The sequence below is a fragment of the Carassius auratus genome, chromosome 28, assembly GCF_003368295.1.
Source record: "Carassius auratus strain Wakin chromosome 28, ASM336829v1, whole genome shotgun sequence".
Taxonomy (NCBI): domain Eukaryota; kingdom Metazoa; phylum Chordata; class Actinopteri; order Cypriniformes; family Cyprinidae; genus Carassius; species Carassius auratus.
The window spans coordinates 5,152,400-5,205,055 of record NC_039270.1 but is presented as its reverse complement, the minus strand read 5'-3'; the positions used below and the strand labels follow the sequence as shown (position 1 = coordinate 5,205,055).

Below are 52,656 nucleotides of genomic sequence, written 5' to 3'. Positions count from 1 at the left end.
TGTTCTGTACCCAGGGCGGCCACCACATCCTCAAAGAGGTTACTCACAAAAGTCGGTGCCCCGTGTCTGGCAAAGATTTCGCTCAGGAATTTACTTGCAGCAACTTGCGCTGTCGCTGTTCTGACTGCATTTACCTCTACCCACTTTGAGAAGTAGTCAACAAACACAATAATATACTCATTTCCATTCTGCGTCCGAGGGAGAGGTCCCACAAAGTCTACTCCAGTGTATTCCCAAGGCTTTTGTGGTTTGATTGGGACCATCAGACCCGCTGGTTTCCTTTGACTAGGCTTTGTCAACTGACACACGGAACATGAGGTAACGTATGTCTTTACATCCTCTGACATTTTTGGCCAGAAAAACCTAAACTTTAGCCTGGTCAATGTTTTGGTAATTCCGAGGTGTCCAGCAGTAGGGTGGTCGTGGTAGTATTTTAACAAAGTACCTCTGATGGATGTAGGTGCGTAGAATTTGAGCTGTTTCATTGGATGTAGTCCACAAGTCCCTTTAGAGTCTCTGACATACAGCAAACCATCATGAATTACATACTTTTGATCCACATTCTCATTTCCGGCACTGTTAAGGGCACATAAAAGATCACTGACCACTGGGTCATTTTCCTGTAATTGTCTCAACTGTGCTTTGTCTGTCAGCACAACTGAGGACAGGCTACGAAGATCCATTCCCCCAATGATTGCATACTCTGGCAGAATGTCTATTGGGGCAGCCTCGCATTGAATCGGGTTGCGGGACAAAGCATCTGGGACCTTGTTCTGAACACCAGGCTTATGCACAATACTAAAGTCAAAGTCCTGCAGGCGTAAGGACCATCTCGCTAGACGTCCTGAAGGGTTTGGGCGATTCATCAGCCATCTCAGGCTATTATGGTCTGTGTAGACCGTCACATGGAGGCCTTCTACATAGGGTCTAAAGTACTCCAGAGCCCAAATCACTCCTAAACATTCCTTTTCTGGCGTGGAGTAGGGTTTCTCAGCCTTGTGTAGAGTTCTGCTTGCAAAAGCCACAACAACATCTTGTCCCATGTCGTCTTTTTGCATTAGGGCCGCACCAAGACCCAGGTCGCAAGCGTCTGTGTGTATATAGAACTGCCGTGTGAAATTTGGAAAACATAAGATTGGTGCTGACGTGAGACACTTTGTCAAGAAATCCATAGCAGCCTGGCAACTGTCATCCCAGCAGAACTCATCCTGTTTCTTTCCGGATGAGGCGGAAAAGTGGTTCCGCTTTACTCGCATAGCCAGGGATGAAGCGTCGATAATAGCCTGTAAGGCCAAGGAATCCTCTGACATCCTTTGTGTCTTTTGGTGTTCTGAACTCAGAACGGGTTTGGTGATATACCATTTGGTGTGACCCGGTAGCCAAGGAATATGAGCTCACTAAGACAGAACTGACATTTGCCCAGCTTTAGGGAGAGACCGGCTGTCTGCAGTCTCAACAGAACCTCCCGAAGGTCTTCAAGGTGTTGTTCAAAGGTCGGTGAAGCTATTACGATGTCATCTAAGTACACTGCACAGCATTTATAAATCAGACCAGCTAGAACAGTGTTCATGACTCTTTGAAATGTTGCGGGGGCATTGCTGAGCCCGAAGGGAAGGACTTTGAACTGGAACAGGCCACAGTGAGATATAAAAGCAGTTTTTGGTCTAGACTTCCCCTCAACGGACACCTGCCAATACCCTCGAGACAGATCCAAAGTGGTAATAAACTTCCCACGGGACAGAAAGTCTAATGATTCATCCACCCTGGGCAGAGGATAAGAATCTTTCAATGTGAGCTGATTTAGACCCCTGTAATCAACACAGAACCTGGGTTCTCCACAAGGTTTCTTTACGATCACGACCGGTGCAGCCCACGGGCTTGATGACGGTTCAATTATTCCTTCGTCCATCATTTGTTTTATCTGCCTCTCAATTATCTGCTTTTTCTCAGGGGAAGTACGGTAAGGTGGCAGATTTATCGGTTTTGCACTACCGGTGTCGATCATGTGTTCCGCCATTGACGTATGGCCCAAGTGACCATCAAACATGCACCAAAAGCCTTCTGCCAGGGCAAGGAGCCGAGATTTTTGTTCCTGTCCCAAGCATGCCTCCTCGACTTTCCCACTCAAGTCAGATTTTTGGACATCCATGAACATCATGCGCCCTACCCCTGGCGTCTCCACCCATTCACTCGCTAGTTCACACGGTTCTGGCTCGACAGTGTCACATAAGGTTACCGTCCTGGATGGAACATGAATGTTGACTGCAGCTCTCAGCATGAAATCCATCCCTAAGACAATGGGTGAAGCGAGATCAGCGATAACAACAAATCTGTGGTAAAAACGCTTACCATGAAAACCAACATTAAGCCAAATGACGCCGGTTGGGCTGCAAGAAGCTCTGTTGGCTAACTGAATGGGGGGCGATGACCATGGTTGCATTTTCTCAGCGATTCCTGGAATGCCAGAAATAATATTACTCCCAATTGCAGACAGGGAAGCACCTGTATCAAGAGCTGCATCAATCGCTCTGTTGTAGAGGTTTACTTTTACAATGAATGGGGTGTTCCAGAAAGAAGAAGAAGCCGGGTCTTCCACATGACCCAGGACGAGCGGCTCAAGTGTGGACGCCGGAGAATGTTGGGGCACATTTACCTTCTGGAGGGAGGATTGCCCCTGTGAAATGTCCTCCCTCCCCTGAACTTTCCCTTCTGCTGGTCATATTTATCTTCCTGCTCACCCCTGTTGTTATTGCTTTGGTTCTCGTTACTCTCATTTCGACCCGGCGTTCCACTTTCTGTACGCAAGTTCTGCTGTGCAACCCCCGGGAAAACATCTGCTTGTGGCACAAAGCTACAGTTTGGGCAATTTCGAGACGTGAAACCAGGTTTAGAGCATTTAAAGCAGTAAAGGTCACATGCTTGTTCCTTCCTTGGTAGCGGGGGCTCATTACGGCTGTTTGGGCCAAGAACAGAATGGAGCTCATGTGCCCGCATCAAGAGGTCAATGACTGATGTGATCTCTGTACCATAAATCGCGACTCTGTATCGCTCCAAGGCATGCTTACAAATCAGTTCAATTTGATCTTGTTCAGTTGGGGGAGACTTCAGCTTTTTGAATTCGCTCAATAGATGCGCAACAAATGTTGGAAAAGGCTCATCAGGCACTTGGACACGGTCAAGGATGCCTCTCAAGATGCGCTCCTGATTGTCTGATGGAAGAAACACGCTTTTAAAAAGAGTGCGGAATTGTGTCCAAGCAGTGATGTGTTCACTCAATACTGAAAACCATTTCCTGGGCTCTTTGGCTAGGAAGCGAGGTAATTCGAGAAGAATCTGGGTGTCACTCAGCCCCAAAGAGGTTCTATAAACATCCACCAGCTGAAGCCAGTCCTCAGGCTGAACCTTTCCAGCACCTTTGAACACAGGGGGCTCGAGTTTTGACTGGTTCAAGACTGAGGCCAGCGCTCTAGTTGTGCTATTAAGCAGTGAATTATGAGAAAAGTCTGTTGCATTTTCAGGTGCTATGTTGCAATCACCGGCTGTTGCTGAAAATTTTGGCATGTGAACAGTTTGGGTTTGGGCATATGGAGTGGAATAGGCAATTGGATCATTACGTGCAGGTAAGGGGTTTGAATTGGCTGTGTACATGTTTTGACTGTAATCGTCAATAATACCTCTCTGCAGATCAAGGGACTCCTTTAAGCATTTTCGCAGCGCTGCTACTTCAGTCCTTAGCGACTCAACCTGTGTCTCCAGGCAGACAGTCGGCCTTGGTGCTCTCCTCCTAGGCACAGACTCGAAAGGAAAAGTCAGGTCAGTCATATCCGTCATACCATCCACATATTTGGCCATTGTATACTATATAAGCAATATTAAATCCGCTTGGTATTCAGTAAATGTGGTAAAACAGTACACAACGTAGGTTTCAACAAAAGTCAACAATTGTCACCACTTTAACATTATGACAACAATGCGAGCAAAATGGTCTTAATTATTTTTGCACTCCTCAGCATCAGAGCAAAAACAAAACAAAAAAAACAGAAAAAAAAAAAAAAAAAAATCGACTGTAGAAATAACAACCCAGTTTATGTTTCACTAAATGAGTCAGAAAAATCTTTTCAATCACATATAAAAAATAAAAAAAAAATCACAATTTTTTTTCACAAAATAATCCCAAAACAGTACATATATATGCGAGCTTTCATGTCAAACCTGTTGAACAGTTCTGATGATGCTGCGAACACGTAATAACAGTTCGAATCTCGGTAAGATTCAGATGAATCAAGTCACTGGTGATTAGTGAACTAAGATATTCAGTCAGTATCCCACATTCTCTGTCCAAACTGGAAAAGGAGAAGAAAGAAAAAGAAAAAAACAAATGCAGTTGCAACTCTTGAACAGTTTTGTTGAGCCGCTGGAGAATCAATGACTCATTTCACGATCCGAAACGAATCACACGTGCCATAATGAATCTCAACTATCTGAACGGATCTCACGTGTCCGTGCACAAATTATCCACGTGCTTCTCGCGGCTTATGCAAAAATGTCCGCAAATCCACAATGAAAGATAATATCCTCGATCGACAATTCCAAAGGTTCGATCCGAGGCCAGAGACAAAATGTTCGGGCGCCACTTGTAACGCTTTTAATCAGAAGGGCCGGATAGCTTGTCGTGATGTGACGGATATTCCACAGTGGTGATTTATTGTCGTCGTCGTCGATTCGCACACATTGGTTTTTTTTGTTTGTTTTTTAAGTTGTAAAATATAACTTAATTCACACCATATTTCTGATATTATCGATCAATCTTATCAGATTAACTTTGATCGTTCGCTCTTCCGTGACTGCAGTACACCTGCAAAGCGTTAGCACTCGTTAGCTTGTCATTAGCGTTTTCTTTTCTCCTCTCCTCTCCTCTCTCACGCTGCAGTTTTTCACAAGTTCATCAAACAACCGCAGTAAGAATATTTCATCAAGCACGGTGAGTAATGGCTTCGCCTACTATCGTTATTTGCACCTCTTGCCACATGTACAGTTTATCTATCTCTGTCGCTGATGAGGGATTCACATGTGATAAATGCAGGGAAATAGTTAGGCTGACAGAGAAGATTTCAGAATTAGAGACACGCATCCAAACTTTAATTGAGGGCAGTAAGAATGTTAGGGCTCTAGATTCAGATTTGGATGCGTCTAGCTCAGGGATTCCTGTACATTGTCCGGTTCCAGCAGAGCCCCTGCAGCAGGGCAACTGGGTGACGGTGAGGCAGCGTAGTCATGGGTCAAAACACCGCTCTTCTGTTCCGATCAAAACATTAAACAGGTTCTCCCCACTCGGTGATGCACCCACTGAGAAACCTGATGAAAGTGCTCTAGTAATTGGTGATTCTATTGTACGGAACGTGAATATAGAGACACCAGCCACCATAGTCAAATGTTTACCGGGAGCCAGAGCGCCTGACATCTTGGCAAATTTAAAAGTGCTGGCTAATGCTAAACGTAAATACAGTAAGATTGTTATTCATGCCGGCGCTAATGATGTTCGACTTCGCCAGTCGGAGATCACTAAAAATAACATTAAAGAGGTGTGTGAACTTGCAAGCACGATGTCAGACACTGTAATATGCTCTGGTCCCCTCCCTGCTTACCGTGGTGACGAGATGCATAGCAGATTGTCATCACTCAATGGCTGGATGTCTAAGTGGTGCCCACAGAATAACATAGGTTTCATAGACAATTGGACGAGCTTTTGGGGCAGACCTGACCTGTTTAAAAGAGATGGTCTTCATCCCTCCTGGGGTGGCGCCACTCTTCTGTCTAGAAATATGGCACATAGTCTTAGTGTTTATACTTGACTAACTGGGGCCCAGGTCAGGAAGCAGACAGACTGGCTAAACCGACCGTCTGCTAGCTGCCTCCCGTCACAGAGGTCAGTTAATTCTCAGCACATAGAGACTCTTTCACCTAGATATCACACTATAGAGACTGTGTCTGTTCCCCGAACTAGAAAATACAAAAAACGTCCAAACCAAGTTAAGGTTAACAATTTAATTGAGGTTCAACAAATAAAAAACAAATGCAATATGGATAAACAAATGATAAAGATTGGCTTATTGAATATCAGATCCATTTCTACGAAAACACTTTTTGTTAATAATATGATAACTGATCATAATATAGATGTGCTCTGTTTGACAGAAACTTGGCTAAAACCTGATTACATTATTTTAAATGAGTCCACCCCCCAAGATTACTGTTATAAACATGAGCCGCGTCTAAAAGGCAAAGGGGGAGGAGTTGCTTCAATTTATAACAACGTTTTCAGGATTTCTCAGAGGGCAGGCTTCAAGTATAACTCGTTTGAAGTAATGGTGCTTCATATAACATTATCCAGAGAAACAAATGTTAATGATAAATCCCCTGTTATGTTTGTACTGGCTACTGTATACAGGCCACCAGGGCACCATACAGACTTTATTAAAGAGTTTGGTGATTTTACATCCGAGTTAGTTCTGGCTGCAGATAAAGTTTTAATAGTTGGTGATTTTAACATCCATGTCGATAATGAAAAAGATGCATTGGGATCAGCATTTATAGACATTCTGAACTCTATTGGTGTTAGACAACATGTTTCAGGACCTACTCATTGTCGAAATCATACTCTAGATTTAATACTGTCACATGGAATTGATGTTGATAGTGTTGAAATTATTCAGCCAAGTGATGATATCTCAGATCATTATTTAGTTCTGTGTAAACTTCATATAGCCAAAATTGTAAATTCTACTTCTTGTTACAAGTATCGAAGAACCATCACTTCTACCACAAAAGACTGCTTTTTAAGTTATCTTCCTGATGTATCCAAATTCCTTAGCATATCCAAAACCTCAGAACAACTTGATGATGTAACAGAAACTATGGACTCTCTCTTTTCTAGCACTTTAAATACAGTTGCTCCTTTACGCTTAAGGAAGGTTAAGGAAAACCGTTTGACACCATGGTATAATGAGCATGCTCGCACCCTAAAGAGAGCAGCCCGAAAAATGGAGCGTAGCTGGAGGAAAACAAAACTAGAGGTATTTCGTATTGCTTGGCGGGAAAGTAACCTATCCTACAGAAAAGCATTAAAAACTGCTAGATCTGATTACTTTTCTTCTCTTTTAGAAGAAAACAAACATAACCCCAGGTATTTATTTAATACAGTGGCTAAATTAACGAAAAATAAAGCCTCAACAAGTGTTGACATTTCCCAACACCACAGCAGTAATGACTTTATGAACTACTTTACTTCTAAAATCGATACTATTAGAGATAAAATTGCAACCATTCAGCCGTCAGCTACAGAATCACATCAGACAGTGCACTATAGACCCCTTGAGGAACAGTTCCACTCATTCTCTACTATAGGAGAGGAAGAATTGTATAAACTTGTTAAATCATCTAAACCAACAACATGTATGTTAGACCCTATACCATCTAAGCTCCTAAAAGAGGTGATTCCAGAAGTCATAGGTCCTCTTCTGACTATTATTAATTCCTCATTGTCATTAGGATATGTCCCCAAAACCTTCAAACTGGCTGTTATTAAGCCTCTCATAAAAAAACCACAACTTGACCCCAGAGAACTTGTTAATTATAGACCAATCTCGAATCTCCCTTTTCTGTCCAAGATACTAGAAAAGGTGGTATCCTCACAATTATATTCCTTCTTAGAGAAAAATGGTATATGTGAGGATTTCCAGTCAGGATTTAGACCGTATCATAGTACTGAGACTGCTCTCCTTAGAGTTACAAATGATCTGCTCTTATCATCTGATCGTGGGTGTATCTCTCTATTAGTTTTATTGGATCTTAGTGCTGCGTTTGACACAATTGACCACAACATTCTTTTGTATAGACTTGAACACTTTGTTGGCATCAGTGGAAGTGCATTAGCATGGTTTAAATCGTACTTATATGATCACCATCAGTTCGTAGCAGTGAATGAAGATGTATCATATCGATCACAAGTGCAGTATGGAGTACCTCAAGGCTCAGTACTAGGGCCACTACTCTTCACGCTTTATATGTTACCCTTGGGAGATATCATCAGGAAACATGGTGTTAGCTTTCACTGTTATGCTGATGATACTCAGCTCTATATTTCCTCGCAGCCCGGTGAAACACACCAATTTGAAAAACTAATGGAATGCATAGTCAAAAATTGGATGACGAGTAATTTCTTACTGCTAAATTCAGAAAAAACAGGTGTTAATCATAGGGCCTAAAAACTCTGCTTGTAATAACCTAGAACACTGTCTAAGACTTGATGGTTGCTCTGTCAATTCTTCGTCATCAGTTAGGAACCTAGGTGTGCTACTTGATCGCAATCTTTCCTTAGAAAGCCACGTTTCTAGCATTTGTAAAACTGCATTTTTCCATCTCAAAAATATATCTAAATTACGGCCTATGCTCTCAATGTCAAATGCAGAAATGTTAATCCATGCATTTATGACTTCAAGGTTAGACTATTGTAATGCTTTATTGGGTGGTTGTTCTGCACGCTTGGTAAACAAACTACAGCTAGTCCAAAATGCAGCAGCAAGAGTTCTTACTAGAACCAGGAAGTATGACCATATTAGCCCGGTCCTGTCATTGCTGCACTGGCTCCCTATCAAACATCGTATAGATTTTAAAATATTGCTTATTACTTATAAAGCCCTGAATGGTTTAGCACCTCAGTATTTGAATGAGCTCCTTTTACATTATACTCCTCTACGTCCGCTACGTTCTCAAAACTCAGGCAATTTGATAATACCTAGAATATCAAAATCAACTGCGGGCGGCAGATCCTTTTCCTATTTGGCGCCTAAACTCTGGAATAACCTACCTAACATTGTTCGGGAGGCAGACACACTCTTGCAGTTTAAATCTAGATTAAAGACCCATCTCTTTAACCTGGCATACACATAACATACTAATATGCTTTTAATATCCAAATCCGTTAAAGGATTTTTAGGCTGCATTAATTAGGGAAACCGGAACCGGAAACACTTCACATAACACCATACTTTCTACATCATTAGAAGAATGGCATCTACGCTAATATTTGTCTGTTTTTCTCTTGCTCCGAGGTCACCGTGGCCACCAGATCCAGTCTGTTTCCAGATCAGAGGGTCACTGCAGTCAACCGGATCCAGTACGTATCCAGACCAGATGGTGGATCAGCACCTAGAAAGGACCTCTACTGCCCTGAAAGACAGCAGAGACCAGGACAACTAGAGCCCAGATACAGATCCCCTGCAAAGACCTTGTCTCAGAGGAGCACCAGGACAAGACCACAGGAAACAGATGATTCTTCTGCACAATCTGACTTTGCTGCAGCCTGGAATTGAACTACTGGTTTCGTCTGGTCAGAGGAGAACTGGCCCCCAACTGAGCCTGGTTTCTCCCAAGGTTTTTTTCTCCATTCTGTCACCGATGGAGTTTCGGTTCCTTGCCGCTGTCGCCTCTGGCTTGCTTAGTTGGGGTCACTTCATCTACAGCGATATCATTGACTTGATTGCAAATAACTGCACAGACACTATTTAAACTGAACAGAGATGACATAACTGAATTCAATGATGAACTGCCTTTAACTATCATTTTGCATTATTGACACTGTTTTCCAAATGAATGTTGTTCAGTGCTTTGACGCAATGTATTTTGTTTAAAGCACTATATAAATAAAGGTGATTGATTGATTGATTGATTGGCAGTTTGCAAAGCACTCCACTAACAACTGTGTTACTAAACAAAAGAAACAAGATGAGAGCAACAGAAAAAAACAAAACGGACCTTTCACGCATACATGCGATGTTCACAGCTCGCGCTCCTGATTCCGACTGCCCACTCTGTGAGTGAGTAACAGAGTGCGTTCCACCTTAAAGGCGCAGTACAGAATTCTACTTGTTACAATCTGATTCTGGATCATAAATATACGCTGAATCTGACTGTTAGCCATGGTTTGTTTTGGATGTTTTTTTCCTCACGGTAATGTCACAGCTTCCAGATGCTCTCAACGCAAAAGCCTACTGGCGCTCGTGATTCTTTATCTCCGCCCACACGTCACGCCTCCAGCCGGTCGTGTTTTTCCGGAAAAAATCGGTACAGACTATCTTTCTCTTATGAATATAATAAAACTAAAGACTTTTTGGAGTTATGAAGGATGCAGTACTACTCTATAAGTACTCAAGATTAACAGGATATTGAGTCAAAATGAGCATTTCACCCCCCCTTTAATTGATTTGTTTCTTGTTTTAGGCTAATTAGGCATAATTAATGTGAACGAAATTATACAGTGCTTCAGGTTTAAAGAAGTTATCTGTAAAAATAAAGGAAATGTAACAAATAACAAAAAAGCATGTTGTTTTATTAAAGGAATTTTAAAATATAAATTAAAATATTGGCATAATATATGAAACTATTGACATTGCATATTAATCCATGTAGCCTACCACCCTAAAATAGGCTACCACTTTTAATGAGCTGATGCAAAGTAAACCACAATTTCTTTTGAATAATATAACACATAATTCATATAATATAAATAAACTGCACACCTTTTAAATGTATCAAATCTAAAATATGGTTTAATACCATGTATCTTAGAGAAAATATAAGCACAGGCTCAGGCACAGGCTTGACATTTATCCTGCTTGAATTGGTTCTAAGAAATGCACATAACTTCATAAGTACCAAACTTTCATTTGTGAATATTACATATTAATTATATTAAGTATTTCAAATATTTTAACTATAGTGTTTTTCTTTCATCTTCCGTGACTGAAGCCGTCAAATGTAACACATCAGCAAGGCAAAATTGACGTCTATTTGCAAAAATGTGCTTTGATGCGCTTGTTTAATAACTTTTTAAAGCGCCACTTTACAGACGCCGCAGCGGCGGTACGTGCATCGGTAAAAAGGGCCTTTAGGCTGTCCACCTACTGTATGTTGCATGTAAAAATAAAATATGTAATGTAATTATTAGGGTTGTGTCTGAAGCCGAATACCTTATTTGGAATGGCACGGATGATGACTTAAAAAAATGAATAATGGACAAGGAATAATTCTGCCTGAATACTCAGCTGAAGCTGGCACAGTCTGGTGTTTGCTAGATGACAGTACACAGACCTCTAAAGTCATGAGTGTGAAGTGAATGATGTTCCTCTCCCTGCATCTCTCAGAAATTAGAGCTTTGCAAGAGTAATTTCACCTATAATAATACGTCATACAAGTGATATTATTTGTAAATATTTAAAAAGCAATTATTTAAACTGCTATGATATGATATGAATAAATCAAATAAGCACAGCGCACTCACCAATCAAACAGCGTCTCAGTCTCAGTCTCTCAAAAACCAAACCAGTTCTCTCTCAAGAGTAGGCTAATAATCAGCTTAGATACGGATACATTTTCTACTTGGTCTATGTGTTTGCATCTTCATCTTTTGCTGGTTTGCACGGCACATGCACATTTGTTTAGTGAAATTGACTAAACTTTAAGACTCGCTTAAAGAGTTAATGTAATGAAAATGTGCGCATTGAATTGATTCAGTCATATTCAAATGATCACTAAACGTTTGTCATGACATTTCTCTGCTAGCATGATAAATATTATTTTAGAAAAGAATAATTATTTTAGTTTAACATGACATACTTGTTCAGTGATAACTACAACAACAACAAAAAAAGATAGTCATAACGGTCTTATCAAGTAATTGTACGACGTTGTATCTGAATGCAGATACGAAAAAGGTTGTGATTGTTACAGATACAAATACTGGCTGTTACATGAAACTTTAAATATGTAATGTATTATTTATAAAGTTTTAATAAATTTACACATGTAATTGTTGCATAAGGCTTTACATTAATAAGTATTTATTGATAAAAGAAAAATATTTAATGTGTTTTCATTTACAATAGCATGAACCACGAGTAGTCGAGTAACTTTGAACTACTTTAAATAAAAAATAGACTAGTAGAAATCAGTAGTCATACAACCCCTATACTGTACAACATTAATTAGTTTTATTAATTATTACAATTAATTTCATTATTGTAAAGGGTACGTTCAAGGCTATCTAGGTGTGGACGTAAATAAAACACAATCTAACAGGTAGAAAATTAAGTTAGAAACATCTAAACCTATCAGAACGCAGCAAGTGCACCTCTGCTCATGCACATCCTTTACCATAACAAAATTGAAAGCTAAACCAAGACGGAGAAACAGCTGATCATAGCAGTACAAGGATAGCACTTTAAATTTATTAGCAGAGCTACTGCAATGTATTTCCATTTATCATTTACTGAAAATTCTGTGACTTCATGGAGAGCAGGTCATGGTTGCCTAGCAACAGCAGACGCCACTGCAGCACAAACATAGGCTACAGAGTGCTTTGAAAAAAAAGGATAAAGTGGCACGCCCAGGCGGCAAGGAAGTCGACCAGAAGTTGAAGTCGGCCGGGTGCCGCCATCTTGTAGCAGAACTTCACTTGCGTTAGCATTCCCACTGACTCCCATTCATTTTGGCGTTACTTTGACAACGAATAACCTTATATCTGAGGTGTTTAAAGACTCCGTTTGTCCATTATTTATTTCTAAAGATACACGACAATGTATAAAGGGCTCCATTACCTTCTATGTTACATTATGGCCCCGTAGAAACAGTTTTTGTAAAAATAGGCTAACGATTGCGTCATAACCACTCGACTCTCTGTCGCATTACCATACAGACAGGAGGAGAAGCTCGCAGGCAATTAACTTAATATGGCGTACTGGCGTTACATTTTAAAATACTATACAAAATAATTAATCAGAATACTTACTCCTGCTCACTCACGCCAAAGAACTCCCGGCTCAAGCTCGCCGTCTCTGCAAGATTAACGAAGGCAGTTTGCACGTACAGCTACTAGAAGATTTACATCTGTCAGACAGGTTGCTGACGTCTTCAAGCTTCATTTGAGTCTGCGCGTCAGAAACGGAAGTGCTAAAAAACGCTAAAAATGGGCTTCACTTGTCTCAATTGAGTTCCAATGGGGTCGCTGTGTCCATTTCTTTTACTGTCTATGGGCACGCCTAGCATTTTCCACACGTCTTCAGTCGCGACATCATGCAAATTTTGCTGGACTCGGTCGAGACCAACGAGAACATTTGGCAAGTCCAATGGCCAAGTCCGAGACGATATAAAAATGTCTCGAGTCCTGAAAAATGTCTACTACAGCCCTAGGACAGGGAACTTCAAACTGCGTCCTCTAGGGGTCGCTTTGGGGAACACCTCGTCGTGACCCGTGTCTGAAGCATACATTGAAAAAACACCAACTAGTCAGCGGGCGAAAGCATCCGACGTCACTACTGGCGCGTCTATAAATACAGGTGGATCTAGGGTTGCCACCCTTCCCTTAAAATACGGAATCGTCCCATATTTGAGAATCAAATATCGCATCCCATTTTGAATCAATATGGGACAGGGTTTGTCCCATATTTTCGTTGTTGTCTTCAATGCAGAATCTCATACAGATCATCCCACCGGCATTCTGTGAAGACTCGTCCTATTCTGTCCCTGATTGGATAAGACTCGCTGCCATCGTTGGATTGATTGGTTTGTTTCAGTTTTACGGCCAATGTCGACCAGAGTCAGAGGAGGGCGGGTCAATTTGTCGGCGAGTGTTCTCTGTTCTACGGTGGCTTGTCAGATGTGCGACAGCATGCCTCGGGAGAACACACTAATCTCCCGAGGCAGATAGTGTAATGTCAGTTTTTTTTCCCACCTCAATCATTTTCTGATTGATTACAATAGATTTCATAGATTGCCTGTTTGTTAAGAAATAATGTTAAAAATGTTAATGAATCATGTTATGGTATGATTTGTTTGTAACACTTTACAATAAGGTTAATTTATTAAACATTATTGGATTAACTAACATGAACTAACAAAGTAATACATTTGTTACAGTATTTATTAATCTTTGTTAATGTTAGTTAATAGAAATGTTCTCATGTTATTTCACAGTGCATTAACTAATATTAACAAGATTTTAATAAATTATTATTAAATGTGGAAATTAATATGAAAAAACATGAACAATTGTTGTATACGTGCAATTCATTATTAGTTCATGTTAATTAATTTAGTTAACTAATGAACCTTATTTTAAAGTGTTACCGATTTATTACAGTTAAGGTTTACAGTCAAACCATTATTTTAATAAGAGATAAGAGGGATATAGTTAATAATAAAAATATAGTGCGTGTGAAGCAAATAAAAAACTTAACTAATTTAAATGATTGCCTTCTTCAATAGGCTACTGTAAAATTATCAATAGACTATATAAAATTGATTAGCTTACTACTAATCATAATAATAAAAAATGTGTTTTAAAATAATTTAGAAATGTTTGTAGATTGGTTACTTATTATGTGATTTCACTGTTTAGATGGTGTTACTGTCTGCAAACAATGACAAATATTTTATGCAAAATCGGTATTCATCCCACCTTATACATTTACTAAAGTTCATTAGCAGTTTCTCATCCTACTCTTCTCTAGGTTACGGCAGCGGAGTTAACATAGGTTAAACACAACCTCAGCTATAAGTTATAGCTGAGGTTGTGTTTAACCGTGTGGTATTTTTCATGAAAACATGTTTTAAGTTGTGATTTACCAGCACTGGCACGTCATCGGACCTGGGGTCATCGTGACTCCGAGAGGTTAATCGACTTCAGAGAGTTAACTTCTGCTTTTATCCTCCCCTTCCTAATTCCCCTGTAACCACCAGCTCTCCACCTGATCGAGGTAAGGTGGAAACCTCTCGCATAACAGTCTCCTATGCTGGGCCTATAATGTTTTCATGGTTCTTTGTTCATAGCAAACACCCTACTGATGGTCCAGACTAAAAGGAGGCGCCCCTTGAGCGGGGCTCCAGCACAGGAGGGTCGGTGAGTAAATGTAACCCTCTCTGTATATACTTATGTGTATTAAATTGCTGGTGGTTACGTGTCTACTAATAAACTCTGTGAGTTTCCCTTGCATTGCTCAGTTACAGTGTTTACTAAACACTCATCAGCAGCAGCCATCTGGCTTCATGTTCTGGTATTAGGCAGCTGAGATCACAGGTTTCTGAGGGAGCCTCCTTGATCATCAGGCCTGGCACAGCATTGCAGGGAATTTCATGGATGTCTGGCCAGGTCACCCCGAGGGGTCTCCTGGCCACTTAGTGGTGCTGTCGCATCTACCGGGAAGTGGAGGTGGCAGTTACAGAAGTCTTCTTGTATATGCTGCCTCAGGTGATGATCCCCTCACCGAGGTTTGTATAATTGAGCTTGGCTCTCCCGTGCTTTTCAGCACCTCTGCGATACTTAGGAACCTTTAAGTACACACGCTAAGCTTTCTGTACTTTCTCAAAACCACATGGTGGTCAGTGTGCACGTGGACACTTTGCGCACGTAAGTGGTAAATTTGCACACAAGACTCTGCAAACTTTCTGAAATCCTGTACAATAAGGGTTACGCGCTCTGCTTCGTTCCCTTTCTTGAGATGATTAGACATTGGTTCCTTGGGCCCCATTCAGCCAATGTGTATTTGTTTATACACCTCAAGCATCGCTTCCCTCAACATGAGGGGCTATTTGGGTGATTCTCGTGGTAATTTAGCAGCGCTCCCCTTTTTCCCCAAAAAAAGGGTTGCCTATGAGCGCGCTACTCTGAGCTCGGAGTTCTCCTCTAATATGAGACTGAGTTCTTTTCTCCCCAAAGCACTCCAGTATTGTTTACATAGATCGAGTTGGTGACTCTCAATCATACTCAGAGTGCATACTGTCAGAGTGCCACGAGAGCCTCTCCTTAGAACAGTATTTGAAAATCCATGCTATGGTAAGTGTGCACGTGAAGTCTTTGCACACTTTCTGAAATCCAGACTGTGGTAAGTTCGCAAGCTAGTATTCTGCGTTCTTTCTAAAATCCTATTTGGTGAGGACTTTGTGCAGTTGCTTCGTGCCCTTTCTTGAGTTGGTAAAAGCCCCGTTCATCTTGGGCGCCCCTCCACCTATGTGTCCTCAGATACCTATCTGAACAGGGTGTTGCTACTAGAGAACTGTCGAGACAGCTCTTTCAGCAAGCTTATGCGTAAGCTAGTGGTAGCCCCTGTGTGACAGGCAAGACTTGGAAGAAATGCTAGGTTCTTAGCCATATCCCTTTAAAGGAATCTTTCCTGATTCCAAGCCTTCAGCTCTAATTTAGTTGAGAATGTAGCTTAGGCCTTTTGGCCGTAAGGGGTACTGTCACAAACAGTCATCTAAACATCCCGGGGCAACTCCCATGGAAATGGTAGAGTTGGTACTTAGTGCACTCCCCTCAGCATGGCGGTGTGGGTATATTGTTCCCCAAAGCGACCCCTAGAGCACGCAGTTCAAAGTTCCCTAGAAAGGGAACTGTCTCAGGTTATGAATGTAACCATAGTTCCCTGAGTAGGGAACGAGACACTGCGTCCTCTAGCTCCCTGCCATGCTTCAGCCGCAAGCTTTAGATCAAGAAGTGAATGACGCGCTCTCCCGATGCTGATTTATAGTCGCGCCGGTAGTGACGTTGCCGTTGGCTGTTGCCGGCCAACAAGTTGGTGTTTTTTCAATGTATGCTTCAGACACGGGTCACAACGAGGTGTTCCCCAAAGCGACCCCTAGAGGACGCAGTGTCTCGTTCCCTACTCAGGGATCTATGGTTACATTCATAACCTGAGACAGATTTCACCAAACAGCAAGTCTGTTCTTTCTGGGATGCTAAACCTTGTAATGTTTGCATCTTTATGTATTTTAAGCAGTAGAAATGTTATTTTTTTATTTTTGGTTTAATTTTACACAGCTACAGTGTACGTTATGATCTCTGTGGGTCATGGTGTGCAACTAGTGGGGCGTACTGTATAGGAATACTTAAATTCTGATGACAGTTACACCATCTGTGATGCCAAGTGTCTTGCAATAGCAGATACCTCAGAGACAAAAGGTAATTCATGTACAATGTTGTCATTGCAGTGGTCACATGGCTAGTATTGATTATTATAGTAAAATACTAATATGTGTGTGTCGTGTTTAGGTGTAAAGGTTCAGTGGCTGCATCTGCATTTGCCTGTGTGAAGAATACAGTTCTTTTAGCATTTTTACTATTAAATTAGACATTTTGGAAATACCAAACACAAGATGTTTTTAATTAAAAGCAATGCCTTGGTGAAACTTAAAAGACAGGCAAATGTGTCAAAAAAGAAAATGAGCATTTAATCATCTATGATATGTATGATTGTGTACTGTAGAATGTAAGATGTAAGATGATCAAGGTAGGTATTGAAAGGTAGTCCACCCTAAAATAAAAAAAATCTCTCATTTACCCTCATAGAATGCCAGACGTAAATTAATTTCTTTTTTCAGATAAACGAACAAAGATTTTTAGGAAACTCCAGTTCCAGTCAGGTTTTTGAGCCCATAGTCACGACGTCAAGCCACGACTCACGACTTTGTAGTGTTCCAGGCAAATCATGCCAAACTTACAAAACAATCATACAAAAATACATAATCGTGTGTATTATTTATTATTATTATAATTATTAGATTATTAATTTGATTTGCAACATTGTTATATCGTCCCAAAATCTATTTTTCAATGTTTACCACTTGCATAAACATAAACAGTGCATCCGTAGGGGCTGCCATTGTTGAACACTAGTTGACAAAATCAAACCAATCCTAGCTGGCTTTGGTGGTGTCCCTCTACTGTGTCTAGAGAACAAACAAAAAAGATGATTAAGTCAAATAGTCTTTTATTAAATCCACACAAAGGGGAAATAAACACAGAACTTAAATACACTTGCAAATGAAGATAATTAATAAGACACAGGTGAATCAAATTACAAAATCAAAGGGGAGACAGAAATTAAGTTACACAGAAAAGACTTGTGGCAAGCTCACACTAAATGATTGAAAGACTAGCTGAATCAGTGACTATGTTTTCATGACCCTTTATTCACAAAACATCTTAAGGCTAAAAGTAGCTCATAACTCTAGAGCTAGGAGAAAATCTTAAAAATAATGGGCATGTCAGTCCAAAATTTAGGACTCCTAAACTCCTAAAGTGTTTTAGTGGTCAACTTCACCCTTACTATCAGTTTAAAACTTATGTCTATTATTTCATATTTTTAGCAATAGCCGAAAAACATTGCATGGGTCAAAATTATATATTTTTTTTAATGTCAAAATCATTAGGATATTAATTCAAGATCATGTTCCACGAAGATATTTTGTAAATTTCCAACCATAAATATACCAAAACCAAATTTTTGATTAGTTATAGGCATTGCTAAGATCTTTATCATCACCAACTTTAACAGTGATTTTCTCAGTACCCTCAGATTCCAGATTTTCAAATACTGTAGTTGTAACTCTGCCAAATATTGACCTCCTAGCAAACATCAAATAAAAGCTTATTTATTCAGCTTTCCGATGATGTATAAATCTTAATTTTTTTAAATGTACCCATATGACTGGTTTTGTGGTCCAGGGTCACATTTACAGTTTTGGGTGTTTCATTAAAAAAAAAAATCAAGTGCAGTTAATTATTTGTCATGTTATATGGTTGACTACTTCCGGGTGTCTCCTGTGGCACAATGCATCAAAAAGTCCTACATGACAGTAATAATGTCTTAAGGTGTGTTCATATCTTTACTGCACTTCGAAAATGACTAATAGGAATACCCCATGTCTTAATTAGATGTTTCAAATATGACTCAAAATAGATTAATGTAATACAAAATCTCTGTTTACATGGCATATTCTTAATCAGAGTATTGTCTTAATAATGTTAAAATTGGATTATTGACGAGGTGCACACTACAAAACATCAGTGAAAAGGTGTTCACGACCATCACTGAAAATATGTGTGAAATTATCATTATAGGCCATTTCTTCAAGTATAAGGTTTATACATTAAGAAAATATGTATTCATTGTTTAGAAGTATTACTGACTTGCCTGTTGAAGTGCTGTAGCAATCTTTGTCCACTGCTTTTTCTTTCAGTGTGGTTGTGGTAATTTTTTCATGTCAAGTAATGTTTTTGTCAAAGCTCTACAAGTTTGCTTTCTAGTTCACATGTCCAAACACACCGAGGACCACTTGCGTTTATCCTTGAAGACATTGTATGTTTAATGTGATCAACCTTTCTACATTTATATCTTCTGCACTGGGATTGGCTGGATTAGATCCACCTTCTCATTGTGTCGCTCACATTACAAGAACATGTGGCAATAATATAAAACCTGTATGAAAATGAGGTCACATCTGTGATAGCTCAAGACATGTTTGGATTGTGTTGCTGACCTTCTCATTCAATTCAATTCAAGTTTATTTGTATAGCGCTTTTCACAATCCAAATCGTTACAAAGCAACTTTACAGAAAATGATGTTTCTACAATATTTAGTAGTAGCTTATGGTGGTGACTGTCAGTTTGTGCACGTTTGACAGGATTTTTAGAAAAAAAAATTAATACAAGAAGTAGTCAGCTAGATAATGAACATTATTAATATTATTAATTAATAATTATTATATGATGCAGTCACACATGTAGCAATAATTGTTGGTTCTGTTTGTTGATTCAGGGTCTTCTCATGCTTAATGAGCTTTGGCGACCACAATAAGCACCGATTTGCTCACCGATTTTGAATCTTGAGGGCACTGTGTTGCCAGATCCAGCAATTATATATATATATATTGGACTTGTCTTTTCCATTAAATTTGACACTTTACGAAGTTAATAGAGTGGGAAGTTGCAATTTAGGGTCAATAATATCCTTATCATTTTTTTTATTTGTTTTCATAACAATATCTGGCAACACTGCATTGCCTGCACTTAAACTGACAGTTATCAAAAGAGCCAGTGGACATGATGATATTATCAACATTATCAAAAACTGTAAAATTTAACACTAGTACTCAGATCTGTAGAACAAGTAGGTTAGCGAATGAAATGAAATATGCAAACAAATAGCCATGAAGAAGTCTTCTATTTTATTCAATATTTGTTACATTTTCACAAAGTCATGCTTAAAATATCCATAAGAGCACTAGACAAAGTTATCATAGAGCAATGATTATTCATAAAATCTATAACAGTAATATGGATCGTTGCATGAATAATAAACTGACAAAATGATCCACCCCTAATCTATAGTAAATATTAACAATGCAATAAATAGACTATGGTATAATTTTACAGTGTTCATCATACAAAACAGAAAACATCTTTTACAAACATCTACATCTCTGTCTCACCTCGAAGAATCTCACAAATTTTAAAACCTGGCTACGGGCATGATAGTAAGTTTTGAATTGCAACAGAATAAGCATCCTATGATGATTGTCCTAAGTAGACCAGACAGTTATCTCTTATTTCATGCTAAATTAATAAAATCATTGAGATATCCAGTAAAACGCTCAAATTGGCAAAGCAAGCCACATCACAAAACAATGAAAGTTTGTAAATTAACTGCATCCATAAGAGTTGCATAACCATTTATTTTAGCCATTTGAGACAGAAAACATAATACTAGAGTAGTGAATGTATGCATGTGTGTACTGTAAATAATTCAAATATGTGCTTAAAAATGTTCTATCAATTTAATTACTTAACGTTACTTACTCAAACAGGTGGGTGGTGGTACTACAGTAGGTAGACATCCAAAACGCCCCTTTTACCGCCGCACGTACCGCCGCCGCCGCGTCTGTAAAGTGCATTTGCAGCTTTTGCCCGCAATAGACGTCAATTTTTCCTCGCTGATGTGTTACATTTGACGGCTTCAGTCACGGAAAATGAAAGAAAAACATTATAGTTTAAATATTTAAAAATATTGAATATATTTAATATGTAATATTCACAGATGAAAGTTTGGTACTTATGAAGTTATGTGCATTTCTTAGAACAAATTCGAGTAGGATAAATGTCAAGCCTGTGCCTAAGCCTGTGCTTATATTTAATAAGTTACATGGTATTAAACCATATTTTAGATTTGATATATTTAAAAGGTGTGCAGTAATATTTATATTATATGAATTATGTGTTATATTATTCAAAATAAATTGTGGTTTACTTTGCATCGGCGCATTAAAAGTGGTAGCCTATTTTAGGGGGGTAGGCTGGATTAATATGCAAAATGTCAATATTTTCATATATTATGCCTATATTTTAATTTATATTTTATATTTATATTTGTAAAATAAAACAACATGCATTTTTGTTATTCGTTACCTGTCCTTTATTTTGACAGATTACTTCTTGGGAAAAAGACATTTGTCTGTAAACTAAGAAATTGTTGCATGTTTAAACCTGAAGCACTGTATAATTCCGTTCACATTATTTATGCCTAATTAGCCTAAAATAAGAAACAAAGTAAACCTGCACGATTTAGCTAAATCTTTGAAACTAAAAAAGAGCTTTATTAATTGACAACTTAAGTGATTTTAAAGGGAGCCTTCTTTACTTGCTTTTAGTGCTGGGGCGATAGCATATGGCCTAAAAAAAGCCCATCATGCATCTAACCATCCACTCAGCATCAAGAGCTATTCAGATTAAAACTGGCAGCTCAGCAGTGAGTCAGTGTCATGGACAGAGGACCTGTTAATATATTTTCTAGTCTATATTTCCAGCCTATAAAAAAATAAAAAATAACAGGAGAGATTCAAAGTGGCTTAGGCTAGTGTATGTAAACTTTTTTCCCTATCACATGCCAAACTAATAACATTGTAAGCATTAAATCTTTAATTGCTGCTTTCTGCTGTGCAAATTTTGTTTGTGAAGAAAATAACATTACATTTTTGTCAGTTATTTTATTTAATAATGTATGCAAATAATGTAGTAGCACTGTAAGATTACATTTGTTTGAATGCATTATTGCTAAAGCAATTGCGTGTGAATGTGCTTTATCTGTTTAAATCATGCTTTAACATCCTGCTCGACTCTTGCAGTCATTATAACCTGATCAAGACATAAATATGTTTAACATGAATTGTTGAAATAGTTGATGAATATGTAGTTATATTACGGGCTGTTGACATGAATTGTACTAGTGATGGAGCGCACTTGGGATGAGTGAAAACCACGACACTCAGGCTCTTAAAGGGTTAGTTCACCCAAAAATCTAAATTATGTCATTAATAACTCACCCTCATGTCGTTCCAAACCCTTCGGAACACAGTTATTTTTGGAACACAGTTTAAGACATTTTAGATTTAGTCCAAGAGCTCTCAGTCCCTCCATTGAAGCTGTGTGTACCGTATACTGTCCATGTCAAGAAAGGTAAGAAAAGCATCATCAAAGTAGTCCATGTGACATCAGAGGGTCCGTTAGAATTTTTTGAAGCATCGAAAAATACATTTTGGTCCAACAACAGCAAAAACTACGACTTTATTCAGCATTGTCTTCTCTTCCGGGTGGGTTGCCACGACTCTGCAGTGATGCTTCTGATGTAAGACGCTGTTTACGTAAGACGCTGCTGACGTAAGACACTGCTGACGTGTTATCTGGTGCGCCCGAGCTTCGTTTACAGTCTGAGGGAGACGCACGCTGTATTCAACAATCTTAACAAACATGTCTAAGGATTTCGACACAGAGGAAGACTGGCATTTTTTTGCCCAGCCATATTTATTTGAACGAATACACGGACAAAGAATTAAGAGAGATGGAAGAATCTCCTACACAGCAAACGCTATCAGAAGCTTCGGAAAGACAAAGAGCAATGGAGACCTGGTGGTGTAAATGACTTCATTGCCATACGATGCCAACAGAACTGGAGAGCTTGTGCTGCACTGAGTGGGACATAGTAATGCCACAGCTGGAACATGTGGAACATTCAGCAGATGAGACAACAACCTCATTGCACTTTATAATGGATGATGCCGGCTTTTTGCCCCCTCCTGAGCCGCAGTGTTTTGGAAGTGTTTTTTCACTTACCTAAAGTGAATTGGAAGCGACGACCGAGACCTGAAGGACCAGGAGGCACACTATCTGTAGAGTAAGTATTTTTTACAAAAGACATGTTACACATACAGGAATTGTAGTAACAATGTATCTTTAAAGAGCCAGTAAGATGAAAATTCTAAGCTTCCTATCACTGTTTATAAGTCCTGTACAATCTATACAAGGTTAAAAAACATTGTCATTTTGTCAAAATATCATTTTAAAATTACCCAAACGGTTCGCGCGAAGCTGTTCAAAAGATTCAGTTTCCTTAAACCCCACCTTTCGGTAGCATACTGTGTTCTGATTGGTCAACTGACATAGTTTTGATTGGTTGTTCCACACACAACTTCACGGTAAACAATGCGTTAGCATCTGTTTGGGGTGAATTATGTCTTATTCCTCTCACCGCGAAGCAAACAGTAAAATAAAAACTTGAACAGTCTCGCTGCTTTTTGTAAAAACAAACACATAACTTCATAATCATACTTCGCGTTGTGATTCGGAGATGCTCGTTGGTCTAAATAAAGTTGGTCATCAGTCATCAGTGAAATGTTGTGAACACAACAAGGATTTGTTGTACTGTTCTGGTATTGTGGTAAAAATGAATTTTAGCCATTGGTTCTTCTGATCTTCATTCTTTGGCAGTGAAAATAAAACAAACTTGCCTTTACAATTAAAAACGCACTGTCTTCTCGACATGATGCTCTCACACCAAACAGAGCGTCTGTGTGGGGGGGTGGGGCAGGTCAGAGTTCCGTTTCTCTCAAGACAGTAGGCGGAGATTATTATGCAAAGTGTTCCTAGTGACGTACATAGAGATGGGCAAAAGATTTGAAATCTATAACGACTCGTTTCAGCGATTCAGAGTCGACTCCTTACTTTAGAAGCCAATAAGATGGTGGATCAGCACCTAGAAAGGACCTCTACATCCCTGAAAGACAGCGGAGACCAGGACAACTAGAGCCCCAGATAAAGATCCCCTGTAAAGACCTTGTCTCAGAGGACCACCAGGACAAGACCACAGGAAACAGATGATTCTTCTGCACAATCTGACTTTGCTGCAGCCTGGAATTGAACGTCTGGTTTCGTTTCGTCTAGTCAGAGGAGAACTGGCCCCCCAACTGGGCCTGGTTTCTCCCAAGGTTTTTTTCTCCATTCTGTCACCAATGGAGTTTTGGTTCCTTGCCGCTGTCGCCTCTGGCTTGCTTAGTTGGGGTCACTCTATCTACAGCGATATCTTTGACTTGATTGCAATTAAATGCACAGACACTATTTAAACTGAACAGAGAAGACATCACTGAATTCAATGATGAACTGCCTTTAACTTTTAATGCAAAAACAAACATTTTGCATTATTGACACACTGTTTTCCTAATGAATGTTGTTCAGTTGCTTTGAAGCAATGTATTTTGTTTAAAGCGCTATATAAATAAAGGTGACTTGACTTGACTTGACTTGACTGAGCCTTGAGGAATCCCAGTAGCAAGAAGTGACTTAGAAACTTCACCTCTCCAAGACACTGAAGGATCTATCTGAGAGGTAGGACTTAAACCACAGGAGTGCGGTTCCAGAGATGCCCATCTTTCTGAGGGTGGACAGGAGAATCTGGTCATTAAAGGTGTCAAAAGCAGCAGACACACACAAAAATAAAACCATTTACAAGTCAATAAGTCCTGTACGTTTAATGTAGGACTATTTTCAGGTTCTTTGAGAAGGTTTAAACAAGAATTAGATAATCTGTTCTTGCCAAGAAACTCTGCCTTCTGGGGAGTTGAAAAATGTGCAAAGCCTCTCCCGTACTTCATAGGGTTCCCTGCATCCCCAATTGCCACCCATCCCATATTTATCACACGTGGTAGCACTTCCCCTCTTTCTTCTGCCTTATCCAGCCACCTTTGGTTCTCGGAGGGATTCAGGAGGAATTTGTGGAGTATGCAGGCTGCAGTGACTACATAATCAGCATTCGATGGCTTCATATTCATCTTTGTACTGAGCACTGTTGTCCTTCAGCCCTAACATGCTGGATTTCAACTGCTCTCTTTCTGGCTTCACACTCCTTATACCCAACACTATGCGCTCCTCCACAGTTGAAGCACTTTTCTTGCAGCCCAGTTCCACATGCACCATTGACATGTTCTCCTCCACAGCGCCCACATGTTTGTGTGCCTTTACAGCAGTGTTGGGAATGTTACTTTAAAAAAGTAATTAGTTATAGTTACTCACTACTTGTTCCAAAAAGTAACTGAGTTAGTAACTGAATTACTCTATAATAAAAGTAACTCGTTACCAGGGAAAGAAAATATTTGCGTTACTGTAAAAAAAAAAAAAAAAAGTTGCTATATGTCAGAGATTTTTTTTTTTCAGTTGAAATGAGTAGAACAGACAGGTGTTCGTACATAACTTTCGATATTTATTGCACGTCAACAGACAGCAAGAGTTTTATCCTGCACTTCAAGTATTATATTTGCAAGAAAAGTGTTTTTGGCCACTAGCTTTGTAGATGCGTGTCACACATTACATGTACACATTACATGCACGTTCTTGCCTTTGACCACAATTAATTTGAAGTATTGCTTATATCTCCACCTTGAAAATGCCAACTTTTCATCTGATTGCTCCTGACTCGCCATTTCTGCTGCTGCTGCGAATCTCTGTGTAGCTGTTGCATGTGTGTGTGTGTGTGTGTGTGTGTTTGGCGCTGCTGGCGCGTGTGCCGGCATGTGTGTAAAAACACTGGCTCTGATTGGCTACCATGAAACACATGACTCTGCCTTAGCCAATCACAACCGCTTATCTCGTCATTAACCCACCTCCCCACTCGCTGTATGAGCCAGGGGTGCGTTCGGATTGCAAAGTTTATTAAATCAATGCATAGTAACGCATCGCATTTAACGTTCAGTAACGTTAACGGCGTTGTAACGACGGGAAAAGTAATTAGTTAGATTACCCCGTTACTGAAAAAATAACGTCGTTACCTAACGCCGTTCTTTTAAACACCATTATTCCAAACACTGGTACTGAGTAACCTCCATCTGGATGCACACTCGATAACCATCGGTGCCCGAGACAATCTGTAGTTAAAAATGTATCGTCATTGTGGAATTTGCCTCCCAGGTAAAAGACCCTGGCAAAGGGCAGTCAGCAGGCACAGACAACTTTTTGTCCTCCATTGCTCATCCAAGTGCTGAACCACTATACACTCCTCCATCACTTGTTCTTTCAAAGTCACCCACTTGTAGAAAAGTTAATCGGTACTCAGCATCAGCCAGTGCGAGAAGAACGATAGAGAATGTTCCCTTCTAATTAAAACACAAGCGCCCTGATTGTGCTGATGACACTATGGTGATGTGTTTACTGTTTCACCTATGCAATTTGGAAAAATGTCATTTCTCACAAAATTTTGAAGCAATATTTCACCACATTTCCTCTGTTGGTTTCGGAAACTGTGAGGTCATCTTTTTCAACTCAACTGCTCTGCATGCCATGTGCACAGTTTCAGCCACAGTGCTTATTCTGAGCCTATATTGAAATGCTAGGCTGCTGAAACTTTCTCTTGTGCCAAGGAATTTCTATTTCAGTGACTGAATGCAAGTGGGAATTGAGATGGTTAAGAGATGCTTTTGTATGAAGTAAAAAAACTAAAGAAAATGCCTAGTGGTTCTACTGGTGGCACTGTCAAGGAGTGGAAGTATGAACGAGTGATGTCTTTCCTGTTGCCACATATGCAGGTCAGAAGGTTAGTATGTTTCAGATGTTGACATTATAACTCAACAACATATGGGAAACATTTCTGAAGTACCTTATTTAATAATAATTAAATTATGTTTTCAAAATGCATAGCTATATTAAATTGCACATGTACATTAAAGGATTAGTTCACCCAATAATCAAAATTATGTAATTAATAACTAACCCTCATTTCATTCCAAACCCGTAAGTCCTCCGTTTACCTTCTGAACACAGTTTAAGATATTTTAGATTTAGTCTGAGAGCTCTCAGTCCCTCCATTGAAAGTGTACATACGGTATACTGTCCATGTCCAGAAAGGTAAGAAAAACATCATCAACAGAACTGTTTCTGTCGGACTCGTCCGATTCGAGAACCGAGGAGCTGATGATACTGCTTGTGTGTGATTCAATTTGAAGACCGACACACAGAGCGTCTGAACCGAACTGATTGTTTTGGTGATTGATTCTGAGCTAATTTTATGTGCCCAGGTAAACCGAAGGCTTGAATCAAGGGCAATCATCACAAATGAAGTCAATAGGTTGAGCGCAAAAGAACCAGTGGACTGTTTTCTTCAACTGGTTTATTGAATTTAACTGTCTGAAAGAACTACTGGTGATCCGAAAACCGATGCAACCGGTTCTTGACTCGAGAACGAGTCTTTCTTTTGTTCATTATCTGGCTCGGCTCGGTGTTCATCTTCAGTTCTCTCTTCACAGCAGTTCAGTCATTGTACTGTTTGAGTAAATTAATTACTCCGGGATATTGGTTTGATTTATACTGAGCCCGTAAAGGGTCTTTCTGGTGGAAAAAAATCAGAGTGAGTGAAAAAAATTCGGGTAGGAGGAAAAAAATATTTTTTAGATTTTTTGCATTCTCTCGCAAAACTTTTGCGTTCCCTCGCAAAGATATTTGCGTTCTCTCGCAAAACTTTTGCGTTCTCTCGCAAAGATATTTGCGTTCTCTCGCAAAACACTCGCGTTCTCTCGCAAAACTTTTGCGTTCCCTCGCAAAGATATTTGCGTTCTCTCGCAAAACTTTTGCGTTCCCTCGCAAAGATATTTGCGTTCCCTAGCAAAGATATTTGCGTTCTCTCGCAAAACTTTTGCGTTCTCTCGCAAAGATATTTGCGTTCTCTCGCAAAACACTTGCGTTCTCTCGCAAAACTTTTGCGTTCTCTCGCAAAGATATTTCTTTCCACTTCAATAAGCAGTGTTTTCTTTATGGATGGAAAACACTGCTGTTCTTCTGGGCTTATCTGCTTTCATGTAGCCTATAATTTATTAATAAAATATATACCAAATTCTGCCTTTTTATACCACTGTGACTGTTTTATAATGGACTAATTAGTCCATTAATAAAGCATTTTCTTTCTATGGATAGCCTAGGCTTAAAGTGTAGTTTACTGGGTTACGTTCATATTCTTGGCTATTTGTCTGTATGCTTTATTAATAAGGTGTGTACTGAATTTAGTCATCCAGTGTGTAACAAACGTTCATAGTCACGGGAAGAAGGAGGCAGGAACCGGCGAACATTCAAACAAACTTTAATAATACAATATACCTAAAAGAGCGTGACAGCCCTTTCTCGTGGACGACTGTCGCACACAAACAGAACCAAAACCCAAAATAAAGTCTGAGCATGGTCTTCTCTCGTCCAACACTGTCATCAGTCCCTCCTCCGAAGCTACCGCGGGACTCGATAACGTTACCGGTGAATGGCGCAGGTGCTCCACCGGCCTCGCTCCGTTCCCTCAGCTCTCGTCACACAGTGTTTTACATTAAGCATTTTACTATGTCCCAAAACCGTGCCTTAATAAGCATGCACTGACTATTTCTCCGAATTCAAAACAAAACTCTATGAACCGCTCCATTGTGGACTTATGGAGCTGTATGAAACTACAAGCTGTAAAGTAAACAGGAAGTGTTTGTCTGAACTCAGCTGGTTTTGCGAGAGAACGCAAATATCTTTGCGAGAGAATGCAAAAGTTTCTCGAGGGAAAGCAAAAGTTTTGCGAGAGATCGCAAAAATTTTTTCCTCCCACCCGAAATTTTTTCACTCACTCTGATTTTTTTCCACCAGAATGACCCTTTAGGGGCTCAGTAGATTTAACTCAAGAGGGAGTGTCAGCCACATTAAAAAAGTTAACAACTTAAGTCATTTGCGGATTAATGCTTATTGGAGACGTGAACCGTTTAAAAAATTTGGTGAACTGGTTCAAGAAGATACGGTCACATCGAATGATTCGGGTTAGAGGAGTGGTTATGAACAAAGGCGGGGTTTCTCCGTGTCTGGAGAGCTCTGCGCTGAAGATCATTTCAGAAAGATAACAGCTTTAACACCAGTATTAAATACTTCAAATAAGTTTAGCTCAATACTCACTCTTAGTCAACAGCAAGTGTTTGAAATAACTTGATCCGATGTGGATTATAATCACTAAAAAAGGAAGAAATATTTATAAGCGATGTAAAAGACTTTTACTTTGCACGCTAAACATTAACATTACCATAGTAAACATGGTAAAAGTGACCACTTGAAGAAATCAGACGTCAGCTTCTTATTCTCTATCACAATTGTGTATTTATTTAGTAACTTATATTACCTTTCTCGTCTCGAGAGTTTAGCTCAGTGTAGCCTATCATAAAAAATATAATAATGTTTTTTGTTTGGGAGCTTTTATAAAAATAGAGATATTATAATTCACTCTAAATGTGACGTATAGGATACTGTGGCTACAAATAAACAGAAACAGACTTGACTGAATAAGCAGGCTATTTTCATAATGCTTAACAGTTAAATGTAAATAAATAAAATAGATATACATTTATTTCTGTGTGATTAATTTTGAGTCCTGATAAATTAATTCATTATGATCAATGTATCACTTATTTTATAGTAAAACATCAATCCTTTTGAATTTTAATATTTAACAAAGCATGCAAACAAACGGCCACTTTTATCATGTTTGTTTTGTGATCGCACATGTTCCAGTGATTTATTTCTTAATTTTCTGACAACTTATCTTTGTTGATGAAATGATGAGGTTGCATGACGTGTAAAGGGATGGTTTTAGTGTAGCACAGCGGAGCTTCAGGCCCGACAGTCAAAACGCTGCATTATGCTGGGCTCATTGTAACTGCCCCGAGGCTATGAGCCCCGCCCGGCCCGTTTGAAGCCCTGGCTCGCACTGGCCCGACAGTGGAAATGCACCTAAGGACTCCCTCTGCCAATGTATTGATGAAATTAATCATTGGATGTACCAGAACTTTCTTCAATTAAACAAGGAAAAAACTGAAGTCATTGCGTTTGGAAACAAAGACGAAGTTTTCAAGGTGAATGCATACATTGACTCTATGGGTCAAACAACTAAAAATCAAGTCAGGAATCTTGGTGTGATTCTGGAGACAGACCTTAGTTTCAGTAGTCATGACAAAGCAGTAACTAAATCAGCATACTATCATCTAAAAAACATTGCAAGAATTAGATGTTTTGTTTTGAGTCATCACTTAACCACTGACTCCAGGTGTACAAAGACCTCATTTTATACCTTACAAAGTCAAATAACTTATTAGTTTAAATTGATGAAATGTTGACTATCATACATAAACTGTTAAGGTGAAATTAGTGACACCCCAGTGAATCTTAGTTTTTCACAGATGCAGAAATCCAATTAAAGATTTTACCACTCCAGCAAAATGACCATGACCATGACTTTTTTTATTTCAGTGCATTTAATGCTAGTGAGAATTGTTAAAAAATCTCTCTGTGAATTTCATATTGGAAAAATGATCTTCATTGTACAGCTGCAGCTCATCCAGAACGCTGCTGCCAGGATTCTGACTAGAACCAGAAAATCTGAGCATATCACACCAGTCCTCAGGTCCTTACACTGGCTTCCAGTTACATTTAGGATTGATTTTAAAGTACTTTTACTCGTATATAAGCAGTGTTGGGGCTAGTTACTCAAAAAAGTAATATATTACATATTACATATTACTCTCAAAAATAGTAATGCCTTACTTTACTTTATTACTCCCTGGAGAAAGTAACTAGTTATATTACTAGTTATATTACTAGTTACATCTTTTTTTCTTAATTACTCTATGATTGCCTGAGATGCATCAGATGGAGGGAGAACATACAAAGGAGGAGTGTTCTTTAGGGTCTTTATCAGTGGCGGCTCCTGCCAATTCTCTCGGGGGGGGGGGCAAATGTTTGCTCTATTAATGAGGATAGGTCACCCATTCAATTGATAAATTAACGGGTAGTTAAAGATGTAAAGGGAACCGAACTACTGTAGTATTAATTAAAAATAAACTGACATTAGGAATCAATCTCTTGCACTCCTTATTTTTCTATATCCGTGTTAACACTATTCAGCAGCATATGAAGACTAACACCAGGATGTGGTTTTTCCAAAAAATAGTTTTTACTTTTCGATTTCAGTTTAATAAGAAATAATTGAAGTCACATAAATCACTGTTACACAACTCACTTATATTACTGCTCGTCAGTACACCTGTTCTCTAATCAGCGGTTAATTCCATCAGGTGCGTGATTTCACATAGAGCAGCTGTTACTACACAGAGCCGTTATTAACTGAGAAGATGCGCAAATCCAGTTCATTTTCAGCGTTTATTGGCACGGTTGTATGAACATATGGTTCACGCACCTGATGGAATAAACCGCTTTAGAGAACCGGCTTTACTGAGATGCGCATTAACGAGCGGCCGATCGTGATCGGAGCACTCCTACAAAATAATTACTGAATCTCCACCCGTCGAAACTAGCTTTCTGTTGCTGGGAACCTTCCTCTGAAAAAGAGCTTGCCGTTGTTGACGCTTCCATTTTTCCCCATCTGTCTGAGCGTGCCGCTCTGCTGCCGGCTGTCGACCAATCAGTGATGGTAAATGATACCTCGTGCCAAACCCAGACCAATCACTGTTCCATTCACGCCCTCCTTCCCTTCCCTTCTGTTCTCTGTGTTGTGTGCCTTGTGTGTGATGAAGGTGCTACTGGCAAATGTAACGCAAGTAACTAGCTTGGGAAAACTGTAATAATATTACCATTTTCAGACGAGTAATGCCTTACACTACTAGTTACTGAAAAAAGTAATATTATTACAGTAACGCGTTACTTTGTAACGCGTTACACCCAACACTGTATATAAGTCACCTAGGACCGAAATATATTGCAGATATGTTCACTGAATATAAACCTAACAGAGCACTCAGACCACTAGGATCAAGTCAGTTAGAAATACCAAGGGTTCACACAAAACAAGGGAAGTCTGCCTTTAGTTACTATGCCGCCGCAGTTGGAATCAGCTTCCTGAAGAGATCAGATGTCCTGAAATATTAGTCACTTTTAAATCTAGACTCAAAACTCATCTGTTTAGTTGTGCATTTATTGAATGAGCACTGTGCGATGTCCGAACTGATTGCACTGTATTTAATGCAACCCAAAATGATTGCACTGTCTTAAATTTATTTTAAATATATATATATATATATATATATATATATATATATATATATATATATATATATATATATATATATATATATATATATATAATAATTATTATTATTTTTTTTTCCAACGTTTTTAAATAATTTAATTTTTTGTAAATTTTAATTTTTACTTTTTTTAAATGATTATTTTACTTTCTTTTATGTAAGACACTTTGAATTACCATTGTGTACGAAATGTGCTATATAAATAAACTTGCCTTGCCATAAACCAATTTTGCAGCAAAAAAGTCTTAAATTTATTATAATTTTCAAATTTGTTGATAAAAAGTATACAGTTTATATACTAGTACACGTAGTATACATATGTAGATATTTAATATTTAATGTTATATTAATAAAAATACTGTAATATTATTAAAAAGTTCAATATATTGTTAGAAACACTATAATATAAGAACTGCATTAATAACTGAAATTGAGTAATAAGTGGAAACAACAATCTGTGTCAGATTCACTTAAAAATTCACTTCTGATTTTGTATAACTAATAACTCATTACCTATTTATTGTTTAATTGGTAAAGCTGATATAGATTACTGTTTTTCCTTTTAGACAGAGTCATAAATTAAATACTAATAGATGTGCTGCACAATCTTTCTTTAGCAGTTATTTTCAGAGCACACATAGACAACGTGTTTTTAAACATATATTTAAAAAATAATAAAACTCTGAACATGAGTTTTATTGTTTGTCTGTTAATATTTCCAGCACTTGTCATTGGCGTTTGAACTTTTATTTTGGAGGGGTGCTGTGACGTCATAAGGCTGTGCTTCGCTCCTCCGTCTGTGATTCGGCTGAAAGGTTTGTTTTTCCCTTTCAGAGTTTTTAAGTCAACGATAACGATGTAAAAAGTCTTATTTATTGTTTAATGTGAGACTGAAGTGATTTATCTGACATTCGTTATTTGCTCGAGTTAAGCGCATCAGTAACTGAGTAAAAGAAAAGCTGCTTCTCATTTCTCTCTCGATATTGTGAATCATTTTTATAGAAAACACATGAATGAAAAAAGTGATGCAGAATCATCTGAAAGAAAGATTAGAGCGTTTTCATCTTAATATAGATTACAGTAGCTCTTTCTGTGAAATAATAATTATACAATTATATTTGTCTCTGTTCTTCTCTCTTCTGACATGAGATTGTTAACATTTCTGATCTTTAAAATTTAATTCAGAGCAGCCCTGAAGCAATTAATAGTCTTGCATCAAATAACCGCATGCTCACGACTAAACTGTGAATGCTACAAGAACTACAAACTATTTTTGCCAACCAAGTGCAAATAAAGTAATTGAAGTGTAATCTAACGACTGTAATCTACTGATCATTTATTTTACCAGGTGAAGAACCTGAGATCCATACACGATTATCAAGATGATGTTCATTAAAGAGGAAAGTGAAGACTTCAGGATAGAAGAAGTATTCAGTCTGAAACAAGAAGAGACTGGGGAACAAACAGGTTGGTTTTCATTCTCATTGAATGATTAAAATGTCAGTCTATATATTTAAAAAGTGTTTTGTGAGTGTCCAAATTTGAGTGGTTTCGTCTGAAATGGAGATTCATTTGTAAAACATGTTGAGATCACATGACCAGACAAATACGAATGCTGCCTTCAAGAGAAGCTGAGAAGATCCAACTTCCATTCGTACATGTCATGCATTAAATAAAACCAATTAAGAACATAAATATGAACTTTGTTGTTAACTTCCCAATATCAACTTCTGAACTGAAAACAATGAAAGTCATTCATGTTCATGATTTGTCGTCACAAAGTGATTTTTGTCTTTTCATCCTCCAAACCAGTGATTCTGTGGAAAGATATTTTGGATGTAGATGATTTTGCTCGGTTCGTTCAGGCCTGTCCCGTCACATTGGTGGAATGGAGAAATGCTAGGGAAGAATTTAAAGTCCAACCTTGTGGTTTGCTTTGAACCTTTTAGTGAATATTAAACCGTTCCCTCAAAAGCATTACAGCCCTGTCACATAAAAAAAAGAAATAGAATTAAAAAAAAATCTGAAATAGAATCAGTGAGTTACTGGAGTGAAGACTAAGCTGTGTTTTATTTTTCCTTTTTATTATTCATTCCTAAACTAGCGTTAAAATGTTCACACTAAAGTTAAAATTACATTTTTATGAAATGCTAGAGTAAAGCACTACGGTTCACTTTGAGAAGTTGTTGTAGGGGTGCTTTCTTCTCACAAAAAGTGAAACATGTATGCTAGTTAAATTAGAATCAGAATGAGCTTTATTCGCCAAGTGCAAACACAAGGAATTTGTTGTGGTTTTACAGGAGCTTTTGATACATACACAACTATATATATATATTAGGGCCGGGACTTTAAGGCGTTAATTGAGATTAATTAATTACACAAAAAATAACGCGTTAATTAAGATTAATTAATTACAACAACAAAAAATTCCCGCATTTTTAATAACTTATTTTTGCACCGCGGAACGTTTCTCACTGGTTGAGTTTCGGCGGACCGATTATACTGCAGCACCAACTAGCGTTCGCATATCATCGCAGCACATCGAACCTCAAGTATCACCTCGACGCAAAACATATAGCAGCTAGCGTGGACTTTACACTTTATGTTGAACTATTTATTATTTTGTTGGTGCAACTGGCAGTTTATGTTGAACTCTTTATTGTTTTGGCTAAGGTTATTGAGAGTTGGACTTAGTATGTTATGGCCTCTGAAGCAACAGAGAGATGTTTTCTAATAGTCAGTGTTTCCAATGTTCTGAATGTACTTGACAGTATTGTGTTTTACTTAAAAAACAGTTTACAAAAGGTTCCAGCACCTATAAGCTTCCTGAATTTCTGAAACATACTATTTCTAAATTGTTTCTAAATATGCTATTGCTACACTTCATGGCAAAAATTGCACTGGTCTGCTAGACTTGGTTTAACAAAAATAAACAATATTTTGTTGCTTAAGCTTATGTATTCAGTCATTATTCAATGGTATACTATAAATCCCTGTGGAAAAAAAAATTACTTCTCACTGTTCTCAGGTCAAATATTTATATGCGATTAAAATGCGATTAATTTCGATTAATTAATTACAAAGCCTCTAATTAATTAGATTAATTTTTTTAATCGAGTCCCGGCCCTAATATATATATATATATATATATATATATATATATATATATATATATATATATATATATATAAATATATATAATAGTTGTGTACACACACACAGAGTGGTGTGAAAAAAGTGTTGGCCCCCTTCCTGATTTCTTTTTTTTTTTTTGCATGTTTGTCTCACTTTAATGTTTCAGATCATCAAACAAATGTAAATATTAGTAAAAGGTAACACAAGTAAACACACCATGCAGTTTTTAAATGAAGGTTTTTATTATTATGGGAACTTGCAATGAGTCTGTTACAGCGCTAGGGCTGTTCAATTCCACAATTTTTGGAATCGATTCCAATTCCTGGTGATGGAATTGATGGGAATCGATTCCTCATTGTTGTTTTCGGTTCTTTTGATTTGACTAGGCCACCCCAAAGTCTTCATTTAGTTTTTCCACCATTCAGAGGTGGTCTTGCTGGTGTTTTGGATCAATGTCCTGCTGCAGAAACCAAGTTCACTTCAGCTTGAGGTCACAAACAGATGGCTGGACATTCTCCTTCAGGATTTTTTTGGTAAACAGCAGAATTCATGTTTCCATTTATCACAGCAAGTCTTCCAGGTCCTGAAGCAGCAAAACAGCCCCAGACCTTCACATTACCATCACCACCACCATATTTTACTGTTGGTATGATGTTCTTTTTCTGAAATGTGGTGTTACTTTTACACCAGACGTAATGGCACACACACCTTCCAAAAAGTTAAACTTTTGTCACGTCAGTCTACTGAGTGTTTTCCCAAAAGTCTTGGGGATCATCGAGATGTTTTCTGGCAAAACTGAGACAACCCTTTATGTTCATTTTGCTGAGCAGCGGTTTTTGTCTTGAATCCTGCCATGCAGACCATTTTTGCCCAGTCTTTTTCTTATGGTGGAGTCATGAACACTGACCTTAACTGAGATAAGTGAGGCCTGCCCTGCAGTTCTTTGGATGTTGTTGTGGGGTCTTTTGTCACCTCTTGGATGAGTGGTCGCTGTGCTCTTGGGGTAATTTTGGTTGGCCGGCAACTCCTGGGAAGGTTCTCCACTGTTCCATGTTTTTGCCATTTGTGAATAATAGCTATTACTGTGATTCGCTGGAGTCCAAAAACTGTGTGGCTTAATAACGTTTTCCTGACTGACAGATCTCAATTACCGTATTTTCCAGACTATAAGTCACACTTTTTTTCATAGTTTGGCTGGTCCTGCGACTTATAGTCAGGTGCAACTTATTTATCAAAATTAATTTGACATGAACCAAGAGAAATGAATCAAGAGAAAACATTACCGTCTACAGCCGCGAGATGCCGCTTTATGCTGCTCATTGCTCCTGTAGTCTACACTGAAGACATAGAGCGCCCTCTCGTGGCTGTAGATGATAATGTTTTCTCTTGGTTCTAAATAAATGCGACTTATAGTCCAGTGCGACTTATATATGTTTTTTTTCCTCATCATGACGTATTTTTGACAAAAAAAGTCCAAAAAATACGGTACTTTCTCATTTGTTTCTGAATCTCGGCATGATGTCTAGATCTTGGGGATCATTTGGTCTACTTTGTCGGGCAGGTCCTATTTAAGAATTTCTTGATTTTGAATGGGTGTGGCAGTAATACAATAAGGCTTGGGTGTGGCTAGAGAAATAGAACTCGGGTGTGATAAACCACAGTTTTAACAGGGGGGCAAACACTTCTTAATCCAGGGCCATGAAGTTTTGGATTTTGTTTTCCCTTAATAATAAAAAATATTTTAAAATCAGCATGTTATGTTTACTTATCTTTGACTAACATTTAAATTTGTTTGATCTGAAACAAAGTGTGACAAACATGCAAAAAAATTAGAAATCAGGAAGGGGTCCAACACTTTTTCACACCACTGTGTTATATATATATATATATGACACTACGTAGTTATGGTTCAGAGAATGGTTATGGTTAAGTTCAGAGAACTGACTCAGTAACAGTTGGGTTTCATATTAGCATGTGGAATTAAAGCATTATCATATCAGATATCGAATAGCATTCATTTTAAAAGTTATCACATTTTTCTTCAATATTGCACAGCCCTTTGTACTATAAGAGAAATTTTTAGTATATTAAAGGGTTAGTGCATGATAGCGCCCCCCTAGTGTATAATAGCGAGAACGCTGAAACCTGGAAAATCTTGTGTAGAAAGCGTAGTCTCATGTTAGGTTATTTCAAGTCTGAATTTGGACTTTTATTCAAACCTTTCTGATTGTCTTTTATAAAACAGGCTTCAGATGTACTGGATGCATCGAAAAGCTTTGCCGATCTGATTCCAGATATCACACCTACAGTGATGACTGGCACGGCTGTAGGTCCGATCTTCATGATCTTTGATTTTTCCAGGCTGATACATAGGCCGATCTTACTGGCTTCGTAGTTGATGTGAGATAAGACCATAGTTCATAGTTTTAGCTTAAACTGTAACGTGTGTTTGGCAAAACTTACTAAAATAAAATTATAGAGTAAATGTCCTTAGTCGTCTTTGTCAAGGTCTTTAATTTTTTTACGTTATTCGTTCTAACACGCAGTGTATTCATTCAGCTGCATTTCCTTTCCCTGCTCTCCCTCCGTCTTTCTGTCACTCATGCGTCTCTTACATATGTGCGCGCGTGCACACATACACACACAGACCCTCCCCTCCGAGGGGACGACTGAGAATGAAAAACCAAACAGAGTTTTGTATTGCTTTAAAGGCCGTGTTGCAGGGTTACATTTTCAATGAATTTGTGCAATTTGCTTGTTGGTAATAAACATTTAAACTGTTATCCATTGTATTTTATGTTGTTGGTTATCACAAAACGGAATTTAATACGAAAAAGTACGTACTATCTTACTACAGCGGTTTGCAACAATTCTCCTTTCCCCCACAATGCACTGCATTACGTCACGTTGGGGACAGAATTTACCAAAGCCCGCCTTGAGAGCATTGAGAGTGACTAGAGAGACGAGTATTAGACGAGAGTATTCAGATTATAGATAAATAGATAAATACAGAGAGATATATATATATATATATATATATAGCCGGACGGATAGATAGATAGATAGATATCGACCAAATCGCACTCACTTCTGTACAGCACAAGCTTTCCAATGCAGTTTCCATGGGACAGCACCCACACAAGCACATGCCAAACACAGTGACAGAGACGCGGCTATGTTTGCAACAACATTTTCACCGGAGGAAGAGATAAACGCTTAGAAACGCCCATGTAGCTAGCATGATGCCTTCTATTTCTAGATGACAAAGACAACGTTTACCAGTTCTACCGACACTATCCATTGACAGTAAAAAAAAACAAAAAGTAAATTAATAAATAAATTATATATATATATATATATATATATATATAATGTATATGTATGTGTGTGTCGTTATTGTGCACTGCTGCTCGTAGACTAGCTCCAGTGCTCATTGCTGCATTGTTAAATGATAGCAACTCACCAGAACACTTCACCAACTCTCCACTCATTCTCCTCGGACCATGCATTTAATTGGCTTTGATGGCCATCAGTTCTTGGCAATTCCTCATTTGCCTCTCTCACGTCTGGCAGGTTCTAAATTATGTGGCTGTGGGCCATCATACATGTTGGTTCTTGCCACCTATTCCTTATCCCAGTTTTTATCGCAACCTTACATTGTCCTAAAACAGTTTTTTCAATGTGTACCACTTGCATAAACACTGCATCTGTAGGCAGTATTGTACATCTCATGCACCTCTCCCTGGTACGGACTGTCTCAGAACAAATTTTTCCTGGTACATGATTCCTCTTTAGAAGTAGTTTTTCAGCCTAAAGCAGTTATGTGCACAGGTTACACAAAGAACTCAGTGTCCCTATGGACTATATATGCTACCTTGATCATTGTACTATAAAAGGATACCTAAATAAGATTAATGCTATCAATGCCAAATTAACAAAACAAAACATTTCCAGAACACACATTTAATGTTTGTCATTTGTTAAAGGTAAAAACCAAGCACGTGCATCACTTCCAGGCACAATCCTGTGAAACTTTTATTAACAAATTATTATTAACAAGTTTTACTATCGAAATAGTTTCACCACCACCAATGCATCTAATATTCCCTCTGACTTTCCAGGTTCCCTTAACAATCAACCATGGTTTTAACAAGAATAACACCAAAAATCCTCATTCTTGTAGCCTTGGTAACTGGAAATTAACCATGTTTTGTTTCTTCAGTTAAAAATTTACACAAGTATTAAGATCTTTTTTTGGGGGGTGGGGGGGTGGGGGGTTATAAAAATAGACCTACACCATCAATGGCCTTTAAAATGACTTAAAATGCATTATACAAAAAACAATGAGGCGATAATGATTGGTTAACCCCTTAACTGTCACTCACATTTTTGAACATTGACTTTATAGTTCACGATCCAAACTTACATTTTTATAATTCATGAATGAAAATATTTTGTAACATGATGATGTACCATTTACATGGAAATGCAATGTCTGACTTTAAAGGATGAATTTTGAGATTTTACGTTTTCAGTCGATATATAACTTCTGATGATTTCTAAAATGTGATAGAGAACGAGGCAACAAAGAAGTCTTCTTTTTTAAACAAAGGTCAAAGGTCAAAAGTTATAAAGTAGGGTGCACTCTTGTCATAAATTAATCTATTACTTTTCCTACATAATGTTTTGCAAAAAAAATTGGTAAAATATATATTTGGGAGTCTTAGACCTTTCCAACGATATATAGTTTGTCAAAATTAGATTAGATTTAATATTAATATAGTGAAGTAAATGTAGGCGTCCCACAGAGTGGACGGGTGACAGTTAACAGGTTAATAACACTGTTAAAATACATAATGTAGGCTAATACAAAATAAACAATTCATGTACACATTATTACAAATGCCTGCAAAGGGAGCCAAAGGCCAAGTAACTGCTGCTGCTACACGTACAGGACAATCAAATCCTTGTTTAGGCTACTGACATTTAATTCAAATATTCACTTAATCTTTCATTTTTGGCCACCTTTTTGCTATAGATGACACAGCCTCTATAATTTTCTTCGACAAAAAACACGTGGACACCACAACCCTTACAAAAATAAACCATGCTTGAGATTATAAAAACAATTATTAGACACCTGTATAAGCACAAATGCTATTTTGGGGATTTCCGCCTGGATTTTTCCTACCCAAATTCAAAAGCTTCCCATTCCTACATGCAGAGGTGTAAATGCAGAAGTTTGGTATCATTTTAAAGGAAACCCTTTGAAATTACATAAAACACTGTTGAAATGGATAAAAATGATTTTATATGTTGTCTGTGTTATAATAAATAGGGGGAAAAAAGGTGCTTTTTGATTTTTTTTTATTATAAGCTGAAGTTTGAAATTGCATAGCTCAGGAAATGAAGGGCCTAGCAGCTTCAGACCTATTTCTTGTGTTTCCAGCACATGTCAGCTAATAGAGGAAAAAAGAAATTTGTTTCTATCATAATCTATGCAAAAGTTATTCTATTCCAACTGAAGGAAGGAATAATACCCTTTTTGTATACAATTTCTGCCTGCCCAAATTTGAAGTATCCCCATAACTACATATAGTGGAATAAATGGAATATCTCTATATTATTTTAAAGAAAACCCTTTGAAATTACATAAAAAGCTGCTGTTTGTGACAAATATTATTCATGTTGTTTTTCATATGATGAACCACCTCAATACAAGGAGATATTATTATTTTTTTTTCTAAACACTGTCTTTGAACGCGGATAACTCAGGCCCTTGTGTGCTCTATCAAACTGCAGGTAGTTCTGGTTGTTACCAGCAGATGGCAGTAGACGCTAGAAAAAAGATGTTTGTCTTTATCATGTTTTATGCAATAATTAATCTTATTCAACTGAAGGGTGGTAAAATACACTTTTTTTCTAATTCAAGACACCTAGTCCCCACCTGTCAAAAGTGCAATAACAATGTATTACAAAGCCTCTTACCACAGAAATCATACTTTTACTTGTTGATAACAATAGCAACATGACTTTCCAGGGCTTTTATTCATATATTCAAGTTTTCTTCTCAGAAGGAATCATAATCGGTATATAAAAAAGAGCAATGACACACAGTGGTACTTTTTGACTTTTATTTTTCAATAATCAAACATTTTTCAAACAAATATATAAAGAATTAGTAAAAAAAAAAGCAATATTCAACAGCAAAAGAGCAATTTTCAAATATAAATATTGTATAAAAAGTGTTTTAGAAAATAAGTAAAAAACCGTGGAAACATTTACCTAATTATAAAAACAAAACCTGACCTTGACAAATAAATTGTGCAAATTTGTAATAAAATAAATAATACTAATAATACTACTAAAAAAGTGCAAACATTTACCAAAAATTGTAAAAAAAAAAACAAATACTGACCTTACTGTCAAATAAATTGTTCAAATTTGTAAAAAATGAATACTAATAATACTACTAATAAAAAATGTGCAAACATTTGCCTCAAATTCTGAAAACAAAACAAGTCTAATAAAATGTGCAAAATTATAAAATAAAACTAATACTACAAAAAATAAAACTGTGCAAACATATTTGTTCAAACGTAAAAAGAAAAAAAAAGTTCTCTTGAAGAACTTTTTGGTTTATATAAAAAAAAAACTAGTCTGAGTGTCCCTCGGTGTGCCAGCGTTTGAAGCAGTTGCGTGAAGATACCAAGCAGAGTGCAACGTTGCATTTAGCACAGTATACGGGAGTCTTTACTTTCTTTTCCTCCTTTTTGCATAATGCACAGACTCTCCGGGCAGCTGTGGCATCACTGCCAAAATACTCCGGCAGGCACTTTTGGGCTGGTGCATGTGATGTGGATGCAGCTGCATGTGATGAGGTCGTTTGTGCTGTGGTTCCACTGATTAGTTCTGAAATAAGCTGCTCTCTGAATACTTTTTGGGTCAGAGGGGTCTTATTTTGATGCTTTGACAGCTCGCTGTGTAGAATATAGCTGTTCACAACAGCAATGTCAATAAAATGAAAAAAGAAAGTTTTGTACCACTTTCTTGTTTTATGTAGTACATTGTAGTAACCAATGATAGCGTCGGAGAGGTCAACACCGCCCATGTACCTGTTGTACTCCAAAACGGCTACCGGAACAGGAACCTGGTCCCTTCTCCAACCACCCTCTGCAGTCCTTATCCGACGATTTACAGTGTCACCATTGAAGGATTTGTGAATTGTGGAGCACATGGTGACCTCCCTGGTGTCCATCCATTTCACAAAAAGGAGCTTCCCATTTCGAATCCACCGGATTTCCCCTCTTTTGGCCTTTTTGCTGAGGTCATTTTCCTTGGTTCTAGGGAAGCCCTGTCTGTTTGGACATATGGTGCCGCATGCCTGTGTGTTTTTCATCAGCAAATCAGAAAAAAGGGTTGGGTTTGTATAAAAATTGTCCATGAAAATGTGATAGCCTTGACCAAGAGTGTTGAAATCCAGAAGCTGCATCACAGAATCATAACTCAAGCCTTTCCCACTTTCTGATGAGGATTTTCCTTCATAAACAAAGAAGTTCCAAGTGTATGCACAGTTGGAGTCTGCAAGGACAAACAATTTGTAGCCCCATTTGGTGGGCTTGTGCTTCATGTATTGCTTCAGGCCAATCCTTGCTTTCGAAGAAACCATGCGCTCGTCCACTGATAGCTGCTTATTGGGGTGAAAATATGCCTTACAAGCAGAAACAATCTCTGTGTAGAGGGGTTTTACAGTATTGTTCAAAATAATAGCAGTACAATGTGACTAACCAGAATAATCAAGGTTTTTCGTATATTTTTTTATTGCTACGTGGCAAACAAGTTACCAGTAGGTTCAGTAGATTCTCAGAAAACAAACAAGACCCAGCATTCATGATATGCACGCTCTTAAGGCTGTGCAATTGGACAATTAGTTGAATTAGTTGAAAGGGGTGTGTTCAAAAAAATAGCAGTGTGGCATTCAATCACTGAGGTCATCAATTTTGTGAAGAAACAGGTGTGAATCAGGTGGCCCCTATTTAAGGATGAAGCCAACACTTGTTGAACATGCATTTGAAAGCTGAGGAAAATGGGTCGTTCAAGACATTGTTCAGAAGAACAGCGTACTTTGATTAAAAAGTTGATTAGAGAGGGGAAAACCTATAAAGAGGTGCAAAAAATGATAGGCTGTTCAGCTAAAATGATCTCCAATGCCTTAAAATGGAGAGCAAAACCAGAGAGACGTGGAAGAAAACGGAAGACAACCATCAAAATGGATAGAAGAATAACCAGAATGGCAAAGGCTCAGCCAATGATCACCTCCAGGATGATCAAAGACAGTCTGGAGTTACCTGTAAGTACTGTGACAGTTAGAAGACGTCTGTGTGAAGCTAATCTATTTTCAAGAATCCCCCGCAAAGTCCCTCTGTTAAAAAAAAGGCATGTGCAGAAGAGGTTACAATTTGCCAAAGAACACATCAACTGGCCTAAAGAGAAATGGAGGAACATTTTGTGGACTGATGAGAGTAAAATTGTTCTTTTTGGGTCCAAGGGCCACAGGCAGTTTGTGAGACGACCCCCAAACTCTGAATTCAAGCCACAGTACACAGTGAAGACAGTGAAGCATGGAGGTGCAAGCATCATGATATGGGCATGTTTCTCCTACTATGGTGTTGGGCCTATTTATCGCATACCAGGGATCATGGATCAGTTTGCATATGTTAAAATACTTGAAGAGGTCATGTTGCCCTATGCTGAAGAGGACATGCCCTTGAAATGGTTGTTTCAACAAGACAATGACCCAAAACACACTAGTAAACGGGCAAAGTCTTGGTTCCAAACCAACAAAATTAATGTTACGGAGTGGCCAGCCCAATCTCCAGACCTTAATCCAATTGAGAACTTGTGGGGTGATATCAAAAATGCTGTTTCTGAAGCAAAACCAAGAAATGTGAATGAATTGTGGAATGTTGTTAAAGAATCATGGAGTGGAATAACAGCTGAGAGGTGCCACAAGTTGGTTGACTCCATGCCACACAGACGTCAAGCAGTTTTAAAAAACTGTGGTCATACAACTAAATATTAGTTTAGTGATTCACAGGATTGCTAAATCCCAGAAAAAAAAAAATGTTTGTACAGTCAAAGGTAGACACTGCTATTTTTTTGAACACACCCCTTTCAACTAATTGCCCAATTGCACAGCCTTAAGAGCGTGCATTATCATGAATGCTGGGTCTTGTTTGTTTTCTGACAATCTACTGAACCTACTGGTAACTTGTTTGCCACGTAGCAATAAAAAATATACTAAAAACCTTGATTATACTGGTTAGTCACATTGTACTGCTATTATTTTGAACAATACTGTATTTTATATAATCTGTCATAGTCCGGGGTTCCCTTCTTTTGTGCATTTTCTTCATCATCTTTTATGTTGGAAAGATGAAGATTGCAAGAAATCACCTGGAACTGCGACCTTGACATTGCAAACTGTGGGAATGGAAAACTATAAATGTCCTTCTTTGCCCAATAGTCAGCAATGTTCTTAGCGTTCACCAATCCCATATAGATTACAATGCCAAGGTAGGTAAAAAAGTCTTTCACAGTAAGGACTTTCCAAAGGAATTTCTTTCCAGCCTCTGCCCTCTTTGCAGCAAACTCATTTGTATTGTTTATGATTGTCGCCACAACAGAGGAAGTGAAAAACAGCTGAAAAAGGTCAAGTGGGGAGTATGTTGCCGTTGTGATCAGCTGAGGGCCTGGAGTATGCTTAGGCATAAAGTTTATTACAGCTGGGTCCTCGTCTGCCTGTTACATCATGCCACCTTTCATCAGAAACAGCAGCTGGCTGAGCACTTCTCCCCTGTGCTGAAGATCCAGCTCTAGCTCTACCTCTACCTCTGCCTCTGCGCAGCCCAGAAGAAGTGGGGGTTGTGGTTGGAGTGGTGGTTGGAGTTGTGGTGGGGGAGGTGCTGGGCCCAGGTGTGCTTGGGGCAGCTGAATGGGTTGTGTGTCTTGGCCTTTTTGAAGGTACCCACTCCTCATCCGATGAACTCTGTCTGTAATACCAAATAAACAGAGTTTATGCGAATGTTTTCATTTGCAAATGCTAAACTAGTAGACACCTGAACCGTTGTTTCGTATTGTTTTCCAGCTGTGGCAAATACAAACAACTATAATAGCCAGCGGGCAACGCGCAATGAAGAACAAAGAGCAATCGACTAGCACGCGCGGTCATGCTAACAAATTACATTACAGATCATGGTAATAAATTACAATAGAAATGCTAAACTCATAGAACAGCAGTTTCCCATTGTTTTCCAGTTGCGGTGAACACAAACAACCAAGTTATAATAGCCACTGGGAAACGCGCAATGGAGAACAAAGCGCATTCGACTAGCACGCGCGGTCATGATAATAAATTACATTACAGATCATGGTAATAAATTACGATACAAATGCTAAACTCATAGACAACTGAACAGCAGTTTCCAATTGTTTTCCAGTTGCGGAGAACACAAACAACCAAGTTATAATAGCCACTGGGAAACGCGCAATGGAGAACAAAGCGAATAGCACGCGCGGTCGTGATAATAAATTACATTGCAGATCATGGTAATTACGATACAAATGCTAAACTCATAGACAACTGAACAGCAGTTTCCAATTGTTTTCCAGTTGCGGAGAACACAAACAACCAAGTTATAATAGCCACTGGGTAACGCGCAATGGAGAACAAAGCGCATTCGACTAGCACGCGCGGTCATGATAATAAATTACATTACAGATCATGCTAACAAATCATGATACATCTCAAAAACATTTGTATGGAGTATAAACATTTACTTACATATCTAGTTCAGGATCCTCTCCATCAATGAAGGCTGCTTCGCGCACCGAGTCGAAGCTCGCGTCGCTCTCCGAATCGGTGTCAGTGAGGCGATCTAACTCCTCCAAAACTGCTTCTGGTCCGACAAAAACCTTCTTTTGGGGCTCTTTTCCCTTTTTTGAAGCCATATTCTGAGTTACAAACAAGTCCGTACGCGCTGCTGTGTGGTGCGTCTCTGCTGTGATTTGTCCTTGCTGTACTGTCTTTGTTTTGCACACGTCACTAATCGTTCACACTGTAATATCTCAGCCGCTGATTGGCCAATCTCAGCTCGCGACATATAAGCGGAAAGCTGAGTGTCCTCTTTCCGCTGATATGCATGTCATCTGCATCAACAAATGTTTTACTATTTTCCTGAATTTTTGAATATCATAACTGTACTTTGTTGTGTTTTGCACATACAAGAAATAGAAAGGGATTATTCAGGCACACAACCAAAGAAAACGTTGTAAATGGGCTCATTTTGTAGAGGAGAACCTAAGGTAAAAGATGATATAGCGTTTGTGGCTATCTACGCTATCTGCTGCAACTCACGCAGAAAATATTCTGATGTTTCACTTGTTGTTTACAAAAGACCATTCCATAACTCGTTATTCATTCGACGATTGTTGAATATTTGACGAAAATAGAATAAAAATAACGATGGAACCTTATTCCTGGGAATGAGAGCTTTCATTTGATATATGACTTGCACAAGTGTGTCATATTTCAGCGATATGAAAAATATGAATATTCAATAATATACAAATCCGAAGGGGGGTTGTAGTCTAAATGAAGTGTTAATAACTTTCTTATAATAAGATATATGTCAAAGTGATGCATATCTGCAGAAAATAGACATTATAAGCTTTCAAACAGTGCCACATATGGGGCTCTGGGTACAGTGCATCCCTTTAAAAATTAAAGGGATTTTCCATGACGTCACATCTCGACCCGGTACCGGGTCTGCAGAGTTTAAGAGGTGTATTAATAAAGTTATATCCATAGGTAACTGTTTTTTATTTAATTACATTTCTGTTTTTACCCATATAGTAGCTTTTTTTCCATAATATTTGAGGGAGGGTGGGCACAACAATACAGTCCTGCTTAGGGAACCCATTTGACCAGCATCGGCCCTTATCACAAATTAAAAAGTGGTATAAAAATATTTTAAATTCTGAATATAATTTTGTCAGTGTGTTAATGTCGACCTGAGAAGCGATTGAGCCTTTTTTAGAAAGTTAGCTAGTCGCAAGTTTGAAGTAAAATGCACTTATTGGTTGTGGTTGTCGGTGTCAAAACACTACATTAGGTATGATTCAAAAATTAAATAATGTTGTTTTTAATAATGTTGTCATTTTTTTTTCCTTTTACACTGAATCTTTGCTGCTTCAAACCAGATCGAGTAGGCTATTAACTGTATAGGGTAAATTTAGGATAGTGTGTGAAAAATACAGCTGTGGTATTTGTATAGGGTGTGAATTCTGTATAGAAGATGACAAAAACTAACACAAAAACTAAACTAAAACTAAGCATTTAAAAAAACACTTTAAAAACTAATTAAAACTAAACTGAATTTGAAAACAAACATAACATCAGTGAAACCTGTGGTCAACACGTTGCACTTGGCGATCACGGTGGGGATTGATATGGTAGTGGACCATGATGGTCATAGAAGAAGTGACAGAGCAATACCCCAATAATGGTAGGTTAATTCGCACTCTGGATGAGACTTAAACTGTGCTAATGTTTGTTCACAAATGGCAATATAATTCTCATGCTGTCCAAATGAATGTGCTGAAAAATAAAACTTTTGTCATGTTGTTTCGCAAGGAGTTTGATAACTGTCAGATTGAATGTTAAAAAGCAAAGTTACTGAGATTACAAGTAACAATTTTTTCATTAGTCTTTTTTTTCCAGTAGACTTTGATGCTTTAATCTGTTTTTGTATTTTTTTTCTCCTAGACCTGATTGAGGAGAGTCAAGAGCTGAATGATTTGGAAAAGAAAAAGCAGAATGAGAAAGATCATGATTTAAAAATTGGAAAAAAGATGGAATCTAACAGTTTTTTAATCTGCCGTCTTTGTGGAAAGAGTTTCAATCGAAAACAGAACCTTGCGCTCCACATGAGAGTTCACACTGGAGAGAGACATTTTATCTGTAAACAGTGTGGAAAGAGTTTCACTCAAAGTGGAAACCTTAAAATTCACATGAGAATTCACACCGGAGAAAAGCCTTATAATTGCTCTCAGTGTGGACAGAGATTTACAAATAAAGGCAACTTAATTTACCACATGAGAACTCACAGTGAAGAGAGCTTGTTCATCTGCCCACAGTGTGGGAAGAATTTCCCTCAAAAACAAAACCTGAAAGTCCACATGAGGATTCACACTGGAGAGAAGCCTTACATTTGCACTCAGTGTGGAAAGGGTTTTACTCATAAAGGCAACCTTAGTTCCCACATGAGTACTCACACTGGAGAGAAGCCTTATACTTGCTCTCAGTGTGGACAGAAATTTTCACATAAATGCAACCTTAATTCCCACATGAGCACTCACACTGGAGAGAAGCCTTACACTTGCATTCAGTGTGGAAAGAGTTTTGCTCATAAACCCAGTCTTAATAAACACATGCTAAGTCACACAGGAGAGAAGCGGTTTGCATGTGCTCAATGTGGAAAGAGTTTTGCTCATAAACACACTCATAATAACCACGTGAGAAGTCACACAGGAGAGAAGCGGTTTGCATGTGATCAATGTGGAAAGCGCTTCACAACAGAACTAAGCCGTAGATACCACATGACCATTCACACCGGAGAGAAACGGATCTTATGTGGTCAATGTGGAAGGAGTTTCACGCATAAAGTAAGCCTGAAATACCACACAAGGACTCACTCAGGAGAAAAATGTTTTATATGTCATCTGTGTGGAAAGAGTTTTAGTCTTGAATGTGGTCTGAAAAACCATATGAGAGATCACGCTGAAGAGAATTCCTTCACCTGCAAACCTGACTGAACGTTCATTGCTGCTGAGTGTGAACCAAATCTGATTGTACACCTTTTATTTTCAACATTCACCTCTATCTACATTATCCACCTATGTTATCTTGAGGCTACATCTGACCATCTCCTTTGCTGTAGTTTCAAGTAATAAGCATTTATATTTACATTAAGTCCAAATGAACTTAGAAATTGTAAGCAACATTTATTTAAATAAAATATTCAATAGAAAAGGAATATTGAACAAGTGTGTGTGTGTGTGTGTGTGTGTGTATACAGTGGGGCTTGAAAGTTTGGGCACCCTTTGCAGAATCTGTGAAAATGAGTAATTTTCAAAAAATAAGAGAGATCATACTAAATGCATGTCATTTTTTTATTTACTACTGTCCTAAGTAAGATATTGTACATGAAAGATATTAACATTTAGTCCACATAACCCCACTCAAAAGTTTGGGAACCCTTGGTTCTTAATACTCTATGTGGTTACCTGATGATCCTCGACTGTCTTTCCGTTTTGTGATGGTTGTGCATGAGTCCCTTGTTTGTTCTGAACAGTTAAACTGAGCAGCGTTCTTCAGAAAAATCCTGAAGGTCCTGCAGATTCTTCAGTTCCCTGTCAAGGGAACTTCGAACTGCGTCCTCTGAAGGGACACTATGGGGAACACCTCGTTGTGACCCGTGTCTGAAGCATACTTTTGAAAAACGCCAATGTGTTGGCTGGCGACAGCCTCTGACGTCGCTACCGGCGCGACTATAAATACGCGCCCGTAGGACCCGTCACTTATCTTCTTCGTCTTCATTGACTGTTTTGTTTGAAGCGTGCATCTGAGAAACGACCAGAATGGTAAGAGCGATCTATTATAGTTATCATGGCATCCACTAGCAAGGCGTTTAAACAGTGTGTGCATCCATGTCAGCGTTATTTGACACCTGATGAAACACACAGTCTTTGCGTCTCTTGTTTGAGCGAAGAGCACGCGCGCGATGTCCTTGAGGGGGCAATCTGCGCGCACTGCGAGCGTTTTTCTGTGGAAAAGCTCCGCTCTCGTTTGTCATCTGGATCTCGCGGCTCAGGACCCGCCGTTGCCGAGGCACGGAGGAGAATGAGCTCATGGGGATCGCAGGTGGATCTCGCTGAGGAGTTTAGAGAGGGACTTTCCTCTCACACTCTCCGGCGGCAAACAAGAGCGAACTTCGAGAGGAAGATGCGTTGTCATTAACCCTTTCTGACACTGAAGTTAGTGCTCTGCTGGGTTCTACCCAGAAAGAGCAGGAGATATTTGAGAGTGGTGAAGAAGCTGAGGCTGAGCCGCTCATTTCTCCTGCTCTGCGTATGGGGAGCTGTTAGAGGTTATGGATCGCGCCACGGCAAAAAAAAAAAAAAAAAATTAAAATAAAAATAAATAAACTTGCCATGGAAGTGTGCCAGAAAGGTAACGTCGCGAGGTAGACTCGATGAGTGTTATTTTTCTGACCATAGCCTGCAGCCCAGGTGAGCCTCCCATTCTTGCCTGACTTACATGCAGAAGTTGAAAAGGAATGGAAGAGGCCGTTTTTCTCTCGCATCCATCGGTTTCAGCATACGAGTTATGCTGATATCGATGGCATGCACGAGGACTATGAGAGGATGCCCCCTGTAGAAGAGATGCTGGCTTGCTATCTCTCAGTGGGGGAACATCCTCTCTAAAATCTCCCTCTTTGCCATCTAAGCCCTTCCAGGATACATCCTGCTTAAATGGTAAATCATACGCAGCAGCAGGATCGAAGACGGGCGCAGAAGGCTAGTGTCGCGGCTCGCGCTCCTCCCCCGCCTGAGGGCAGGGGCAGGAGGAATCGCGGGTCACGAAGAGGTAAGCAGGGTCTGAGGGATGTGATTCAGACGGGGCAGCGTTCTCGTCCGGATCAGAGCGATACCTAGGAGTTTGTCACTTCCTTTTGGATGTTTTAAAATTCTGTTTCATTTCTCCCCTGCCTAATTCCCCTGTAGCCACCAGCGCTCCACCTGATCGTGGTTAGGTGGAAAGTTTCTCACATAACAGTCTCCTATCCTGGACCTGTTATGTTTTTGGTTGTTCCTATTTTCATAGTGACCACCTTACTGACGGTCCGGACCAAAAGGGGGCGCCCCGTAAAGCGGGACTCCAGTACAGGAGGGTGGGTGAGTATGGAACCCTTTCTGCTTATGGGTGTTATGTTGCTGGTGGTTATGTCTTCTAACAGACTCTGTGAGTTTCCTTTTACAGTGCTCAGTTCCAGCCTTGTGCTCTGGCCACAATCACACGCTTTCGGCAGGCGGCCGTGCCGCGTGGGTTCGCCCCCCCCAGGGCGCGACACCCACCGCGGAGTGAGTTCCACGTGCGGGAAGCAAGCGCTCTGCGGTTGCTCGTCCCACACCCCTCCCGAGGAGCCTGGCTGATCGTCAGACCTGGCATAGCACTGCAGGGAATATCATGGATATCCGGCCAGGTCACCCTGAGGGGCCGCCTGGCCGCTTGGCGCATCCGGGGAGGTGGTAGTTACGGAGTCCTTCTGTATGTACTGCCTCAGGTGATGCTCCCCTCGCTTGAGGGTTGGAGCTCACCTCTCCTGTGCGATCCAGCGCCTCTGCGATGCTTAGGAACCTTTCTGTACACACGCTAAGCCTGTGTACTGTCTCAAAACCACATGGTGGTCAGTGTGCACGTGAACACTTTGCGCACTGTCTCAAATCCACGTAAGTGGTAAGTGTGCACGCAAGGCTCTGCGCACTTTCTAAAATCCTGTACGGTAAGGGTTATGCGCTCCGCTTCGTTCCCTTTCTTAAGATGATTAGCCCCGAGGTTTCTTGGGCTTCATTCAACCAGTGTGTATTTGTTATACACCCCAAGCATCGCTTCCCTCAACATGAGGGGCTGTGTGGACTCCCGCATATTGTGGTCTTTTCAGATAGTAGGCTTCACCAGGCCTCTCAGATGGTGAGCTCCCACAAAATGTGGTTGCCAGGTAGTAGGCCTCACCAGGCCTCCCTGGAGATTTAGCTCCCACATACTGTGCGTTTCCACTAAATAACATATTGTGGTTTTCAGATAGTAGGCGAGCTCCCACATACTGTGGTTGTCAGGTAGTAGGCCTCACTAGGCCTCCCTGGAGATTTAGCTCCCACATGCTGTGCGTTTCCACTAAAAAACAAGCTCCCACGGTTTGTGGTTGTCAGGTAGTAGGCCTCACCAGGCCTCCCTGGAGTCGAGTTCCATATTACCTTCCACTGAGGTGGTTAACTGGTAACAGGTAGTAGGCCTCTCTGTAGGTGAACTCCCACATATTGTGGATAGTATCAGATCAGATAGTAGGATCAGATAGTAGGCTTCACAGGTCTCTCTGAAGGTGAGCTCCCACATACAATCCCTCTCAGGGAACCATGGTTACATTCGT

The 52,656-nt window shown here is 39.0% G+C and overlaps 1 protein-coding gene across 1 annotated transcript; it reads left to right on the top strand.

Moving 5' to 3' along the window:
- The first annotated feature begins 33,013 nt into the window (after positions 1–33,013).
- Positions 33,014–49,482, top strand: LOC113047470 (gastrula zinc finger protein XlCGF8.2DB-like). The gene is made up of 3 exons (XM_026208856.1): positions 33,014–33,066; positions 33,600–33,718; positions 48,213–49,482. Exons 2-3 carry the CDS (start codon positions 33,634–33,636, stop codon positions 49,259–49,261), a joined length of 1,134 nt encoding a protein of 377 aa, XP_026064641.1. The 5' UTR covers positions 33,014–33,066; positions 33,600–33,633; the 3' UTR covers positions 49,262–49,482.
- Positions 49,483–52,656: the final 3,174 nt, after the last annotated feature.

Coding starts and splice junctions, on each gene's coding strand:
- LOC113047470 (XM_026208856.1), top strand. CDS start 33,634: ATGATGTTCATTAAAGAGGAAAGTGAAGACTTCAGGATAGAAGAAGTA. Junction 33,719..48,212: donor AGAGACTGGGGAACAAACAG/GTTGGTTTTCAT, acceptor TTTTTCTCCTAG/ACCTGATTGAGGAGAGTCAA.